This window comes from Clupea harengus, chromosome 1 (genome assembly GCF_900700415.2).
Source record: "Clupea harengus chromosome 1, Ch_v2.0.2, whole genome shotgun sequence".
NCBI classification, from domain to species: Eukaryota; Metazoa; Chordata; class Actinopteri; order Clupeiformes; family Clupeidae; genus Clupea; species Clupea harengus.
The window spans coordinates 2,783,676-2,854,756 of NC_045152.1; the positions used below are offsets into that span (position 1 = coordinate 2,783,676).

Below are 71,081 nucleotides of genomic sequence, written 5' to 3' on the forward strand. Positions count from 1 at the left end.
CTTCGGGAACCATTCTGTTCTGGTCCGTCTGGTTGAAATGGCGGCAGGGTTTTGGGACAGCCTGAGCCCGTGCTTGTTGTCTGTGTGTGATGGTATGGCTGTGGTTGGCTTCTGTTTTAGTTTCAGTTGTTCATTTTTCTTGTCTGTATGATCTTGACTTCTGCCTTCTGAGCCTTTCCATCCCAGAGCAGGGCGAGCTAAGGCCTGCTAGCTAGCGCCCGAACCACACCACTCAGTGTTGCCATGGAGCTATTGTGATGCGTACGTTCTGGAATCTGGACTGGTCAGATGTAGGGCTGCAGTGTTGTGGTGTGGAGCAGAACTTGTGGCCTAGACTAGGACCTGGACTAGGATCCAGTCGTCCCCCCGGTAGTATTTTCTGGAGTGGATCGGGGCACAAATCCACCGGATCCATGCCAGATCAGAACCAGATGGGCTCAAAAAGCGTCTGGTTGTGCAAGCATACCTCACTCACTACTCACACGCTTGATCCATCCGTTCCCATCCAGAAACCCAGCCCCTCCCCTCTCTACTGCAGGGGAGTAGCCGTCTCTATGGCAACCAAAAGATGCACATCTATACAAGGCTATTCTATTCGTACACTATGGCCATTTCATGTCAAATCTTTGCCACAATTGTCACCAAAAGCCTCTTTTTTTTTTTTTGCATTGTATTTTTTAATGTAATTTATTGCGTGTCCAACTTGTAACTAACTGTCATGTTGACAAATTGATGTTTAACGCGCTGAGTAGACCACAGTAGAAGAACAGTCTTCACATGAGAATTTAGACAGAGCCAAGTCAATAAACTTTATTTTTCAAGTGCTTCACTTGTTAAGAGGATGAATCTCCAAACGAATAAGCGATACTCAGCCTATATCATTCCTCTGGAAACCATTTCGATCAAAACCAATTTGCCTGCGAAATCATGCATTACTTCTAATGGCTGTAATCTGTGTATGTGTGCATTGGCAGTCATGTTCCTAACTGCTGGTGAGGGGGCCTTTTTTTTTTTTCTTTTTTTTTTTCTTTCTTTCTTTCTGTGAACCCTGTGAAGGAACGACTGAGAACCATGTTGCTCATTCTAAAGCATCCTACAGATCACGGATGTCCCGCATTCTGCCATATCACGTGTGGAGTGCCTACAGCTATCTCAGAATGGCACAGAGGGCCCGGTGTGGGACTTGCGTGGCATTTTATGCATTGAACTCAAATGACTTGTAAGGCAATGGCCTGTCTCTAGCAGCGTCAAATGTGATTGACGAGGAATCGAGCCGGATACCTAATCACTCCTGATCCCTTCGCCCTCCTCATTTTGTAGTTGACCTTGTTCTCCCCCTCCTTAGATTATGTAATATTGTCTGAACCAAACTATGTTGAACCCAGAAGAACGCACTGGATCAGATAGACAGCATCACCACCATCCTAATCATCTCTTGCCAAAATTCCTGTTTTTTTTTTTTGTTTTTTTTTGTCTTTGTATGTTCAGGGGCATTTTTTTTATCCATTTGTTTCTTTTCTGTTGTGTGTTTGATTTTTTGGGACTTTTGTTCGAGGTTTCTTCCATTGTGTTGATCAAAAGAAAGGGGAAGAAAAGCAGAACAATGAGAAACTGAGACGGAAAAAGAAAAAAAAGAAAAATACTCAAGGCAGCTACTTCAGAGTGACTACTGTAAAATGAATAATGAAATAAAGAGAATGGGGTTTTGTTTTTATGGGCTGTGGAATATGTTCTTCAATTACAAACAGTTATCAATGCGTATTGGGATCTGAATGTGACCAACTGTTGCTTTATATATTTATTTTTTATATATTATATATAAATAAATAAATATATATATATATATATATATATATATATATAATAAAAACGTGTCTTTCTCAGCCAAGGGGTCCTTGGGCTGAAAGAGGTTGAAGACCCCTGTTATATATTATAGCCTTTAGCGGACCAATAAGTAACCTTACATGGAGTAGTCTGAAGTCACCGTGTACTCATAGATGTTATTGTTCAAACTCCATTTATAAGACCTCTCGAGTGATGAGCCTGCCTAGTTGGACCACATGTCCAGTATCTTTTTTTAAAAAAAAAGTGTCTGAGTGCCAATTGTTACGTTAGCAGTAGCGGTAGCTGAGCCAAGGATGAGCTCAAAATGACATTCGCTTAGGTGGAAGTCAGAAAGTATTGATTCAGTTTGGCTCGTTAGCCAGCTCTGCTTTGGGTCAGTGGAAACCCATCAAAATCTCAAATAACAGCAGATTTACAAAATCCTCAGCCTTAACTCCATTAGCATCAGTACATAACTAAGTCAGGTCCATAGAAGAGAAAAAAAAGATGTATATTAAGTGTCCTTATTGCCAAACAACATACAGTAATATAAAAGCCTGTTTCAGTTCAGGGGAAGGTTTCAGCATTCAATTCATAAAACATCAAGATTACTGTGAACATGTATCCAAAAATGTACTGTACACTTAAATGCAGCATTGTTGCCGCCAGATCTTCTAGCTAGCGTGTTCAAGGAGATGTTATCTGATGAAAATATGATTCATGGCACTGGCAGGTCCATCATGAATGACACACCCATGTCTTGCTCAACCATCCGGCTTGAAGTCATGGCGGATACACTCCTTGTTAGACAGGCTATGCAACACCCGCAGCGAAATTCAGGTGAATGCACAGACGGAACAGCCTCGTGGAGTATGGGTAAGGTAAAGACTGTTGGGTTCATTTTAAAAATAGCAAATTGGGCAGTAGAAGTCCTTGGAGAGGTCCTGTTGCAATAACTGATGAGCTGAGGGTCTATTTCTCTGTCCCTTGTCCTAGGCATAACAAGTACGCAGTGGTACACCAGCTAGCTATAGTGGCATCAGGTATGTGAGGCTGTCACATCTGCCCTGACTGATGTGTATGTGGTTTAGTGACCCCTAGTGGTGCCTTTTGTATTCAACCAGTGTGGATCTGGTCAAGGCCACATGCAGTCTCTCGAGTGACAGGTCTGCTAACTGGGTTTCACTCAGCAGTCACAGGAAAACATCTGCTTCCGTTAATATTGTTTCATGATCATGATCTGTGAGTTACAGCCAATGAATAAGTGCACGTGGAATGAATACACTGAACACTATTAAATTATGTCTTCTAGGTGTTTTGAGGACTCAACATCACAGCAGGTGTTTGTCACAGCATTTATTTGTTTGAAAATATCTCACAATTCACAGACATTACAACACATGAACATTCACATGAACAATTATTAAAAATTATAATGTTATAATGTTTATTTCGCCTAAAACCACAATAAATAAAACAGCTCTTACGGACATAGTTTTTGGCAACTCACCACCAACCCGGTCAACAGAGAAACTAGTCCTTGAGCCTTTGTATTCCCCACTATTCTCACCATTTTCAGAGACAACCCCAAACCCCTTTACACTTTAAACACTTTAAAGACAACGTGGAGGAAAACACAAATAAAACAGTGACATCACACAGGAACTCTCTTTTCTAGCAAATGTGTATTTTCCCCACCTCCCCTTCTCGTCAGCGCTCCACAATCAGCAGCCCACTGCAGAACTCCAGAAACCAGTGCATCATTACACACAGTGTATACTCATCACTGGCTTATAATAGCCCAGTTTGTTCTTCTCCAAGTATGTTATGTTTGAGTGTCAATGTCCTAAATCAAGGGGTATTAATGTATTACTACCCGTCATAAAGCCTCCTGACTCTGTTCACCTTCACTGTGTTTGCCATGTTCCAGTAATAAAGCCTCCTGACTCTGTTCACCTTCACTGTGTTTGCCATGTTCCAGTAATAAAGCCTCCTGACTCTGTTCACCTTCACTGTGTTTGCCATGTTCCAGTAATAAAGCCTCCTGACTCTGTTCACCTTCACTGTGTTTGCCATGTTCCAGTATGCAGCTTTCTATCAGCTCACTCTCGCTTGCATTTTCATCCTCGGCCACAAACGGCTCCACTCACCTCGCCCGCTCTAAATATGCTTACTCATTCTTCAGTGCAGCGCTCTCCTTCTCTCGCTCTCCTTCTCTCGCTCTCCTTCTCTCGCTCTCTCGCTCTCTCGCTCTCTCGCTCTCTCGCTCTCTCGCTCTCTCGCTCTCTCTCTCTCTCTCTCTCTCTCTCTCTTTCCTTCTCTCTTCGGTCTGTCTGTCTCTCCCTCTCCCCCTCTCAATGCCCTTCCACCCTCCCACACACACAGATATAAAAACTCCTCTCAGCTTCCGTCCCTCCCACCCTCTCCCATTCAGTCACAGAAATACTCACATTCCCTCATTCCTTCACTCCCACAGTCAGAGTCTAAAAACAGAGCTACCAAGTTAGGCTCGGCTCTCCAATGGCTCACAGCGTCTCTCCTGCGTTCTGGGATAGTAGTTCCTTCATCCTCATGTCCCTCCTCTCCCTCATTCACTATTCCTCTCTCCACTATTCATTCTCTCTTCCACTCTCCCTCTCGCTCATTCATTCATTCTTCCCCGTTCTCCTCTCTTCCTCTCTCTTCCACCTCAGGCACTCACTCAATCTCTTTCCTCACTCCTTTAGTGGTGTCCATCCATCAGCTCATAAGCACTAGTGGGACCTCCTTGTCCCCCGTGCCAAACAGCGGCAGCACCTTCTCCCTGAAGGGGGCCGTGTTGAAGGAGTGCAACTCGCTCCCAGACTTGGCGTTGTAGAAGACCACCTGGCCCTCCTCGCAGTCCAGGTAGACCCCGACCCTACGCAGCCGCCCCGTCACCTTCACCTTGCCCAGAGGAGGAGAAGTGAGCGTGCGCAGGTGGGAGCCACCCCACCAGAGGGCGTAGTAGCCGTTCGAGGGACTCATGTCAAAAAGGCCCTTCCTCTGGGCTGACTCGATAGACACACCCAACTTCCAGTCCTTACTCTCTCCGACGTTCACCTGGAATGTAGAACAGAAAGAACGGGGCGTCAGGACGACTGCAGGGAAGTGTAGTCAGCCCCCACACACATTATGCAAACAAGCCGAGAGACAGGAACTATCCAGTGCACATATCTGGGCAGTGACTCATTTCTCAGGGTCCTCCAAGACATGCCTGCCTGCCTGCCTGCCATGAGGTCCATACATCAGGCCCCAGTCCATTGAATTGACCAAACTATTTTTGATGTTTGTCGTTTATTTCTACATATATAAAAGCATTCTGGGCTTTGTGCTCCGTAAAGCGCCTTGAGACAATTTTATTGTTTCTGGCGCTATATAAATCAAATCGAATTTAATTTAATTTAATTTAATTCTGACCTCCCAGTAGTGTCTGCCCGACTCGAAGCTCTCTTTGGCGAGCACGCAGGACCAGACGTCGAATCGCTGCGTGCTGTTCCTGTAGAACTGCAGCTTCTCGCCTCGCTTCACCTGCTTGCGGTCCTCTGACAGGGTGAGGAAAGGGTACGCGGTCACGGGATTCAGGGACAGGTCCTCTGGGAAGGGCAACCAGGGAGGGCAGGGAGGGCAGTGAGCAACCAGGGAAAGGAGTTACACTCTTCATGGAGTTGAGGTAAAGTTAAAGGTAATAAGGCTGTGGGTTAGGTGGTTAGGTTAGTAAGGGAAACGGTTCTATAGACATTTTTAGTTCTACTCAGGACACATCTTCTGGAAAGAGCCGTCAGGGAGAGGAGTTTGGTTAAAGTTAAAGAAAGAGCCGTCAGGGAGAGGAGTTAGGTTAAAGTTAAAGGTAGCAAGATTGGAGATAAATTGGTTCTGCTTTGGTTCTACTAAAGATCCAGGGTAATGAGGGAGGAGATTTAGGGTACTCTCACTAAAAATGTTCATAATTGGTCAGAAGAGACGTGTGGTCTCAGACTTACCTACATATCCTTTAACCTTCTTGTGCGCTGTAGGAGACAATATGGTCAACCATTTAGATGCAAATACAAACGCAAAGGAGAAACATTCATAACTGGTCTAGTAAATCATTTTGAAGCATTTTAGTAACCAAGTAACCATATACACATGTTTGCTTAAGGCACACATTTAGAAGTGTCATATGGGAACTTTATGATTCATTCTGACTTATTTAAAGAATGAATTCACATTTATATCAGAGCATGATGAAGGAACAACAAACAAGCATACCTGAACTTGGCCTTAGCCTGCGTATGTCTGGAAATAGTACAACACACTTTAGAACACACACGTACAGCAGGGCCACATGGCTGACACAATGACAGAGACCCATATGGACGAATTATTACAGAACTGAGCAGAATTGAAACCAACTGGGGTTTTGTATAAATCAATGTGTGTGTTTGGGGGGGAGGGGTGTATTTGTTCTTACCTTTTAGTGACCAGTCCTTCCTTCCCATTGACCTAACACTCATCATGCTCTCGCTCTCTGGTAGTGAAGAGACTGCAAACACACACACACACACACACACACACACACACACACACACACACACACACACACACACAGGTATGAAATGACCGCATTACACAGTCATGCCGGCCTGTAACCCTCATCATGCCTCTATCAACTTTTTTTAAATTTTTTTTTTTTTACATTTTACCATTCAGTCAGGTGTGTTTGCACCATTCAGTCAGGCGAGTTTGCACCATTCAGTCAGGTGAGTTTTACAGGTGAGCTCTGAGGTGGTAGCTGACTGGGACAGCCCCGTCCCTGATATACGACTCACCCCTGATCTTATAAAGCTCCGCCCCTGCTCTTATACAGCCCCGCCCCTCATCTGATACGGCTCTGCATGATCTCAGGACTTTTATAGTTTCTGAGCTGTCAGCACCTTTCTCCTGCCCAGTGGAACTTCAATTCCATTTTATTAATTCACATAGCGCCATTAACAATAGACATTGTCTCAAAACGCTTCACAAAGCCCAGGACCTTAATCAAACAGAGGGGCTGGAACACACACACACACACACACACACACACACACACACACACACACACACACACACACACCACACACACACACACACACACTCAGACCTCTCACACACACACCTGACTATCTCCTCAGTTCATTCATGCCGCCTTGCAGGCCCAGCCAGAGGGAAGAGGAAGAGTAGGTGTGGCATTGTGGGTAGTGTGTGCAGACTGGCCCTCATATTTCACAGTGACTCAGCAGTTTCTCAACTGTCTGAACTACTGAAGCCGCTGCAGCTCCTCATGGCTCACTGTCCTCAGACACCCTATTTCTCTCTCTCTCTCTCTCACACACACACACACACACACACACACCTAGCACATACACATAGGCGCGCACACACACACACACACACACACACACACCTTATACATACTCATACAACTAGCACATACACATAGGCGCACACACACACACACACACACACACACACACACACACACACACACACACACACCTTATACATACTCATACAACTAGCACATACACATAGGCACACACACACACACACACACACCTCAGCATTGTATGTTTCATGCCATCTGTATGTTCTTATCTCCATCGCAGGCATGAGAGTTGAGCTGACCATAATTCCAGACTCTATTATTTTGCCGGAGTAATAATTGCTGAATGGATTAGGTATGTCTGATCACGCCTGAACTCGCCCTACGTGCTGCACTGCACGTCATTAAAACTCCACAAGACAGATGGCAGCACTGATCAGCAGTGACAGATGCTCCATCTGAGGCACCACGGAAAGCGGCCTGCTTGAACAGACCAGATGAGGGGCCTGATTAGGGCCAGCTCTGGCCCAGCTCTGTCTGCCATCTCCCACCTGTTCGCTGCCATCACACTGTGTGAAATGTTTCCACACCATCAACGTGAATCATTCTAGAGTAGAGCCATTACATTTAAAAGCCTCTTAGCAAGGCAAACTATTGCTCCATTTAAAAAAAAGGGGCTATGTTATTGAAGTTTGTGTGTGGAAGTCATCAGTTTGTCTGAAATGGATAATGATAACGTTCACTGCCCATAATCACGGCCATAATCCCAATAACAGGTTTGAATAAAAACACCTCCTGTGTGTTGGGTGGTAATTACATGCGTTTGACTAACGGGAATTGTGACGCGTCGCTATTTCTGTCACCATGGCACCCCCGCCACCACGGTCGCCACGACAACAGGGACTCACCAGATTGGCGGTAGCGCACCTCTCCGCCGCGGATGTCTTCCAGCCGGTCCTGGACCTCCCTGAGGGAGGCCTTCACGTCGTCCAGGGAGAAGCGCAGCTCCAGGTCCACCTCGGGCTCCTCCCGGCCCTGGTTCAGCTCGGCCTGCAGGGGGGTGCCCACCTCCTCAAAGCTCTGCAGGGGTCAGGGGTCAGGCAGAACCGGCTCAGGAACCTTTACTTTACTGTAGTTCACTGTAGTTATGTTTACATTTTGTTTACTGTAGTTATGTTTACATTTTGTCAGAGCAATCAGGTGGTGGAAGCCATGTCTTTAAAACGTTCTCTTGGATAAATAGTAATTGGATTCATATTTTGCATGAAAGAAGACCTAGTATGTATATGGTTCATTAAGTCTACAGATGGATGAGTCTACAGTGGTGCACTAGCAGAGAAAAACGATTGGGTCAGAATAGGGAGCTGTGGTATAGGGTGCGTGCGTGCGTGCGTGCGTGCGTGTGTGTGTGTGTGTGTGTGTGTGTGTGTGTGTGTGTGTGTGTGTGGTGTGTGTGTGTGTGTGTGTGTGTGTGTGTGTGTGTGTGTGTGTGTGTGTGTGTGTGTGTGTGCGCGTGCGCGTGCGCGTGCGTGTGTGTCTCACCTGCAGGAAACCAATGTGGTCATCAGAGGTGGCCTGTTGTTCCAGCCTCGCTCTCACTTCCTGCATCCTGCTCAGCTCAGCCTCCTGTCGCGACACTATTTCCTCCCCCCGTCCAATCACAGAGGCCTGCTTCTCCTGTATCCGGCCAACCAGCTCCCGGCGAATCCGATCCACAGAGCGTATCACCTCCCCCAGCAGTTGCTCTAGCTGGGCTTGCTCTGCCCTGGCATAGTTCTGCAGGGGTCAAAGGTCACATCCAACACAAGCGGTCTGAATAGTTTCATGAACGAGGTCGCAATCTGCACTTCCAGCACACTAGGTAGTCTGTGTGGAGTTTCTGCATGACAGTGGATGAGCACTGGGCGCGCGCGTGTGTGTGTGTGTGTGTGTATGTGTGTGTGTGTGTGTGACAGTGGATGAGCACTAGGTGTGCGTGCGTGCGTGCGTGCGTGCGTGCGTGCGTGCGTGCGTGCGTGCGTGCGTGCGTGCGTGCGTGCGTGCGTGCGTGCGTGCGTGCGTGCGACAGTGGATGAGCACTGGGCGCGCGTGTGTGTGTGTGTGTGTGTGTGTGTGTGTGTGTGTGTGTGTGACAGTGGATGAGCACTGGGCCTCCTCATCGGTGTTTCCCCCACACACCTGAGTGCCTTTGGTACTCCAGCGTCCCTGTGAGGACCTGGCTAATCTCACTAAAGCCAGTTATTCTATGCATTCATTTTATTATAATACTAACTCAGTATTCCCAATATTTCGACTATTCCTAATGTTTTGAGAGTATTCCCAGTACTCCAAAAAATCCCCTGATTGATATGTTGGATCAGATGCCAGTCTCTTACAAACAGATGATTTTTCTTTATGTATTGTGTTTCCTTGAGTTAACAAGTGGCCTTTTGATCGGACATGATGTCTACCTTCACCGTTTGCATCCTCCCTCTCATGTCAGCCAAGTTGAGGCTCTTCCTGTCGATGCTGGTCTGGATGTCCAGCTCCGTCTTACTCAGGAGTTTCTGTGAGACAGCAGGGAAGAAAGAGGAAATCGTGGGCGACAGTGGTACAGGAGGTAGAGAAGTCGTTTAGTAATCAGAAGGTTGCTAGTTCGAGTCCCTGTCGAAGCGTCCTTGAGCAAGACACTGAACCCCTAATTGCTCCTGATGTGCAGTGTGCCATCAGTGTAAATGTAAAATGTGTATACATCGTAAGTCGCTTTGGATAAAAGCGTCTGCTAAATGACTAAATGTAAATGTAAATCAACAACCCACACAATCAAGTCTCTGTATGACGGCATTGCACTAGCATTATACTTTACTTTTTTTAACTATTTTTATTTACTAAATCATTTTAACATCCTTCACATTGTTGTATTTTTTTTTTGTCTAGATCTTTCTTCTGTATGGTATGACAAGCTTTTGCTTCATGTGACGCACTACCAACTGGATTGTAGACGTGAGTGTAGACTTGAGCCTGGACTTCTATTTCTACTGTATTCAATTCTTGCGTCTGCACTGCTGTTTTCATCATAACAGACGTTACACACGAAGGCCCTTTTCTTATGGGAGAACAAAGACGTCACACAGATGCGTGTGTATCAGTAACTTCATGCCCTGCCCTGGAGAGAATTTTGTGTAGTCAGTGAAGACAAAGTGTAGCCATTCTTCCATGGCAACGAGTCTTTCAGAACCATGGAAGCCTCCAGGAAGTAGACGTATTGACATTTCCATGACAACATGTGACTGACACAGCCTCGGGGAGTAGTGGGGTAGGATGCATCTGATGATATTGTTGGTCAGGTTTAACTTCTGAAATATGTACTGCACATTCCACAAAGGCCTGAACCCATTTCATCAAAGAAGAAGCCCGATTTGGGGGCATGACTGAACTAGGTCACCACCAACTCAACCCCACCCAAGCTTTGTTTTGTGGGTGTTTATCTAATGCGGGATGGCAAAGTGGAAGAATGTTTGACGGGAACATTTTCAAAGCTCATAGCGAGGAGTTATTGTCTAAACCCTGTCCATCACAGAATGTCCACACCTCACATCACAGGTCACAGGTCACATCGAATTCATCATCACAGGAACATGTGATGGGATCTGGGTAAACATGTGATTTTGGGAGAGCTCCCTCAGAGATAAGGTAACGGAGGAAACGGCTGATAACCGCCAACTCAGGATCCCATCTGGCCCGTATTAATCCTGGTGTGGATTCAAAGGATCCGGGCCAGAACTGGACCAGAACTGGACCAGAACTGGACCGGACCTTGGATCACAGTGGCCTGCTACCTGTGTGTGCAATGGACGAATGTGTGCCAGGTGAACACAGTAACCTTCTGTCATGTGAAAGCTGCAAGCAGGTCCCAGTTACTCAAAGCTCACGTGAGGCTGCTAGGTACATTTCATACAAAATGCCGGTGGGACATTTTTATGCTAATGTTTTCCAACAGGTCTCAGTTTCTCAAAGCTCAAGTTCGTGTTAAGATATCAGATCTGTTAGGAAACAGGATTTCCTAACAGCTCCGAGAAGAATGTCTGTTATGGCTTGGTGCTTCAACAAAAGCCTATGGCCACTTTTCGTGTAAATCTATTCTCATTTCAAGGGCTTGTTTCTTATATACAGTATGTAATGGGTCAAGGGGCAAACTAACTTAAAAAAAAAAAAAAAAACCAGTCACGCTTCCTCGATCTTCTGCCGTTTTAAAATTGAATCTCATGGTTGTGATCCTGAGACTGACTCCTAGGGCAGAAATCATGTTTCTTTCATTCAGATTAGAGAAAAGATGGAGATGACCGTGAGGGTGACAGTAGTATCCGAGAATGAAAACTAAAAACACAGGTTTGCCGCGTGCTGACCGGAGGCTATTTTTGTCTATGACATTTCAGCGATTTCTTCATTTGTTTACGCCGGAGTTTAGCCCCGCCCGTCCGACACTTTGGAATCTCTTCTGCGATGGAAAACTACTTCGTCAGAATGATAAGGAGAGTCTTGGTGTGGGAAGATATGCAAACGCCAAATTCCTCAGCGAATAATGTGGTCATGCAGCGTACCGTTCATAGCAGCATTACTATAACCTTTTGTGCTGTAGACATGAGGATAGTCACAGTCCACCTCAATGCAGAATACCCACACACACACACACCTCCACCTTGTTCTTATCTCTCTCTATCCCTCACACCCACACACACACACCTCCACCTTGTTCTTATCTCTCTCTATCCCTCACACCCCACACACACACACACACACACACACACACACAAACCTCCACCTTGTTCTTATCTCTCTCTATCCCTCACACCCCACCCACCCACACACACACACACACTTAGAGGTCCACACATATATACATTTAGAGAGACAGATACACACGCACACACAAGCACACGCGCACACACATGCGCCACCTTGTTCATATTTCTCTTTCTCTCTCTCACACGTACACTCACTCACACACTCCGACATGCTTCATTGGTTTGCATGGACATTACTCTGTCTTTTGTGCCTCGCTCGCTCTCTCACTCACTGTCACACACACACACACACACACACCTGTTTGGTGATCCTCTCGGTCTGCACAGACACGGTGCTGTGTGTGCGGTGTGTCTCGAGCACGCAGACGGAGCAGATGCAGGTCTGGTCGGTGCGGCAGTACACCTCCAGCAGCCTGCCGTGGGTGGGGCAGGTGCGCCCCTGCTGGGCCTCCCCGGGGTCCCGGAGCTGGTGGCCGCGGTAGAAGGGCATGTCGCGGTGCGCCTGCACGTGCTCCTCGCAGTAGGACGCCATGCACGTCATGCAGCTGCTCACGGCGCGCTGCTTCTTGCCCGGGCACACGTCGCACATGACCACTTTGCCCTTCGCCACGTCGATGTCGTCGTAGAGGGCCGACGTCTCCGCGGCGACAGCGCCGCCCGCTCTGCTGCGGGGTTTGGGCGTCGGCGTCTTCGACGAGGCCGGGTCGGAGGCGTCGGGGTAGCCGTCGTACTGGGCCACCTTGTACGTGTTGGTGATGGCGGACAGCACGCGGTTGATGCTGAGCTTGGGCCGCTCCTGGAAGACGCGCTTGCACAGCGGGCACGAGCACACCTCGGTGGAGGCCCAGTAGCCGCCGATGCAGGCCTGGCAGTAGTTGTGGCCGCAGGGTGTGGTGACCGGGTCGCACAGCAGGTCCAGGCAGATGGAGCAGGTCACCTCGGCCTCGGAGAACGCGTCGGGCGACATAGCAAACTGAGCCATCTTCAGCAGCGGGGCGGGGGGGGGGGGGAAGGGGGCAGAGTAGGAACAGCCTGCAACACACACATAAAATATACACACTTTACACAAAGGAGTACAGACACATAAAATATAACGCTCAAAGGCCACTGCTGCATAATCTACTAAGGTAATACTAAGAAACCGCCGATGATGGTTCTATTTTACAACTCTCACTAGGGTTCTTTGGCTTATCCCATTCATGACTTATTAACTGGTACTACTTTTACTGGTTACGCCCATGCGGTGCATTTTTCCATGCGGTGAAGTTCAATTCAAGTTCAAGAGTGTATCCATTAGTGCCCCCAGTTCCTAAACACACAGACAGACAGAGAGACAGAGACAGAGACAGAGACAGTGACAGAGACAGAGACAGAGACAGAGACAGAGAGAGACAGAGACAGAGACAGAGACAGAGAGAGAGAGAGAGAGAGAGACAGAGACAGAGACAGAGACAGAGACAGAGAGACAGAGACAGAGAGAGAGACAGAGACAGAGAGGGAGGGAGAGACAGAGAGAGAGAGACAGAGACAGGGACAGAGAGAGAGACAGAGACAGAGACAGAGACAGAGACAGTGACAGTGACAGTGACAGTGACAGAAACAGAAACAGAGACAGAGACAGAGAGAGAGACAGAGACAGAGAGAGAGACAGAGAGAGATCTTCTTGGAAAATAACTGGGCTATGAAAGCTCACTTTATAGTCTACTGAAATGGCATCTTAAATCCAGCTCTTTACTGACCCTTAGTACTATAATCACATCCCCCTCCCTGAACACATTCTCCCAGTCCCCTCAGGACAGTTCCATTCTCTCCCTGAACACAACCACTGCAAACGTTCAGTCAAAACTGTGCTTGCTCTAAGGGGGTTCAGGCATTGGGCTCTGTAAAGCACCTTGAGACAATGTGATTGTTTTGGCGCTATAAAAATAGAATTGAATTGAGCTGAATTGAAATGTGCAGCACTGACAGACAGAAAACACCCAACACATTCAGTGCTTTTGCGTTTTGAGGCCATGCTCATAAATAGTTCATATTCATCTTAATTGCTCATATTCACATTTGGGTGCGATGCATACCCATCATGAATGCGAGTAAGTATTTGTAATCATGCTTCTTTCATTCACCACATCTCCCTGCACTCCTTGTGCAATTAGCTTAAGAAATGCATCACGGTGATGTGTTCCTCCTTCAAGTTCAGACTAAGCTGAAGCATTGCTATAAAAACTACATATTAATTAAACAGGATCATCTTGTTATAAAAACTACATATTTATTAAACAGGATCATCTTGCTATAAAAACTACATATTTATTAAACAGGATCTTCTTGCTATAAAAACTACATATTTATTAAACAGGATCGTCTTGCTATAAAAACTACATATTAATTAAACAGGATCATCTTGCTATAAAAACTACATTTTAATTAAACAGGATAATCTTGCCATCTGTCGACTCCTGTTCATTTTGAGCAAGCCACTTCAAACACACACACAAACACACACAAACAAACACTGCATTATGACACTACTGTCTGAGGGGTGGGGTGTGAAGCAGCTTGCACACTGCCCCGACAAACGCCAACATTCTCCAATGCCAACAAACACCAACAGTCGGGTCAGTGTGCGCCGGCAGTTGGTGTTAGTTGGAGAATGTTGGCGTTTGTTGAGGGCAGTGTGCAAGCTGCTTGAGGAGCAAAACAGAATCAAATCTGTGCCGATACAGGCCGAGGAAAGAGCCCAATAAGTGTAGGCTAAGGACCACTCCAGTAACCGACAAACAAAATAAGAATGCCCATGACTGACGGATTTACCCCAAGGCGACGGTTTGATTCAAAACCAAACAACATTCCAAGCAGCTTCCCTGTCCAGACACAGATTCAAATTGTTGATATTTGATACATACTCCTGATTTACTTAACCCCCACCTCCTTGACTCAAGTGCCTTCCTTCCTATTACACATGACCACACTTTCTCAAATAGGTATATGGGTAACATCCAAACAAGGCCAAATGTAGCAAAAACCACAGCCAAACTGCCATTGCTCAAGCAGACCGCAAGAAAGCTTCCACAGCAGCCCAGTACTGAGGGCAACGGCTAGACAGCCCTGATCTGTGCCCTGACAGCCACCAGTCCCTTACAGCACAAACGCAGTGTCACATGGGTGACTATTTGCACACATTGTTTGTTAGATTTTTTTTTTACAATATTTGCATATCTGTTTTTGGAGCAAACTCAATTCTTGTCTGTTCTGAAGGACAATCCTGAGCAGTGCAGTAACTGGAAAGGTTTGTTGACAACAGCAAGTCTATAGTTAGTTAATAGAGTAATTTGCACTGCCTTACCTGTGTTGAGGAAGTTGTGGGCGGAGGTTTTTAAAGGACACAAACTGCCACCAAACTGAAACACAGCTCTCACTGTGCACAGGACTAAAGTGTACTAGTGTGCTAGTTTGTCTCTTTAGCTGGCCTGCTGGCACACTGACATGAACTGAAACATGCTGAGAGTTCAGTGTTGGGCTCTCATTCGCCACCCCTAGGCTGTGTGTCAGTCCACCACACCTGGGCCCAATCATCACCAATCCCAATGAGCAGAGGAAGGCCTCATGCAAGCCCCTGCAACACTGAACACAACCTGCAGGCATGCAGCAAGCAGCCTTGCTCTGTGTGAGGGCTGGGAATCTTTTCTGACACCTTAAAAGCTGGGTTTCTATCTCTGTGCTGAAAAGGGGTTCTTAATTATATCACAGCAGTGAAGCTGCCGGTGTTCAACTTCCTTCTTCTTCGGAGGAGGAATGTTTTTTCAGGGCCGCAAAAAAAAAAAAGATGACCTCAATTTTTAGAAGGCGAGCTCGTTTAGAGTAACATGTTGTTTATTCAGCTGCAGCGTGCTCTGACACAAAAGGGCTTTCATTGAAAATGCCCGGATCTGTACCAGGATGAAGAAATTTTGCATGATGAGACACCTGTTCCGTTTTAGAAAACAAACAAACAATGCGCTGTACAAAGGCACATATTAAAAGAAGTATCAAATGGACAAATTGACCCAGAAGCAAAGAAATAAATCAAGGAACGCTGCCTACACCTTTGTACATCTTTTGTTCTGCTTCCTTCTTAAACTGGCATTAACTGAAACTTTATGTGGGCATCACTAAGAGGATATTTGTCAAAACAGACTTTGGATGATCAACTTTATGTAATCAAATGTCTCTAACATGGCTCCCTTACAAACAAGGTTGAAACCTTCCCCTTGTAACCTTTTTGAAAGAAAATCAAATCTAAGGCATGTCATCAACTTTTTTTAACAAGTTGTAGAATGTCGTCGGTCCGGTCTGAACACTTCAGGTACCACCACATTCCATGTCAGAGGTGTGTGCTTTTTTTTCCCCACACAAGGAGTACTTGTTGTTGTTCACCAATGCCCTTATGGGAAATGTCTGACTTGTACACAAAGAAGGAAAAATTCCCCTCATCATCTCTTTTCTGTTCCTCTATTCACAACTGATGACTCACGCAAAGGCAGTCTTCTATGATATTTGGGTCAAGGGTTGACTGTATATATTTGTATACATGCCCTCCTTTAGAAGTGGAATAAGAGAAATATAATATAATATAATATACGCATGTCTCCCTCTAATTCAATTCAATTACATTCAATTGTATTTATATAGGACCAAAACAATCAAATTGTCTCAAGGCGCTTTACAGACCCCAGTGCCTGAAGGTTCTTCTAATGTTATTATCCTCTTCAGGAGCATGATATATAGTATATATAGTATAGTATATATATATATATATATATATATATATATTGGCATGTCTTCTCATATCGTGTGTTTGCTGTTTCATAGTATAGGCAATGTTTTGTGTTTGTTATTTACAGATGTGCTTATTTTCCTATGCGCTTTAGCTTTGTGACTTAGGTGTATGACTTAGAAATCCTGACAGATCAGACACACACACACACACACACACACACACACACACACACACACACACACACACACACACAGAGGCACTAGATGTATGCATCAAGAGAATGTCTACACACTGATATCCTTGCCTTGGTTTTTTGGCATTAGAATCTCTCGTCAGACCAAGGGCTCATCAATAAAATAATTTCTATAAGGGCCATTGTCATCTACTACCTATGATCAATTAAAATGAGGTGCACTCAACTTGGTGGGCTGCACACTATCAGATTACTTCTAAATCCAGGTCAAAGGTCACCCAAAGCCAACTGCACTCTGAGGCTTTCTGACTGCTTTTGCTCTGGAAACCCTTCGACTGCGGACTTTAAGCCTGTGCATAGCTTGCCATCCTGTGGGGTGTCACGTAAACGTGAAGACAGATTTTCTTCCTGAGCAAAAGCACTCATTTGCAAGATTGTTCATCACGGGCAGGACCATAGAGGAGGATTAACACTATCTTATTTAAATGACAAATGGGATGTGGGAAATATCCGTTCTGTAAGGCAGCCGAATACACCACATTTACATGCATTCAGCATTTTTATGTGGAAATGTGCAATAAAGATCCTCTCTCCCCATCACCATGTCAACACAGTGCGTGCTTTAATGGCTTTGAACCACGGACGTCAGGCTCCTATGAGGCGATCATCATAGCCGCCATAAAAAAAAGCCCCAGCACTCAGCAAAGACTGCTCCCACCCCATCAGCACTGAGCACCATCTTGTGCAGTTTGCCAAGTCCACTCCGGCCTCCGAGCTCCGAGCTCCGAGCTCCGAGCTCAGGGGCTGACGGCTGTTTTGTGGTCAGATCAGTTTTCTAAGCAGTTCGTCAATCCTCCACAGAAACCCCATCGGGAGCTGTTACAGGCATACTGTACCACACACACCTGAAACATTAGACTTGCTGCAGCTGGATAAAGATTTGCACAGAGAGCCTTAAGATGCCCTTTAAAGTTTAAAAACAGCTACTGAATGTTACCATGTCATGCAAAGCTTTACCATGCTACATTATACTACATGTAGGTCTATATAATACAAGATGACATTTTGTCACAGTGCTGTGCTGTGCATTTGTCAGCATTTAGTAACCAAATACATACCATCTTTCACACTCATTTCCAGCCTATGCCTGATATATATAAAGCCATTCTTTGTGTGTGTTTGACCAATCAGAGGCCTGACCTCTGTAGGTTTCCATTTGTGGTGGTAAACCTGACCACACTGAGAACGGATCAGTAGATCTTCATCAGTTTCAGTGTTTTGATAACATTCTTCAACTCTAAAGGTTACAAATAGCTCCTTTCTGTTTGACCATCACAATGCCTTCCCTGCACACGTGGGGTATGTTGTGTGTGGAGAATCTCTTTAAATGTCAAGCATGTCAGTGAAGCAGCTTCTGGAGTAAATCTCCTTTTGGAAGCCTCTGCTCTGAACACAGCACCACGGACTGACCCAGATGAAAGTTATACACACAGTATATGCTGAGCTTTACTGAGCTGCCACCGCAGAAATACAGCACAAAAGAGGAAATACTTCCTGTGCACATTTTACATTTTGGTGACTTGAATGCATACGTAAACTACATTCATAGGGACAAACGAGATGTGTGTCTAAACCATGTCTAAGATTGGATTGTTTCTTGTTTGACTGAAACTACCTAAAGACTACATTCATAGGGACAAACGAGATGTGTTTCTAAACCATGCCTAAGAAGGTATTGTTTCTTGATTGACTGAAACTAACTAAAGGCCGTATGCATTGTGCCACACCCTTCACGGTTTCTACCTTTCTAATACACAGCTGCCAGTTAACAGCCCACTGGTGGATAGGAGAGAAGTATGTGTATGTCCAGTGGGGCTATCAAACACAAACTCTAATTATCTCTATCGCCCCAGAGGTGTACCCCTGAAAACAGAACTGTGTGACCTCCTTATCTACACAAAAGTGAAAAAGTCTACATACACGTTACACCTCCAATGGTGATAGAGAAATATAATATAATATAATATAACATAACATTATATAATATAATATTAAAAACAACAACATAGCCACACGTGTTGCATAATTTCAGAAAGCCACTTACTAAATAGGTGTTTTGACATTTCACCACACAAAATCTTTGCCATAATTCCCCTCAGCATAGGCTCAACGGTCCAGTGTTTTTCCAGCACCTACAGCAGCATCTCTCAGGATGCTATGCTAACCCCTGAGCACAACATGCAAAGTCCTTATCTGATGTTGCCATGTGCTTATAGGAACATTTGTTTAAAGTTTTATCTGGTATCACATCACATGACTGAAGTAATACTCTACAACAAGACACTCTTCACTATACAATTTCCAGTATTGATATTGTTGAGTAGATGTTCTTTCACCATTCCCTATGCCTTGCAATAAAACGACTGGATTCATGTTGAATAGAGGACGGGGTTTTCAACCCAGCTGTGTATTTTGCTACACTGGTCACACAAGTCATGCATGGGCTACAGCGAACTACAGAACACCAGCTAGTAAAACCAAAAAACCAATATGCTCGTTTAACCCTCTACCACACAGAGCACATGCAGTAACAAGCCATAGACCGGCCGTCACAGTTCAGTCAAACAATTATGCACCACCAAATGTATCGGTTTAGCACCACTTCTGTGGCCATTCAGGTGAAGCTGCCTGACATTTTGACAAGCCAGAGAGTACTTAACATTCTTCTGCTCTGTAGTATCACATTAGTCGACATTTCTGCCACAGTAAATTAGCAAAAACCCACTCCATACCTCTTGATTTTGTGAGTCCTGATCGCCTTCCTCTTTGGTTTTGTACTCTGTTCTCTGACGAGTTGGTTCACCCTTTCTCTCTTTCTCTCTCTCTTTCTCTTTCTCCCTCTTAATGCAGTGTCTTGGTATCTCAGTGGCTTCCGAGTTATCCTGCTTCACTGGTTTGCATGCATGCAAAAGTGTGTTTGTGTGTGTGTGTGTGTGTGTGTGTGTGTGGCAAACAGACTGGCGTGGGGAGACCAGGTATGGCCACTGGATGGAAAGCTGTCGGGTGAGTTTGTCAGGTTACATGTAGTAACATGACCTGTTTTGTCATTAGCCTGCTCATTACTGCAGTGTCAGGGCCCAGCCCTTCACCACTCTCTCCACTGCTTTGATTTTCCGGCAGTACGTGTAGTACGTGGTTTAGTGACAAACCTGGGTAAGTAAATGGTAAACCCCTAAATAGAAAAAAACGTACGGCTTCATTCTCTTAGCAAAACAAAGCCATGTGGGTCTTCTTTTAGGAGGTTTACCACTTACTCTGAGGTAACTTAGCCAGGTTTGTCACTAAACCATATACTTGGAATAACCCCCTGAATCGTCCTGAGATAATGTTTGCTGTCTGCTATAGGCACACATCAACCTAGAGCTAGGCAACAAGGGTGTGGCAACATCAATGTAATTGCCATCTCACTATCTACCTATAGATATGATGTACTTCCTAAAAGCAGCAACCAAGCTTTAATAATGAGATTAATCATCTACCATTAGGTGGTGATGCCCAAGCCCTACTCTTTGCTTTGTCATTTCATGAAAGAGAGAGGGTGTGTTTTTGTCACCTCGAAGTGTTGGTGGAGGCATCTACCCTCAGAAGAGGAAACAGGTTGGGGATCACTGCTTTTCCCCAGTCACCGATGCCGTTACGCAACAAACGCCAGCAAAGCCTGGCATCTGCTGCGGATGGCGAGGCGAACAGCACGCCGCCGGCACAGCCAGCGTGACTGACAGGGAAAGGGACAGCCGGTGGGAGGCGCGGAGAGATTCTTTTTAGGCTTCTTTTCTTTCTTTTTTTTTTTTACAGGAAAACGCCGACAGGAGGAGGCAACCGGAAGCCAGGTGACCCAGACAGTCGATTGTTTTACGAGTCTATAGAAACAGCCCGTGCGAAGCGCAGAGGAAGAGGTTTACATCCAGTTTAGTGTCAGGAACAAACTTTTTGTTGTTAAATGTATGAAAATGTTTGATTAACATGTTGATGATTATCATGACAATAAAGGTATTAACTCTTCACTGTGACATGATATCACTGTGACATGATATACCTCAAAGACTATACATTATTAGGCTTAATTTGGGGTTGTTTTCCGTGTCTACAATTATACAGGTGTAGGCTACCTTACATAAGGTACCTTGTCAATAAGGACATGACATTTTCACAGGTTTACAGGTTGAGTGCTGAGTGTCTTGCCTCTGTGAGTGATTATGACGTTAGGAAACGCATTAGTGTCGTGAAGCATAATAATGATGTTGCCACAAAACCTGGGTGTGTAGCCTACAGGTAATTCTCTTCACAATGCTCCTCAGACCCCACCCATCCCACTACAACCAGCACAGGAGACCTGAGGTAGAACCCCTTCACCTGCTTACATCACTAAAGCATCATCAGAACTCTATAATGGCCACGAGTGACATGTGACTAAGCAGAGGTAAACTGCAATCAAGATAAGATGCTAAAATAAGCGTATAGTAGAGGCCATGCTAACTACCAGCAGCATTTGAAGAAATATTCAGAGTTCAAAATAACATGTTAAACTTGAGTTGACTTCAGAAATAATAATTCAACATACAATCAATTCGCAGCCTTGGCTAAAAATAGCACGCAAATGTCACAGTCTCTGTCCCACACAAACATAAATTCATCCTCTAGCGTCTTCTTATAATTAACCGAATCGTGTGTGTATGTCTGTGTGTGTATCACCCATCCTATTTAAAGCTGTAAAGGACTCAGCACAAGGATTCTGACAGCGTAGTCTGATGAAGTCATCAGAGCCTTGACGGTGTCTCACCCCACTCCTGCCTGTTGCACCCGTTTGCCTGACATTAATTAAGGATTATGAGAACGCTTTAACGCTGCAGACGGGTCTCACTCCTCTCAGAATGAGGAAGCAGAGTACCATTCCCCATCACATTAAAAAAAGTCAAAAGTTCCACCTTCTGAATTAACATAGTGCGAGATACAAACTATATATAGTTATTATTTTGACCGCTACTGATATTACTATTAATTGTATTATAATTAATACATTATTTCGGAAGTCGAGTTGGATAAAAGCATCTGTGGTATTTGTGGTTCCTTGTATTTGGGCAGTAGGTGTACTGAATAGTGTTCTAAAACAGAAACAGAAATAGAATCTGGTTCCTTGTATTTCCTGTGTGCTGTGACAAGTCTGTAGGCAGTATCCTCATTAGTGAATGCGATGCCACCCCAATGCCTAGGATGTCCAATAGCACAAGGTAACAGAGAGCTGAATGTAAGATGACCCAGGAGAGCAGAGCCCTTATTTGAGTTGTTCACGCCAACAGAATCAAACAAAACAGGCTACTTTCTTTCATGAAGTAATTTCTTTTGTCACTGTGTGACACGTCTAGTCATTAGTATTCTGTAGAGAAAACCTTGCCTTGTCATAACCACGTGGGATTTCATATAATCATTTAAAAGGTGTCCAGGAGAAATAACTAAGATGGCTGAAAGTAGACTAACTAGCACCATCTAGTGGCCAATGTCTCCAACGTCTTTTCTGCCTCTACTATGAGCAACTCAAATGCATCTTATTTTTTACAGCCTCCAAGTTATTTTGCTGATAAAAGTAGTCTAACTGATTTCAGTCCAACTGCTTAAAAACCACAACATAATAAGACAATTTCTAGGGTTCTTCTGGGTTCTTTTGGAAGATCCACTTAGTTGCACTGATGAACAGTTTGACAGCAAATGTTTATAACATTTTGTCCTCGAGATGAACATTTCGACAACAGTGTCCATCAGATTTAAAAACAAACAAAGATCATTTTCCAAATGATAATCTAATGAACCATGACTAGGGTGTATGCATGGCCCTGTCACAAAAAAATGCACACAAGACATCATCTCCAGTAAGTTGAAGTTTGTATTTATAATTTGAGAATGCATAAAGTAAATATCCACTGAATATTTATAACAACACAATTTGCTGGGCACAGTCAGAAAATTAAGAAATAAAAAAAAAGTCTCTTGTGACACCGATGATGGTGCATCACCCCTATGGAAAGGGCCTGGCTACAAGCACAGCAGTCGGGACCAACGACACCCTTCTCTCCGCCTCGCCTCCTCCTCCTCCTCCTCCTCCTCCTCCTCCTCCTCCTCTACCACACATGCCAAGACTGAGCAGTCCTCTCTGGACCTCCGCCTGCTCTTCAGAAGTCCTTGTAATGCATTAACCTGGAAGATGCAGGGTGGAAAACAAGACAATGAAAGTCAATGAAGAGACACATCCACAAGCCAGAACCGCAAGACACACTAGACACACTACAATACCATACCATGGGATCAGATTTACGAACGGCTGTATAGCAGTATTGGCTCACCTGAAGAGGAGGGCGTCGCCCTTGTTGTTGGCTACGGAGTAGAAGCCGCTGTTGGGAGAGAAGTCCACACACTGCGTGCGGTAGATGGTCTTCCGGCGGAACACCGGGAAATTGGAGAAGACTGTCAAACTGGGAAGATGGACCTGGGAAAGCAGAGGAGACCAGAGGAGAGTGAAGACACAGACACAAGCAGTAGCCACAGCATGATGGTAATTAGTTTTATACCATATATTGAAGATTCAGTCTTAGGTTTGATCAGTCAGGATTCAGGTTTATTCTTGAAGAATGGCGGCCGACCATTTGTGAGACAGAGACTTTCAGATCCATCCTCCCTCACAGAACTTCACCTCAGCATATCTGACTTATTCCTTGAGGAACACAGTCTGTTAAATACACTATATCTAAGGGGTGTCACCGTCTATTCAAATGGGCCATGCATGCAGGGTTCTTTGTCTCGACCTGGGGGGGGGGGGAGGTGAGACCAATGTCGCACCTCACTCCCCTGGTCAAAATCAAGTATATTCACCCTGGAACTGTTTACATGCTAGTTAAGTCCAAATAAAAGTAACAATTAGAACTAGGTATAATATCATTGACTTATTGACTATGGCATATTCTTATGACCTATGCTGGTCCCTTCAAGCAGCAGCAGCAACGGCCAGTTTTACCACGCAACCACAATCAGAGACCGGATTACATGACAGTACAGTACAGTACGTGTACCATCGAGCATAACAGCAGTCATGTGACTACTTGGCCGGTAGAGCAACAGATCATGGGATGGATTATCAGGGAGCACACGTGAAAATGGACATCAGCACTCGAGTTGCTTTGGATGCAAGTGGCAGCTACATAAATGAATGTCAATTGTAAAGATCACACATTTCTAAACCAGTCATGAAAGAAAAAAAAATATACCATCACACACAACATCACACACAGAAATCAGACAAAATGTAGTGTAAATGCTTTGGAAGTGGAGTTCTGGTTGGAAAACACTGTCCCATCGTTTGAGTTGAGAGCAAAGTTTTTGTTAGGAATAAGAATGTCCTTGGGGTAAAGTGCCTATTCATGATATGATGGTGAACTGCTGCCTCTCAGACAGCATCTCCCCTGCGGGTCTGTCACCAAAGCACTCCATCAAACATCACATGAGCTCTACAATTAATCCCACCATAGGGAACGCTTCCTCTAGCCATTAGCGCTTAGCCTCAGGACGTTTCTTTCACTCAGAGTCTCTCTGTCCCTCTAATTCTGTCTCTCTCTCTCATTCTGTCTGTCTCTTTCTGTCTCGCTCTCTCCCTCTCATTCTGTCTCTCTCCCTCTCATTCTGTCTGTCTGTCTTTCTCTTTCTCTCATTCCGTCTCTCTCTCTCATTCTGTCTGTCTCTTTCTGTCTCTCTCTCTCCCTCTCATTCCGTCTCTCTCCCTCTCATTCCGTCTCTCTCCCTCTCATTCCGTCTCTCTCCCTCTCATTCCGTCTCTCTCTCTCTCTCTCTCTCTCTCTCTCTCTCTGTTTGTGCCACAGGCGTACCAGTCGGTTGGCCTCGTCGTCGGCGCGGGAAGCGATGGCGAGGATCTCAGAAGAAGGGTTGAAGCGCAGTGCCGTGGCCGTCGTCACCAAGTTCATGATGGCCTTCAGGGGTTTGGGCACTGTCTCCCGCAGACAGGCCTGCTGAGAGTACACGTTCACCACGCCTGACTGGGAGCTGCGCACACACAGGGAAAACAGACGCGTGAGCCTTCCTGTGGGCGCTGGGAAAGCATGTTTCACAGGCCTAGATTAGGCTTGAACCTTTTTTATGTTTATTTATTGTATTGTGTTGTCGTTATAGGGTGTCCTTCGAGGCACCAACAGGAGCAGCGCTCCAAATTTCGTTGTATGCAAATACAATGACAATAAAGGCTTTAAATGTATTTTAATTTTCTTAAATGACTGGTAAGTGCTCAGACCAGCCATGAGAAAGCAGTGGACTGTGTGCCAGGACTCACCCGCAGGCCAGGTACTGTCCATCTCGGGACACGGCGATGGAGGTGCCCTTTACACACCCTTCATCAGGGAAGCGACTCAGACACTTACTGCTCCTCACGTCCCAGATGAACACCTCACCCTCCTCTACAGGGGGCAAAGCCACACACACACACACACACACACACACACACAACAACAACACTGGACACATGAGGTCATATATACAACACATTTCATATATATGCGAGTGGTTCAAAGTGCTGAGCATAAAACTAGTATAACAGCTCAAAGTCAATTAAAAAGGGATAAAATAGTTGTTCAAGAAGAGTTTATAATATAACCAACAAAACAGAAATACCCTAAAGGAATCATATAACAAAGGAAGAGAAAAGTGCTAATAGCAAGACCACAATAGCAATACAACAAAAGACCATCCTGAGGGACTATGCCCTAAAGCTGTATCTTTCTGCCATGATGCGCAGACAGACCGTAAGGATTACGCCTGAAAGCCACTTCATCATGCTCAGGCAAGAAATCCCAGGGCTGTTCAATTCTAATTGAATCAGCGCTGATTTGTTCGACTCACCAGAGTTGGAGAAGATTTTGCTGCCGTCTGCAGAGAAAGCCGCGCCGCACACGTTCCCACTGACCTTCATGCTCCGGACCACCTCCTTAGTCTGAAACAAGCCCATCACATTAGCCGTGAGTGAGTGACTTTCTAAATGTCTCCAACTGAACTGTCAAAGTTCCCGACCGCAGGGTGACTAAAGCTCAAGTATATCCTAAAAGCCCATTACATTAGCCGTGAGTGACTTTCTAAATGTCTCCAACTGAACTGTCAAAGTTCCCGACCGCAGGGTGACTAAAGCTCAAGTATATCCTAAAAAGGTGTTAAGCAAATATACCAGACCAACCCTTTGAGAATGCTACATCAATGTTTTATGCGACACACCAGGTTGTGTGTAGCCGCTCTCTTTGTCTCTAACAATTTTTGCCAAAAATGATTAGCCTATACTGCCTAGGCATTGCACCAAGAACAACTACATACTTTAGCCTGTCCATCTGTATGTCTGGATGTAGAATAAGAATTGTCACTTTGCTTAGATCCACAGGTTTCTCATAAATATGCACTCCACACACACACCACACACACCACACCACACACAACACACACACACACCACACACACACACACACCAGCTCACCTTCATGGTCATGAGGTGGAGATAACCTGAGGCACCAGTGAGCAGGAGAAACTCCCCCTCTGGAGAAACCTCAAACTCCTTCACCCTCTGTTCACTCAACCCTGACAGAGAGAGAGAGAGAGAGAGAGAGAAACGGAGGAGAGGAGAGGTGAGAGAGAGAGAGAGACATTTTTACACACGTTGTGACCATTATAACCCCAGAGAAAAAAGAAGATGCTACACAATAGCTACTAAGGCTGTAGTTGTCTATTCCATACTGTATTTATTTTCATAAAGGCCTAGGCCTGTCCTCACCTCTGACTGTGGGTACAGGTATGATCTTTCCCTCCATCATGTCGTAGATGTAGAAGAGCTTGTTTCTTAAACCAGTGGCGATCACCTGCTCACCACTAGCACTGAAGCAGGCCTTATTTACCGGAAACCTCTCTAGGTGGATGCTCTGGATCTTAGGGTTGGTCTTGCCGTCAACCTGGGGCAGGAGGTGAGAAACAGGGAACAGGGATGAAACTCCCATCAACGCCAAATGGAAAATGACACAAATTATGGTTGAAAATGACACCCAAAAGATGGTTACGAACACCTAACTTACACCTAAAACTAGTTTGCAGGAATGACAGCGGTGCCAGTGGTCACTCAAAATAAGTCTCAAAACTATAAATCCTCACCTGAAAGAGAGATATGGATTGGTCCAGCCCTGCTGTCATGACAACCTGAGCGGAGGGGTGAAACTGGACAGTGGTCAGGCGGTCTTCTGCAGGCCGGTCGTTGTTAGCATTCAGGCACTTCTTGATCTGGGACAAGATCACGAGGCATGTTTAGATGACACATCACACCTTGACCGGCTGAAGACCTTTCATCCATTAACATACACATACATCATGTGTAACATCTAAGTACTATTGATAGGAGACAGAGCAGCAGGATGTACAGTTCTCCAACACACATAAGAAGAATTAGGGGGATTGTTTAGCATGATGTTACCCTTAGAATTCCTTTGGGGAGACTCTCGGACGTTCCCACAAAGTTGCCAGTCTTACGCAACAAGTTGTCCTCATCATCCTCGTCTTCCTCGTCCACTTCTTCAGGAGGAAAGGGGGCAAAGTGCAGGTATGAATGCAAATCACACTTTTCACAAAAAAACTTACATAACAAATAGAACATATGGGTTCATGTCTATGCCTATAGTGTAACTATATCAGGCTTACATAACAAATACAGCATATGGGTTCTATATATTAGTAACTATATAAGGCTTATCCCTCACATTTGATTTCTACTATGGCCACAAACATTCCTCCATTCTTTGTCCCAATTCCCCTGTCTGTATTCTTCTTTACCTTTTTTCTTCCTCTTCTTCTTCACTTCGGTCTCTGCCCAGGAGGGGGCTCCACCCATAGCTTTTTGAAACCTTGAATACAACAAAGAGAACAAAAAGTCTCACTTAAGACAATAATAATCATAATATTAAATTGTATTAATATTGTATAATATAATACTATTAATATTATAATATTTCATAATAATATATTAATAACAGCTGCATTCTGAGATACATTTAAGGAAGAGAGCAGGTGTCATCAGAGGGGGAAAGCTTGAATAGGTACTTCTGAGTGAGTACTCCATTGCACGGAGTGCATGCGTTCTAAATAAACACGCGACAGCACTTACTGTTCTTTTAGTCTCTGTTGCAGTTTCTGTTTGTTCATCCTGGACTCGGCATCGCTTTTAGTGAAGTCCTTACGGAACCGGTGGGCCATGTCCACACTTAAAGAGAAATTAACTAATTTAACTTTGCGGAATAACAAATCAAGCACAACTGCCACAGATAAAGTAATTCAAAAAGCCAGAAGACATTGTGTGCATAGACTCAAGAGTAGCAGGACACTATAAGCCTTTAGCTCAAACCAAATAATTCAGCATTATAGGATCAAGACAGGAAAATGAAGTGTTACAAACATGGACTAACCAGAGAAGGGACCATTTGTGTTGTAGGTTCAAAACTAGAACAATCAACAGTGGACAACTGCATTTCGCATACCTGAACACATCATATAACATCAGCGTAATTTAGTTCAAACATACTACACTCACTCTTCTTCAACTTCATCATCGTCATCCTGCCACACGGCTTTCCGAGCCAATGTGACCTGCACTCGTGCTCCGTTCACTGTCTCCTCATCACTGGATTCCTCCTCGTCCAGCAAGCTAGTCCTCACGTCATCTGCTGCATGCTGATGGTGTATAGTAAGGTACACACACACACACACACACACACACACACACACACACACACACACACACACACAGGTGTCACAGGTCATTGTTATCTGACTACCAAAGAGGGAGATGATTAAATGACAACAGAAACTTTTTGCACTATCCACACCAGCAGCACAAGAACCCTTTCCTCCTGGACATCGACACTGTCACAATCATTGCATTCTGTACCATAGGGTCAGACCCATCCTTGTATCTGTAAACACCCCCACTCCGTGTGAATATGATCTCCCTATGTATATGTGATTGATGTATGCATGTCGGTGAGGTGTATACGTGTATAAGCTACTGGATGACCTAGATTTCCCTCGGGATTAATAAAGTATCCATCTATCTATCTATCTATCTATCTATCTATCTATCTATTACAGCTATCGTATGCCGGAGTCAGCAGCTATGTGGGCTAAGTATGCATCATTCCAATGAGCGCTCAGAAAACATGTAACATTGGGTACAACACTTGAGGTGATGAAACAGTGGACCTACCTACATCACCTTAAGTTTAATGCAAAATACCTCCAACTTGAACGTTGAAAGGGCAAGACTTTCACGACTAACGTTAACGAACCTCTCAACTTACCTCAAGTCTTTCCACCAGCTCGTCCTCAGCACCAAAGACGAGATCTTCCAGCATTTTGACGGAAGCATCTTGCTCCCCCAAGGTTTTCACCAACTTCGCGTTATTTTCTCTTTTACTTGCTTCTTGTTCCAAGTCTACCTCTGGGTCGGGAGCCCTCTTCTTGCCTTGTCTAACGTGGGGCAAGAGTGTTGCCATGTTGTACAAGAACTAGCTAGCTAATGTTTAAAAACCTAACGAATAAAAAAAGATGTATAACTGTAGCAACTGTTAATATTCTGATATTCTAGATTGCCATGAGTCGTCCTACATAAAAGTGTGCGTTTTTATGAAGTACAAATAATGGTCTTCAGAAGACCTAGAGTTAACTTGACCATTCCAACTGATGCTCACTGTTTACCACATGGGCTATTCAGAATTTCCGGTGGTGTGACCTGTGAACCCGGAAACTATATAAATCTTGACACTACAAAGTCGTGCCACTAGGTGACGATATTGGGTAAAAAATGAATTGCTCTCATTCAGTTTCAATTTCAACCAAATGGTGAAACATTCTAACATGTTTCAATAAAAGACGTTTTCCTCTTTAGAATCACCCTTGCATTGAAAGATCACACGCCCTAAAATTATATTTCAGCCATGTAAAGTCATAACACTGCCGTGTCGCAGTGAAAATATCAATGCATGCTTAAAGCACAAACCCTGGTTCCTCAAAATGTACGGCCATTGGTAAGAACCAGAACATGGAGGACTGGAGGCAGCCTCAGCCCACACGTCAGTCATTTTTCGCTGAGGCCCATCCCCTCGCTTTGTCTGCTCTGTATAAAAGCGTAGATCTGCCCTCCATCCTGTCTCGGACGATTTTGGACGGTTGATCTCTTGGTGTATCCTGACAGTACTGTTGGATTTTCAAGGTGTGTTGTTGGCATCGTTAATTATTCTGCTTGTTTGCCGCTTTGTTTGTAATTTGAATTGACTAAATTCCAACCAAATTACTCGGTGACCTGTTTCCAAGTTTTAGTTTGTAAGATCAGAACGGTGATTGCAAAGTGTCAAAAATTGTGAATGTTCGGTAACGTTAAATATCTCCATTCATTTAAGTACCAAACTAACTCGGAATGTTGACCATAAATACAACTTCATTAATGCTGGAAATATAAACTGAGTACATGTTGCACTTGCACAAAAATGTTGACTCGATTTGTATGTGACATCGGGCAGCAGGCTCATGATCATGTGTAACGTCAAGATTTGCCGGCTGCTTATACTTTCGGTTTTTTGCCACGGCAGGTTACACGTTAGCTGCTAGCTAACCGGCTTATGGCTACATTCCTGTAAGCCAATCAGTTGCTGCTAGTAATTTCCTTGAGGCGTAATTAGAGTAATCTGATCCTGGACATCCACACGAGTTAATCTTGTACTTAATCTATTGTAGAGTTCCTTGGCAGCTTTAACTAACTTCTGTGTACCATGTGGCAGTGGCATAAAACATGGCTGCCGCTTTGACAATGGACTAGGGTGAACGCTGGCATTATGTACAGAGTTTGCGCTCAAGGGTTGCTAACTAGCTGATGGACTTCCGCACGAGGAGAATGCATTCATAAATGCGTTGTCCAGATTCAGTGCTGTTGTGTTCAAATCTTGTCAGTTGCCCAAATTGGTCTCTGCAGGGTGCGGTACCTCACTTAGCTTTGTACATAATGCACTTTGTGTCCCTGTACTGCATTGCATAATATTAAAAGTGGTTAAGTCGTCGTTGACCCGAGTTATTATCTGCCTTTAATGGTAATGAGTTCTCTTTTTTTTTTCTTTTTTTTTAATTATGTAAGAGGTACAGAACTCTGACTCCATTCCACTAGGGAAATTAAGACAAAGTACCAGGTCATGCGTGAGGTTGGCCATCAGACTGGAAATAAACGCAGGTGGTCAGCAGGCCAAGGACGCGCATCGTGTAAAATAAGAATAGCTTATGCATACTTTCCGTGAGCTGCTACTTAATATGGCTGCAAATGACATGTGTGCACTTCATAGAGTGTCCTGTTCAGAGGTTATAGCGAAGGCACGTATGCATGTGTGCACTTCACGGTCACATTGAAGACTTGCTTTCTTGCTGCAAGTCTTTGCTTCATCTGTGTTCTGGATCAGTACCTGAATTGCACTGGTCTTGTGTTCAGCATCATGGCAGAGGAACGTACTTTCATTGCAATCAAGCCCGATGGTGTGCAGAGGGGCCTGGTCGGCGAGATCATCAAGCGCTTTGAGCAGAAGGGCTTCAAGCTGGTGGCCATGAAGTTCCTTACGGTAAGGCACTATACTTTACTTTTGAATCTGTTATGTAGGGGAATCAGTCTAGCCCCCACACGTGAAGAGTCTTTGTGGGCTGAAATGACAGTTGGTCTTTGAAATGGATTTGATTCCTGATGGAACGGAGCCAGATAAGCTCCTGGGTGGTATCTAATGTTCCAAATCTTATGCATTCCAAAAAATTAAAAACTAAACTATAGTATCCAAAAGCTAAGCCAATAAACTCAGCCGGTTCCAGGCTGTAATCAATGGTGGTTGTGCAGTTACTGATTGGAGTGTGTGTGTGTGTGTGTGAGTTGCATAATAAGGGGTCATTAAAAAAATTAATTCTGTTGCTCCAGGCTTCTGAGGATCTCCTGAAGGAGCACTACATCGACCTGAAGGACCGTCCTTTCTACGCCGGCCTCTGCAAGTACATGCACTCTGGCCCTGTCGTTGCCATGGTGAGTACTAGAGGATTGCCTTTACTCTTGCCAAGGGCCAACTTGTCTGAAACAAATGCTTCACCTTTTGACCTTGCACAGCATCATATCCAGTGATTTCTGCGCTAATCGTAACCTCCCAGTTTTTAAAAGATGTTCCTTGGTTGCATCATTTTCTTCTGCTGCTTGTTCAGTTAAGTAGTTAAGTTGTGTCTTGGACTCGAAAGGCAAATTGACAGCTGACTGTTCTCCTCCACGCTAGGTGTGGGAGGGTCTGAATGCCGTGAAGACTGGCAGAGTGATGCTGGGGGAGACCAACCCCGCAGACTCTAAGCCCGGCACCATCCGCGGAGACTTCTGTATCCAGGTTGGCAGGTGGGTCCCTCCATGATGTTCCTGTCCTTCATGCATGCTTGTGGTGTAGTTTAATTCAAATGCACACAATTATGGCTTTACCCATCTGGCTTCCTCCAGTCTTTTGTACAAATGGGGTTGCATAAAATTGCAACGTTGCTTTTTGGATAGTTGCCATCAACATTTGGCATGTCTGCCTTCTCAAACTATTTTTTTTCAATGCTGTTTATCTGCATGGAAAACATGTGCGAACAAGTGGGGCCACCTAATATGCATGTCCTGGGTGGCGAGCACCCTTCACTGCGCTGATTAATTGAGGCGTCCCCAAATGACTGGTTTTCACGGCTGCATCTGGGTGGAGTGTTTTTTTTTTTTTTTTTTTTAAACATGGCTCCCACGGTTGAGCCGCCTGGCATGCTGACTCTGCGTTTTGTTTTTGCAGGAACATCATCCACGGCAGCGACTCCGTAGAGAGTGCCAAGAAGGAGGCCGCTCTGTGGTTCAAGCCAGAGGAGATGACCGCCTACAAGAGCTGTGCTGTTGACTGGATCTACGAGTAAAAGGAACATCCCACTTTTTTTGATCCAATCCCATGTCCAATCCAACCTTGTATTTGCACGATGATGACTGACACTTCTCCATTCTGTATGCTGTAGACCGGGTCACATGTTCACTCGTATTGTCCTTGTGGCGACTGCAGAGCACTTATAGAATATAAAAAAAAAATCATGTATCCAGCATGGTGGTTTTTATACTCATTAAAGCTGAATGACAACTGGAGTATGTTGTAGTGTGGTGTTTGTGCAAAGGTTAAATGTGTCTAGGTTTGTTACTATGAAGATTTAAGGGGGGGGGGGGGAAGGGAGTTAGATGCCCACAAATATTCTATTGTAAAAGGCTTATGATGTATCAGACAGGCAAGGTGGTGTGTGTGTGTGTGTATAGAAAGCATTTCAGGACTGCTTCCACATTTCTCTGCCCCTAACAGAAGGGTGTAATGGTCTATGCACCCACTCCTCTGCCATTTGGTTACGCTCACATCACTTTTTCTTTTTTTTTAAATAAGATAAAAAAAGCCACCTTCAGTGCAAATAGTGGGTGACTTCTAAAAAGGAACATGCTTACATGTTCTTTGTAGAGCAAACTTGTACATATCTCAACCATGTTTACACCTGTAGCCTACAGCACTGCTTCAACTGAAGCACAAATTGCACAGCTGGGGGGGCAGAACTCGGATTTGCCCTTTGTAGGATGCTGTGAAGGGTTAACATTTCAATCATATCTGCCCCGTTCTCTTGCGTTCCAGGGGCATTCAGGGAAGCTGGGTCGTCAGCTCTGCTGTGAAAAATACTGTTGTGAGTTAGTGAAGTACATTGAGCTAACAGTAATGCAGTCTAATACATCATTTCTGCAATACATCCTGTAACCTTCAGGAAGCTTATATTCAGTATTTGTTTTACTTCAGTTTGAAGTGTTGATTCAACTGTGTTTTAGAGGCTGTAGTTGGCGGTGCTGTTGAACTGGTATTGCTTTATACTGACACGTTCTATTTTGACCAACCCATTTCAATCAGTGGGGCTGGGCTAAATAACACACTATTGTGTTTAATTAAATACAGTCTAGCAACATCACACCGTGCACCCTCCAATGATCATACAGTTGAATCGCCACCTCTTAAACGGTTTCAACATACATTGAATATCATCATGAAAGTCATGAAGGGGGGAATTGTGGCAGGACTGTTGTGTTACACTACATTATTTAAAAAGTGTAGCTAATAAACTGGCAACTGGAGTATTTTGCTATAGTTCTTAATATTTTTTTTATCTGAAGTTACCTGACTAACTGAGTTATCCTGCTTGGTGCAAAACCAGCACCTGGACTCTAGTTTCTGAAAGGCAGGTGTCTGGACATTGTATACAAAACCAAAGCTGACATTCTTTGACACTTTCTCATAAATAATATTTATTTTTTTTACCTTTTTTGTTTATACATTTTGGAATATGTTTTCTATGTGGCTTTAATTAAGCAAATTAGATTGATTTCTAGGGTAGCTTTGCCGTAGTTCAACTTAGCTATGCTTTGAAGGTAGCTTCCCCAACACTGCGTCCAGGTAAACAATCCACATATATGCAAACACTTAACTGACAGTAAACAGGAACTGAAATGTTTCAATAATTCCTCATTTCTAATTTCATTACATTTTCACAGGCCCATTTTAGAAACATGTTTACAACCTGCGTGACCGTAAGATAAGATAAAGCGCAATAGGGCATCATGATACAAACTGCGTGACGGTAAGATAAGAGGTCATGAGTCATGACACAATCAAACTGAAAGCAAGAGTTGAGCAGGCAAAGGACCCGCTATGACATCAACTGCTTCTTTATTTTATCTTTATTTGAAAATCATTGAGTAATCAAACACCAACAGCTGATGGAAGTTTGTGTTTTTAAAAGTAAGAATTCAAAATTCACTCACAATCCAGTGGTTATACGTATAGTATATACTTTGACACATAAAATGATGATGTCTGTGACCAGCCTAAAAAAAAAAAAGGCAACCAGCCAATCAGGTTGAGAATGCTCCTGTCAATCAATCACGTATCCTGCCTGCCTGGGGCTGCACATGTGCAGAGAGCTCTAACAGGAGGAGGTGTATTTCCTGGAAGAGGGTTTTCAAAACTGCCAACTTCCATTCAAAACCACAAACGCAGACAGTGAAGTCTGAAGTTAACCCTCGCGCCCTTTGTGTCAAAGATCCAGGGTGTACCATTAACATGCCATAAAGGATTACGAGTTCACGTCACTTTATTAGCTTACTGTCTGTCTACATGGTCAAAAGTTACTGAGTGTTTGGTGTTAATGTGTAAGATGTCTGCAGTGGTGTACTCAAGTGAGACCATGCCATTCGATGAATGAATAAAACTAGATTTATTTTACTGATATCTAGGGTTACATCCTTCTTTATAGGCCTTGCCAATCATCAGACCAGACAGATCAAATAATCTGACATATTCTTTTATTCAGTGTTAAAAAAAGTGAATAAACCTTTACACATAATTGTAATGCTTTGCCACATCCATGCTAAAGAAAGACTTGATTAAAAAAATGAAACTAAACATCTATACTTCTTTCTCCAGATACATATATTTTAAAATTTTGTACATATTCGATAGAGCTGGGTAAATCTCAAGTTCACGGGACATTGATCATGGGGACCGAAGGACAGTAACTCATATGTTCACTATTAAAAAACACAGAAAAAGGTACAAACCCATTTTTTTTTTTTTTATATTCCCACAAGATCCATGCAGAGAAAGGGATACATGTTAAAATTAAGCCCATACAAATCATTCTATTTGTATCCAAAAATACAAGAATACGAGAAGATAACTCAATTTCTTCACCATAATCACAGTTTCTGAAAATCATTCCATTCTTATGAAAAGATTAGTCACTTTATCAAATATATAGCACCAGAATACAAAGACAGCATGATGGGGGTTCGACATTTAAAAAAGCACACATAAAACTCACACCCACCCATACCCACACTATCATACATACACACACAGAAACCCGTGTAGTCAAGACGACCAAAAGTTACACAAGACTAACAACTTTCGAAAACAAAAATCACACGCAAGACAACTAGATGCTAGTACTGGTGCATGCACTGCGTTTGGTTTTCCCCCCCGTCTTGTTTTGTCTGAATGAAAGGTTTCGCTGAACCACCATCTAAATCGTCACCGTCTTGTGGTGAGCAATCTTTTAGTTCTACAGACTAAAGTTTTGTGCGTGTTACGTTTGACTCGATCCTCTCTCCAAGGCCCCCCTATGCTTGCTGCATTACAACAGGCTCCACTCAAACTCTTCTTTTTCTGTAAAAAGGCAAAAGAAGGCTGCACATTGCCTGGGAACAGTCATGCCATGTCACACCTTACACGACACACACGTCCACAATTTGGTCTCTCTTTCAGCACAGTCAAACAATAGAAAAATGACCCTTTCCAAATGTGGGCGCTCTTTGCCACATAGTGAGTTGCGCAATTATATTTAGGTATACTTATAGAGATAGGTCTATATCGAAACAAAAACTCTTTTCTTAAGCCATATCAAGCCAAGGAGGCCGATACGAGTTTTAGATAATACCGTGGGTGGGTGGCCTTATTGCTTGAAAGAGATCCAAAAAGACCTTAAGATCACCAACTGCTGCACGACATTCGCATTTCACAACTGGAATCACACGCATTTCATCCTAATTACAACACAGGAAAGCACAGTTAACATACAACAAATTCGACGGATTCAACGTACAGTCAGCAAGCTCTAAAATGAGACATAAAAACTAAACCATACCAGACAGATAACAAAAACAGGTTCCACAAACACATCACAAACGAAAGAAAAAAAGACAGACAGATGTGTAAATACCAATACACGTTCACACATTGAAGCGGGCCTCATGTGAAAGGAAAAGAAAAACCAAAAAAAAAAAAAAAAACACAACTGGCCCTAGACTGGTCACAGTGTGTGACAAATTGAGAGGTCAGACTGACTGCTCAAAATGAATGTAGAAACAAACAAAATGGCCGACTCCCAAATGAGGAATTAAAATTGGAGACCAACATGTTGGACCAGCAAAGAAAGAGACGAAAATCTAGTATTCAGTTAGTTCCTGAGAGCAAAATGTCAACCTTACTGGTGTGTGAAGTTATAGAAATGTGGAATATCTAGTCCATGCCTTTGTGTTCATTAGCTATGTTCATTAACATTTAAATAATAATATATGCAAATGCATCTCTCTCTCTCTCTCTCTCTCTCTCTCTCTGTGGTATGTATAATAGACAGTTCTGTATTCAAGGTGTGAATGAATTAACCCATTTCCGCAGTTTCAATAAAATGTACTATATTTGTGAGATTTATTTTATGTCTACTCTGGAGAACATAAAGTCATAAAGAAGACATCGAGTCTATGTGACACAGATGTGTACCAAACACCGTCATACTGTATATTTTGTCTGCCGGCCCATCCATAATTATCAGGAAGCACAGACACACACACACACACATACATACATACACTTATTGTGGTCGCAAAAACAATTAGCTATGATTATTTTTATGTAATAAGATTCTGTTTGATTTATTTTTTTTGCACACCAGTCTGATTCTCTGGAGAGGTAGAATATATCAGTGCCACATTTTATAAACTGTTGTAAGAAGAAAATAGAACATGAAGGACTACGTTTGAATGATTTTTCACCCGTAAAAGTGGCAACAAAACTGGAGCAATGGAAGGTCTTGGTTGATCACCTATAGCTCCTTGTCTGTTCCTGATAACTAAAAGGTAGATAAACGAAGAGCAGAGAAACAACAAAAACTCCATTTCCTCGTCTAAGACAGTGAGTCTCCTGGCCCTCTATATCTCTCAACTGTGATTACTGATGGCAATTGTACAAATGGCTATGCTATCCTTGTGGTAAATTATTAACAATATTTTTAGTAATAGTTTTTTTTTTTTTTTTTTATAGCTCTGTTATGTGACTCTGGACATTCAATGGTATACATATACGCAGTTATATAGAATAGTGATATCTCAACCTTTTACGCAATTTAACATTCGCTTTTTGACGACACTGCCACATTGTGGCAAACCTACTGCAGAAACTAAAGATATCAGTCATCATGATTATGGCATAATTTCATAAAAAAAGGAAGTAAATTTTATTATGAATTGGCAGACAACCTTAATGCATGTCACTGTATGTGTTTCCATCTATATATTTCCATCTGATTGTTCATACCAGTAAGGTTTTAATATTCTTTTTTTTTGACTTTATACACCCTGTTTTCATAGTATCCCTAACACACATCCACACCTATTATTTACACATACAGCTCTCTACCCCAAAACAGTTAACCCTTTGCCCCCCCCCCCTCCATCCCGCCCCAACGAAACATGATACAAACATGAAAAAAAGTTATGCAAAAACCTCCAGTACAAAACCAGCTCGAGAGCAAATGTATTGTCACCGATCACTAACCCACCCATGTTAACGTTGTCCCTCTTCCCCAATCTTATTCCAGACCCCCCCAGACGCCCCCAGACCCCCCCCCCCCCCCCCGGTCTCACCCTAGGCTGCATGTCCTGAACCCAAGGAAGGCGCCGAGCTCTGGATGACTGAACAGGAACAGGAGTCCCAGCACTGCTGTGAGAGGAGCCCCCCCCCCCCTGCAGAGTGCCCTGGGGCTGTTGAGGTGTCAGCAGTGTGAGGTGTGTGTGTGTGTGAGGGGTGTGTGTGTGTGTCTGTAGGTGTAGAGAGAGAGAGAGAGAGAGAGAGAGAGAGAGAGAGAGAGAGAGAGAGAGAGAGAGAGAGAGAGAGAGAGATGGGCTCTTCTGCCCTGTTGCTCCCATGGCTCCCCCGCCGTGGTAGTGGCCGTCAGGGCTCCTGTTTGATGTAGAGAGCGGGCGCGGGGCTCTGGCGCTCAGTAACAGCCTGTGGGAAGGTGAACTCGTCAGGCTCCATCGCCTCCTCCTTCACCTGCAGCGCCACCCCTGGCAGCAGGCGCCGAGGAGAGGAGGAGGGAGGGGGAGGAGGGAGGGGGAGGGGGAGGGGGGGAGCAAGACACACAGGAGGAGGGTGGGGGGAGGAGGAGAAGACAAGAGAAGGGGAGGGGGGAGGGTGAAGAGGAAGGGCAGGGTACGGAGAACACAGAAGAGGAGGAGAGGAGAGGAGAGGAGGGGAGGGGAGGGAGGGGACAGGAGGGGAGGGGAAGAAAGGGAGAGGAAAGCAGAAGAGGGGGGTGGAGAAGAAGACGAGAAGATGGCGGCCAGGGAAGAAGACGCAGTCGACCAGGGGGAAGGTGACGTCAAACGTGTGCAGAGAACAGGGGGAGAGGGTGGGGCAGGAGGGGAAGAGCACAGGAAAAAGAGAGAGAAAAAGGAAAAGAGGAGAAGGAGAAAGGATAAGCAAGGCAAGGAAAGGAGTATAACTATAGCATCTATGCTCAGACCCCCTTTATCTGATGCCTGGACAAGTGAGCGCCTATGCCACCACACATTCGACACACTCAGAGGTAGGGGCTAAGCTACGCTACCTGCTCTATAGATGAAAAGAAGCTTGTTTCCTGCTTTACAGGTGTGGCTAAGCCAATGTACGCCATGCTACCTGCTGTACAGGTGTGGCTAAGCCAATGTACACTGTGCTACCTGCTTCAAAAAAAGGTGGACATAGGTTGAGGTGTGCAGTGCTACTTGCTTTCCCGGTGGGGCCGAGCTCAGGTGCGCTGTGCTACCTGGCTAACATGTGCAGCTAGGCAAAGTGCACTGTGCTACCTGCACTGTTAAAGCGGAGCCAAGCGTAGGTATGCTGTATCGCACGTGCTTGCTTTGCACGTGAGGTTAAGCTCAGGTGTGCGGTGCTGTGCTGTGCTGCCTGCTGAGCAGGTGAGGCTTAAGCGCACAGGTGTGCTGCGTTACCTGCTTTGCGGGCAGGGCTGAGGTCCTGGCTGGCGGACACAGTGTGACCGGCCTCGGAGGCGGTGGGCGGTGTCGGGGGGGAGGGGCAATCCGGGGGGGTCATGTTCTCGTCCCCCGAGAGGCTCCGCTGCGGGACCCCGGTCAGGGCGATGCCCGTCAGGCTCACGGGCCGCTTACCAATGGGAACGCTCTTACGCTCTAGAAAGCCAAGACAGACAGGGAGACGTCTGACCTTACTCTCGAATCCTGAGTGACCTTTACAAGCTTGCCTTCCAGGAGATAAAAGAAGATCATAACCCATTAATTAGTTCAACCACATAAACATGTGAATAGACGGATGTACCGGATATCTAAACCCGATTATTTCACGGTCAGTGGATTCATCTTTTCCCCCTTTCGAATCTACTAAGTGTTTCAATGGCTTCGTTCGTAAGTCCTTAAAACCCAAACAGACAGAAATCTTAGATCGCCCTTCTGGTACAAAGCCTTCACAGTAGGCCCCACCGTGGAAAAAAAGAGGAGTGGATGGGGTGGGGTGGGGCAGCAAGTTAGACTTTACCCTAATATGGGCAGGGAAGGTGAAGGAAAGACAAAGCCAGAGGGAGAAAGGGGGCAGAAAGAGAAGGTGGGGGGAGCAAAGCACCAGGTGGAAATAAACCTACTTTTCTTCTGGCCCTTGTACTGCTGGGATTTCTTCTTTTGTTTGGTCACACTTGGAGGACGCTCTCTAGAGGCTGGGGGCAGACAGACAGACAGACAGACAGGAAGACAGACAGACAGGAAGACAGACAGACAGATAGACAGACAGACAGGTAGAGACCGTCACTTCCTCCATCAATCACAGAACCACCCACAGAAAAACATACGCTTTCTGTGAACGACCCCTGTGTGCTAGCTTATGCATTACAATTACCACCAGGAAATGAAAGCTTTCTACAGAGGCCTTGTAGGTAATAGCATGCAAATATCAATTTATATGCCATTCACAATAATACATTTTTTTTATGTATCCACATTGTATAAATAAATGTGATCTGAAATGAATGAATTAAAAATATATTTATTTCGATATTTGTTGTATGACAAGCAGGGTTATTATAGTAACTAAGACTAAAACTAAAACTAGCCGAGAAAAAAATAATTTCATGAACTAAAAATGACACAAATGACAGTTTTCAAAAACACGAAAACTAAATAAAAACTACAATGAACAATGCCACACAAACGAAATGGAATTGCAGGCAAGAAAAACTATATAATAAATAAACTAAAACTAGTCAATTCCTCAAAATCAAACTACGTATGCACTCATGAAACCAACTCAAACTAAACAGAAATCAAAAACCAAACTGAAAGACTAAATACAAAATAAAAAAACGAATGAAAATTTCAAAACTATGATAACTCTGATGACAAGATACCAGAATCTGGTCTTTCACAGGGACAGATACTTAAGCAACGTTATGACATTGCTGCCTGCCATTCTGCCACCTCGTTATAAATGAATGGAATGTTGACGTCGTTTAATTCAATGGTTAAAGCATATCAAATGCGGAGTGATTACTAGCGATGAAAAGTCCACGTGAGGTTGTTCCAGGATATCCTCACTCATGGAATGCCTCTTGTCCAGTCAGAAATTAATAAATCGTTCGACCGGATCTAACCGTTTTATGATTTTTAGTTGATATTTGTTTGTTGGGTGTGCTAGTCTCACCCTGAGCGGCCGGAGGCTGCAGCTGGTAGCCGGTCAGCTGGCACCAGCCCACGGGGTAGAGGTCCGGCGACTCGCAGTCCACCCACTGGTCGTACTCATCCTCCCAGCCGTCAAAGTGGATCCGCAGCAGCCGATGGACGATCCGAGTCACCGTGGCGACGCACACCAACCGCGGCTCCATCAGGTCTACGGCCTCCAGCTTCATGCCGGAGCGAAAGCCGTGGTTTGGAACGTCCTGCGCCGGAAAACAGAAATAAAGAAAAGATGTGCAAACATTGACAGGATAACCAGATTATCTTTTATCTTTGATGACATGGCTACGCAAAAGAGAGGGAAAATAAATAAATAAACAAATAAATTAAAAAGAGACTTATTTCGAGGAGAATCAAAAGAATGGTTTTAAGAGATTATCCAATAATACAAGCCCTTCGCTATACAGTACATCCCTGTACTGGGTACACAACTATACCAGAGGCTATGATAAATAAACAGTATTATTGTGCACTTCATACACTTTGTTTCGCTGTCTCTCTGTCTCTCCATTTTGGCCCTTTCTGTGTAACAACACACATAGTATACCACTGGGAAACATACAGCTGTCAAGAAGCATGCTTCACACAGACTAAATTGTATGTTTGCGATGAAATTGTATGTAAGGAATCAATCTCCGTCAAACCAAGCTAGTGTTAGTTAGGCCTTTGTATTCCTCTCGGAACATAGGCCATTGATGAATTGTTTCCACCCTCGTCTGTCCTGAGCCATCCTCTCCAGCTGTTTCCACGTCAGCCCCTTCTTCTTGAATTCCTGCTCTGTGCTCCTTCTCCAGGTGTTTTTGGGTCCTCCTCTACCCCGTTTGCCTTGTGGGTTCCATGTCAGTGCCTGTTTTGTTATTGCTGTTGTGTTTCTTCGTAGTGTGTGTCCAATCCAGCTCCATTTTCTCCTTAACAGCTGTATATCTACTGTTTCTTGTTTTGTGCATTCCCACGGGTTGATGTTGCTAATTGTGTTTGGCCAGAAGACTCCAAGGATGCGTCTTAGACAGTGGTTTATGAAGGTTTGTAGTTTGTTTGTGATGTTAGTGGTGGTTCTCCAGGTTTCGGAGCCATAGAGCAGCACGGTTAAACATTGGAGTTGAAGATTTGAAGCTTCGTCTTGAGGGAGATGTTTTTACTTTTCCAAATTTTGTTTAAGATGTTAAATGTTTGCTTTCCCAATTCTTGTCTTCACGTCCTCCTCTGTCCCACCATCAACAGCTATCACACTTCCCAGGTAGGTGAATTTGTCGTGAACAAGCTAGTGCAGTATGGTAAAGTCAACATGTAGCTTTGGTAAGGTCAAGTTGTAGCTTCGGTAAGGTCACGTAGCTTCAGTAAGGTCAACATGTAGCTTCAGTAAGGTCAACACGTAGCCTTTTTCTGATACAAATCTGTTTCTTGGCCTATTTTATTGTTGTTTTTCAAAGTACTAATACATGCATTAACCTTCTAGAAAGGCACAGGTCTGCAAAAAACCTCATACTCATACAAAAATGACAACTGGGAAAAAATGATTCCACTGGTGGTGAAGGGGAACACTCACCTTGTTGAAGAGCTTCACTGGGGCTGCCACCGATCCATTTTCCCTGAGGTAGTCAAACCATTTGAAAGGGAGTTTTGTGTACCCTGAGAGAGAGAGATTGAGAGAGAAGGAGAGTAAAGGAAGGAGACAGCGATAGAAAGGAGGTGAGTTAAGGAGAGAGAGAGAGAGAGAGATAGAGTGTGTGTATGTGAGAGAGCGGGAGAGAGGGAGGGAGGAAGAGAGAGCAAAAGACTTATACCCTGAGCTGGCCAGAGACACACAAAACACCCTGCCAGTCGCAGAGAGACTGAGCTGAGAGTAGTGAGGGGACTGGAGCTGCCAGTCGCAGAGAGACTGAGCTGAGAGTATTAAGGGACTGGAGCTGCCAGTAGCAGAGAGACTGAGCTGAGAGTATTAAGGGACTGGAGCTGAGAGTAGCAGAGAGACTGAGCTGAGAGTATTAAGGGACTGGAGCTGCCAGTAGCAGAGAGACTGAGCTGAGAGTATTAAGGGACTGGAGCTGCCAGTAGCAGAGAGACTGAGCTGAGAGTATTAAGGGGACTGGAGCTGAGAGTAGCAGAGAGACTGAGCTGAGAGTATTAAGGGACTGGAGCTGCCAGTAGCAGAGAGACTGAGCTGAGAGTATTAAGGGACTGGAGCTGCCAGTAGCAGAGAGACTGAGCTGAGAGTATTAAGGGACTGGAGCTGCCAGTAGGTGGCGTATTCAGGGCCAAACGAATCTCTGGGAGGACTGCGCTTGATGAACAATCAACAATATCAAACAAAGATCATAAAACTAAACACAAAACAACTATGTCCAACAGCTTTGGATAAAAGCTTCTGCTAAATACCTAGCTGACTTGATACCAACCTGACAGCAAAACAACAAACATCTTGCACGGATGTCATGATATAAACATGACAAAACAAACATCATATGACACAGACGTTGTTCAGGTAGGGGTGAACTCGATGGATAATCAACCATATCAAAACAATATCCTTAACCAAACAACACAAAACATACAGAATGAATATAATGACATACAGTATTTAAAAACAAACATCCTGAAACAGACGTGCCTCAGGCAGGGGTGAGCTCAATGGATAATCAACAATATAAAAACCAAAAATCCTAAAACAGACGTGCCTCAGGCAGGGGTGAGCTCAATGGATAATCAACAATATCAAAACAAACATCCTGAAACAGACGTACCTCGGGGAGGGGTGAGCTCAATGGATAATCAACAATATCAAAACAAACATCCTGAAACAGACGTACCTCGGGGAGGGGTGAGCTCAATGGAGTTGATCTCGCAGAAACCAGCCGGGAAGATGGACGGGGAGGTGGAGTGGTAGCAGAACCAATCAGAGCCGTCCGCCGCTTCTGAGCCGTCAATCCCGATCATGAGGTATCCGTCCGCCAGCACCTGAGACAGGAAGTGATGTCATGTCAATAAGACATCTACCCACATTTAGAAGTTTTCAGACTCAAACTTGACATTACAAACACATTGTAATATCAGTGGGAAAAACCTTTTATAAAATAAAGTGGATTTCTATTTTTTGGATTTGCCTTTTGAGGTGATTTTCTATGCGAGGCTACGTCAGTTTTGTGTCTTGTGACTGATCCTGAAGATGTCCATGAACTACTTGTCAGGTGAATCATGGAGATTGGATACATTAGTAGGAAGCCATCAAATGTTTCAAACTTCACACAAATGAATGGCTTGGATCCACACGAAGTTGACACACTAACAGAATGATTGCCTACGAGATGGCTGTGCTTAGTGGCCAAATTATATCTCGTGTCTCTTCCAAAAGCCTCTTATGCCTCATGCATAACCTATTCAATTCAACGTGATTCAATTCAACGTGAGCTAGCAGCATAGCAGGGTGAGGAACTGGTGCCAAAAAAGGTGATAAAAGTATCAGTAAACTTTGTAGCGCAACAGTCTGTACTTCCGGAGGTGATATGACCAATCTATTTAACCACCTTAAGAGGAAGCACCCAAAGGAACATGCTGAGTGTGTTTTTTTACTCACAACCACACTCATCTGTATCGCGCATCTGTATCTATCGGCTGCTGATTACAACTTGAAGTTGAAACCGTGAAATAGTCTGAATGTTTATTTTCTCTTGAATGTTCAAGTATGACAGCGTCATCTTTTTTTTTTTTTTTTTTTTACATTTTTACTACATTTCTTTTCTATTTGAGTTCTGAGTAATTGAGAAATCTGTGTAATTTAATGGTAATGTTATCTATTGACTGTTTTTTTAAAGTAACGTTAAATTCATGTTTTAATGACCATTTTGAAAACATTGTCTTTAATGTAATATTGTGCTTTAAATGATTCGAGTCTGGATATTGACAGTTCATTTCAAAATGTAGAAGAAAGATCCCAATTCAGATGGTGTTTTGTGATCGTGTGTTAAAAAGATCGTGATATGATTACCCCTTTTGGTAAACCACATAAAATGTTTATCTCAAAAGATGACAGGGGTGATACTGAGGTACAGGATTGGGGAGTAACTAGTTACGTGTAATGGAGCTACATACTACATAAAAGTAATTGTAATCCGTTACAGTACGTTTTCAAAGTCCAACATCCAAATAAACTATTTTTGGTAAAGGCTTTAAAGATTATATGTAGAATATAACATTCAATCTGTCGAGTTTTTGCAGAATTCATTTGGCAGTATGTGCTTAAATATTGGGCATTGTTTTGGGTTGGTTCTCATTTGAATTTGCACCACTTCTCATCTGTCAATCAAAAAGTAATCAAAAGTAATAAGTTCAAAAGTGTAATAAGTTACATAACTTCGATGAAGTAATTCAAATAGTTACATTACTTATTAAATGTAACCTTTTCAACCCAGCTGAGGTATGAGCATCACGAAACAACCATCTCTGGTACTTTACGTTGCCTCTGTTGCACCCCTTTCTCCCAATAGCAAAATGCCTCTCGGGGAGGCAGACCCCGGGCTCACCTTGCGTACGGTGGCGACACAAATGGCAGAGAGATTCAGAGGATCGATGGCCTCCAGCTTCATGCCGTCCTTGAACCACTCCCCGCTTTGATCCACGTCTTTCACCTGAGGGACCCATCCAGATACTAGTGTGAGCATCAGACATTTTAAACTCAGACAGACAGGCAGGCAGACAGACAGGCAGACAGGCAGGCAGGCAGTCACCCACACAGACAGACAAGGCCTCTGGCAAGGTGAAGTCACTTGGCTGGCAGGAGGTGGTAGTGATATCAACCCCCCCCCCCCCCCGCCCCCTTTCCACCCCCTCCTCTGTCCCCAAATGCAGTGCTAATGTCCCAAACCACACGTCTTGTGCTACACAGACGAACGCTAACGAGCTGCCAGCAGTGACTCAGAGGAGGGTGAGTCAGATAGATGGAGTCGCTGCCCTTTCAGCAAAACTCTTTGTGAAAGTGAATACCCAAGCTCGTGTACACATGGGTAAAAGAAAGGTCACTGAAAACAAAAATCATTACACTCTAATTCATACAAACCCATTTAATTGAGATAACAAACATGGCTGACAGTGGGGGGGGGGGGGGTGAACTAAATGCCTACTTACACACTAAACGTGCGCTGCCTTTTGTTAGCTGTGCCATGCCATAGCAAAGTAAAAGCTCTAATTAGAAGACTGTAGAGGGTGTGATGTGTAGGTATGCCTGTGACACTCAGCGATCTGGCTGTTGTGAGAGGCCCCTGATTACTGGCACCAGGAAGGAAATGTAAATCTTTTCATCTGTATGAATAGAATTACTGACTTAAATGCCAGTGGTGGCGTGTCAGCTAAGCGATGGACTGGAAGATGGCATTTGAGGAGGGAAGAATGACGTTTCGTCGTTTGATCTTACCTTCACGAATAGCTGCCCTGGAGCGTCCACCTGTCCGTCCAGCCTCTTGGACACGTCTGATGAAACAAAATCATGTATTGGGCCGTCACAAAAAAAATATTCAGTAAATGAAAAACACTCACAATCTAAATCCTCCCAAAACATTAGCAGTGTTTCCACTATGGGGCCAGTGGGCGCTAGGGCCATCATCAGGCCAACATCATGCCACTAGCCCCTCCCATTACATGCCCTTTTGGTGTAAAAGTTAGCCGCTCCGCCCAACTAAACTCAAATTGAGGCGATAAAATGTTTAAACCACACTGGGGGCTAGCATAACATGCTAATCGTCCCTTGCAATAAAGTGTTAGTGTTAATGATCATCCAATCTGAATTTTATGGTCCCTAAACATCCTTACACAGTGTTCGTTTGAGGCAGTAGTATTTTTTATCAAAATATGTTGATTTAATCCACGTTATGAATCATGACATGCACCGTGTTTATAGCATGTCGGCATCAGGTTTGCAACACGGGGCAAAATCATTTCTTCAAGTTGTAACAGACTTTGGTTGTAATTGAAGCTCAAAATGTTTGAACTTTTATAGCCATCAACCAAGTCCGGACAAGTATCGCAAGTATTACAGTCGTGTTGGTTGTTCTTACAATTGTGTTGGTTGTATCTTGTTTTTGCACTGAACCTCTTTAACTTGAATCTATTAACCCTGCGATTCACCTTGAAACCGCCTCAAGCACCAGTGAGCCCTGTTTGGCCCAAGGGTAATCGGTGGGCCAAAAGGCCCTGGCCGCTAGCCCTGAGGAAGCCCCAAGGAGGCCCACTCAAGCCCTGGAAGTGACGGTGGAGACGCAACTGGCCTTGGGCCTGCATTTGGCCCGATAGTGGAAACGTGGCTCTTGTGCCCAAAAAAGGGTTGATCATGTTTCATTCACATTGCAGGATGTTGTGTACCACACACACACACACACACACACACACAGACTTTGCTCACAGTCATGATTACACACAGACACACATCCACACACACACAGAGACACACACACTATATGAAGACTGATATACTGATGTGCACAAAATAAGTATAGCAGTAATAATAATAATAATAATAATAGTAATTATAACGGATAATTAGATATAAAACATAGCATTTAACGAGGCATTACGCTTTTTTGCTAAAAGCAGATATTAACCATCCGACGTGTCTGGACTGAACAAAAGATGTTGACTGGGACTGTGACCTGCTGTACGACGCTGTGATTTCTGAGTGTTCCCAGCACATGGCCATTTATACGAGGCTTATAGGGTTACATCGTAGTCCAGGGGTATACTGTACATCCCTAAGGGTCAGTGGGGAAGCGTAGGATTCTTTGCTGACCTGATCTCTTGAAGCGGTGTCCAATGCTTCGGGACCAGCCGATGGAGTGGATCAGGGGGCTGTGCATGTGGCACCAGAAGTCGTCGGATCCGTCCTCGCTCTCCTCGTAGACGAGCCGCAGACGGCCGCCAATCACCTGTTCCACCAGCGCCACGCGCGTCCGGCACAGGTGCGTCTTATCCACCACCTCCACCCGCATCAGCTTCTTAAAGGGGAACTGCATGCTCTCCTGCACCTGTGAGTGTGTGTGTGTGTGTATGTATGGGCATGCAAATGTGTGCATATGTGTGTGAATAGACATGTATGTGTATATATAGGTGTGTGTGTGTGTGTGTGTGTGTGTGTGTGTGTGTGTGCATATATATATATACATGATGTGTGTGTGTGTGTGTGTGTATGTATATACGCATGTAAGTGGGTGTGAGTGGTTGTGTACACGTACATACACGAGTGAATTTGTGACCAAAAGTTATATTCAGGATCTCACTTCTCTATTCCCAATGTATCAATACCTCAGTCTTTAATAGACATGTGCAGACCTGCTTTCCCCACATTATCCCTCAGTCTTTAAAATAGTGTCACATTGCAAACAGGAGTTCTCAAATTCTAAAAGTAAAAAAACTTAACCTCCACACAACACAACAAGGGTATCCTACAAGGTCAACTGGCGTACTCTGACAGAGATCTGTCAAAAAACCTTTCTATTTCGACTGCGTCAACAACAACAACAACAACAACAACAGCATGGGCAGAGAACATATCCAGAGCAAGAGGAAGACGTGAGTCTCAGACTGAGAAGGAGGTGTGAAGGCTCGTCACCTTGGTGCAGAAGTCTGAGGGGAGTGTCTTCGATCCGATGAGGCGCTTCACCAGGAAGGCTTTCCAGTTGGTGACCTTGTGCTGAATGGCTACACAGAAACAGCGAAACAAAGGAGAAGTCACCACTTCTGTGAACTACAGCTTTTAAAAGGGACAGTTTGCAGTTACTGTAGACACAATAATGATGCACTTCTGTAGGAGGCCCAAAAAAAGAGAGGGCTTTCCAAATATATACATATGCATTCTGTAAAACTTGATCCTTTGTCTCAGCTGTCTTTAATGTACTGATTCATGTTCATAGTTCAGGACCTGTAAGCCAATGCACAAAACACCTAAAAAAAAGGCTCCAGGACTCATAGGATATACAATAATGTTGGGAAATTCTACCTTGATTTTTCTTTCAGAATCACATAATCATTTTAATCGGGAGGGATTTTTATTTTTGCCCCACAAAACAAAAGATGCAGACCACGCCTTTAATGGGTTCGAAGTTTTTTGACGGGGTAGGTAATAATATCTTGTTGGGTGTGCCATCTTAATAAAAAATACACACAATATTCAGACTAAGGTGGAATAACTGCTTCAAAACAAAAACTAAAAAATAGCAGTCAAGTGTGTTATTGTTTTCGGTCCTAAACCTCACAAAGAATGAACCACGATTCATAATGTGCCATACATATGTGACATATCACTTTGTGCCTGAATTAGCCTGGCTTTGCAGAAGGGACAAAAACTTGGACATTATTTCACATACAGCATATGAGCAGTAAACATGTTATAAGGAGAAATACGGAAGCCACAACATTCCGGAAGTTGAAAAATGATAATATATAAATAAATAATAATATATAAATAAATAATAACTATGCACTTCAAGGAGCAAGAGCTTTGTGCTTAGCAATAGGGCTGTCATCACATGCGTTCATTTCCTACTTCCCAAATGCCATGCTGCCTATTAGTCCTTCACTGTGCCACATCCTACCACATTACCTAAACATTACAAAACTAGCAGAAGGGGACCAAGCCCCCCCCCCACTGACCCTTACATTCGGGCGGCACCAGGGGTTTGCCCACTGACGCGCACCAGCCCACGGGACGGATGTCGGGCACGCAGAGGTTACACCAGAAGTCCTGTCCAGAGTCCCCTTCGAAGCCCTCATACCGCAGCAGGGCTTTGAAGCCTGCGGACATGAAGCAGAGGAGGCCTACATTCTTAAAGAGTCTACACCAACTACAGTGGCATCAAGAATCAAGACTCCCAGAGAATGAAAGATTAAAGTCTGTGTGCGTGCCTGCGTGTGTGTTATCTGACAGGAGAGGGCAGAATTCATTAACCGTAGTAGCATGTTAACACGGTCAGATTTTTGTAAAAGGAAAGCCCTTTATATTATTTATATGTCCTTTATATTATATTTTTGAGCATCAATACCACTCTAGATACTTTTTTTATATTACACATCAACATTTTTTGATCCTAAACCAATTTAATTTATTCTGTAAAATTCAGCTAATAAAATATGTATTCAATGCACCAAATCATATCCCCGAATTGTGCTGGTTGACTTGCCTGCTAGCTTGATTACGCTGGCTATCCAGTAGACCTTCATGGGCAAGCTGCTGTCGGAGTTGGGCACCTCTATGCGCACTCCTTCAGTGATGTCACCCCAAGACGTTCCCATGGGAACCTAGACAGAGAGCACAGCTCGCATTCACACTCTCCACCAGCTGCTAACGGTGCATGCAAGGTCATGAGGCAATGAATGTCCGCTTTCACAAAACACACACACACACACACACACACACACACACACACACACGCTTGCATGGTGTGTAGACGTATACACATACACATAACTTTATAAACATATTTGCGGACATCCATGCATGCATGCAATTATGATTATTAATGCCAGATACATGAATTTAATTATATTTTTATCTGAAGCCATGAAGTCATGCATTTATGTTTAAGAAAAGAAGATTTTCAAGGCATGTCTATATGTTGCACATAAAAAGAATAGCAACCTTTAGAAATATTTTTGTCATAGATGCATCAATTACAAAAAATTGACACCTATCTTTAAGGCTTCAAAATCTGACACGTAGTGCATGTTTGTATATTTATGTATATAGGATATATTATACTAACTAATTATATTATAGCTTTGCTACAATATATAGTTCATAAGGTATATATCTACACAGTTGTATGCATTTGGATAAATGTACCAATGATGTGATAAAGGAGAAATCTGAGGACATTTGATTTCATTCATCATTTTACAGAGCGCTGGTTTCAGCTCCCTGTGTACATACGTGTTTGAAACAGCTCCCTGTGTACATACGTGTTTGAAACAGCTCCCTGTGTACATACGTGTTTGAAACAGCTGATTGCATACATACGTGTTTGAAACAGCTCACTGCGTACATACGTGTTTGAAACAGCTCCCTGTGTACATACGTGTTTGAAACAGCTCCCTGTGTACATACGTGTTTGAAAGAGCTCACTGTGTACATACGTGTTTGAAACAGCTCCCTGTGTACATACGTGTTTGAAACAGCTCCCTGTGTACATACGTGTTTGAAACAGCTCACTGGAGCTCCAACCATGTCTCCACCGACAATATACCGCCCCCAGTCAAACCCCTCTACTGGAACAGCTACGGAGAAGGACAAATTCAGATGGTTGTCAAAGCAATACAAAAATATGCTGGTCTCAGAGCCTGCCACACATATCTCCCCAGTAAAGCCCTCCACTAAAACAGCTATGAAAACACCAACGCACACACCATAGATATACACAAACCATATATATATATACACACAACCCAGACATACACACAAACCATAGACATACACACACACGCCATAGACACACACCATACACCATACACACACACAAACCATAGACATACACACACACGCCATAGACACACACACACACAGACATACACACACACAGACATACATACACACACACCATACACTTGTGTTCAGCTCACCTGCTTTCTTCACCTGACTCTGCTGATTGGCCTGGTACTGGGCGTAGGCAGCTAACTTAGCCATGAGAGGTTGCTTCTGTAGCACCTTGGCCTTCTTTGTAGGTGGTTTACCCTTAAAAAGACATCAAATTCACACTCTAATCAACACTTACCTGTACTATTGTACACTATCCTTTTGTTTGTAATGGTTAAACTATAAAACAACACTGATGACAGAAACCATAGCGTTTTCTATCTAATTATACACTTGTGGTATAAGTGTATACTTAGTAGTAACATGGGAAAATAACATAAAAAGGTAGCAATCAATACCTGAAGCCGGGCCAGTATGCTGGCTTTCTTGGAGTTGGAGGAGTAGCTTCGCGAGCAGGAGACGCTGCAGAAGCGCTTGGTTTTGGAGTAGAAGGCATCCCGCACCCCGACCATGCCGCACATCTCACACGTAGCTACACAGCACCGACGAACAAACAGACAACATCACTGCAGTGAAAAAAGGGGCAAAATCTCCCATAATGCCTCACATCTTCGGCGGCAGCTAGGCCACACGACAGTGCATACACTGGCACTGACTTACTAAGGTTAGCAAACACAGACTTGAAATCACCAGCAAAAAGATGCTCAAGCTGGAGTACCAGAGTACAAGATCACCTTGAACATTTTTGGGGGATGCAATGTCAAGTTTGCAGGTGTGTTCAAAATGCATTGGGCCTTCTATAATGAAAGTGCATACTGGCTGTGCATGGGGTTTTGATAAAGATTTGTATTTGCATGGGGTTTTGATAAAGATTTGTATGGGCTCACTTGAAATCACCAACAAGATGCTGTCCAAGCTAGTGTACCAACAGAATGCAGAAAATATAATAATGTTTAGTATTGGCCTCATTTGAGAGACACCATCCTCACTACACACTGCTAGATCGACTCTCAGGGAGAGGCACCTGTGTTTGCACTAGCAAAGCTTGAGTTAATCCAATGTTAGACCGGTGTGTGTGTGTGACCAAGGCATGCTTTGCTTCTACTGCACACGACACTACAGGAGGCCACACGGACAGAGTTTAAGATGCATCAATCGCGTGAGAACAGTTAGACTACGATTATTTGGATCTAGGATCACTGCACGACAAATCATTACATGACTTTTTAGTGAGAATAATATGCAAACTATCTCTCTGTGGAGCCATTCCTAAACCGACCAAACCAAGAACACCTGCACCCTTGCATGCTTAAGAGGACATACTTTCAAGCATGCTTAAGGGGTACACATCAAGGGGGCTCAATTAGCACAGCAACTGGTAAGAGCAAGGTGCTAAAACGCCATAGGTTCGATTCCCCAGGAGCATACATACTGATGAACCACGTACAACTGTCCTGTAAGTTGCTTTGGATAAAAGTGTAAAAGCTAAATGAACAAATGCAACAATGCAGAACAGGAAACAGAGGAGGAGCTGAGGATACCGACCCATGCATTTATTTCAAAAGTGTTGCGATCGGAAGGAACTACAGCACGGAGCAAATGTAACCAAATATCAGCTCTGTCAGTTCTGGGCATGCTCTGGCTCCAAAAAACATGAACTGCATAGAATCTCGCTCCAATCTGTATATGGATGGCACCTCTCGTTTTGATGCATTTCGGCTTCATTTCTACCTAACAAAAGAGCATGTCGCGATGCTGTCCACACTTTTAACAATTAGTGAGTTACACCTAGAATTGCACTTTTGTTCATACACTTAGAAGACCAGACAGAAAGACAGAGGAAGAGGAGAAGCTGGAGACGGACCCATGCCAGCCTTGCCATCGGGGTAAGTGTAGACTTGGCCATTGGTCTTGATGATGGGCAGGTTGGCAGGGAGTGCGGGCACCTCCTCGTCACTCTCCTCGGAGCTGGAACTGCTGCTGGAGTCCTCGCTGCAGCTGTCGTAGCCGTCAAACATCCCGAACGAGTCCCGCCTCTTCCGCTCCGAGCGGGCGCCATGCTCCGCCTGCAGGTCAGAGCACAGAGGCCAAATCCATGTTTAGAAAACTGTCATTTCAAAGCTGTCCTGAGACAGGCGTCATTAGACCTCAACCCACAGAGAATATTCATGTATACTAGTTGTGGAAGAATAAAATTGATACTTTGTACTATCATGACAGTTTTCAGCACAATATTATATTGATACAGCTGCCCCAAGTATTGTGATTTTTATTTTTATTTTATTTTGGTCCATACATATATATTTTTTTTTAAAGCAATGATATTGTATTGTGGGCCAAATATCATCATAGTGTCGTACTGTCACCTCTGTGGCAATTCCCACCCCTCACATCTATCTCAAAAGATATTAGATAAAGCAAGTATAGATAATCAAAAGCATTCCCACATACACAGCACATAGATGAATAGGCCTGTCGCCCATATAAGCACTGCTGCAAACCTCTATGAGAGGTAGTTGTTGAAGTACTTCAAGTGCATTACAACAGCCCTTTCTATGAGCTTTGTAGCATTTTGACTGGTCACCTCAACCTGAAGGTCATGACTCACAGGGGGTTCACAGTGAGAAAACATTTCTGTGACATTAGCTGGATAAGTATAGTCAGTGTATATGTTACTGTAAAACAAGCATACTGGTCCTTCTAACATACTTCAGCTTTGTTCAAATAGGCCTACATATTGAGATACAATTGTAATTAAGCTGCCATTTCAGTCACCTAACTGGCACCTCCTACGAGGAGAGATGTCACCAAACATATCAAATACTGGCCCACATTTTTCTGTGGATCACCTGTTTTCAAGTTCTGGTACAATGAAAGTAATGCTTTTGAACAACACTAACGCGAAAACGTGGGACTAAAGAAAGAAATACTTCGTTCAAAAAAATACCTCTGGACTGGGTAACAGTTTTGGCGCTACTTGCCAACATCCACTTGTGCGTCTATTTTACATGATGAGAAAAATCACCAATGGCCTAACATTGCAGATGTAGGGTTTCTTAACTGTTAATGAAATACTGATATATTGTTTTGGGGATCTGTTGAACGACTGCAATGTTTCTAATAGTGAACAACCAATCCCGGAATAGTGTATAAAAAAAAAACCGAAATCATGAGTATCAATGTGTATGCTCCTCTATTACGCGGGAAAAAGAAAATAACTGGGAGAAACTTTTAACTTTGTGGACTACGACTCCTCAGTCAACGATTAACTAGATACCATGCAAATCCATAGACAGTGATTTCTGTGATACTTGAACAGTATGTAGGCTATTTTACACTGTTCACAATGAATACATAATCGCAAACAGAGCACCGTACCGCCCACTAGTCTGTCTCACTGAATGTCTCCCGTACCTCATCAGAAGCGTGAATGACAGTTGCAAAGCAGGCACACAGAACACAATTTTAATGTTCCCAGACCAGCTGGCTAACAGTGCGCTAGCAACAAATTTCCTCTGCAGTGCGGTTCACTTTATGGCCCACGATTGGAGTTAGCATTTTGCAAATCCATTAGGTCTACCAGCATATTGTCAATAATGAAGATGTAGACAGTGTGGGTACTAGGGGTATGCAGTCAGACAAAGCTCAAGTTTACCACCAACAGAAAATCTGTAGGAGCATAACTCCTACGTCCAGCAGTTGTAGCTAGCTACACATCTCCACTTTGCGGACTAGCATAGCCACTGCGGAGTGACACTACAACAAAGGCTGAAAATAGGATTACATTAAGCTATGCTGGATTCAAACTGAAACCGCTCCTCCTACTCACCAGATCCCTTGCGTTTTCCATCAGCCCTTCATGCAGAACACTCTGCGTAACCTTAACGTTTAGCCAAGAAGTCGGGAAAAGGGAAACAATTAGCAAATTTAACTAAAACCCGAAAGGAGAAACTCCAGTTGCATATCAACAAAATTATCATATTCCCAGGGCGCACGCGCAAAGCCCGCCTGCTGATAGCCGATTGGTCAGGGATGGTTTCCTTTCTTCTATTAATATTTTGCAGCGTTGTAACAGAGGAGTAAGAATTTTACAGCGCCACCCTTTCCTCGGGATGAGAAAAGTACCCTTGCAATCCCCTGCGTTGAATGGAGGTGGAGGACGTCCAAGTCGTATTTCACCAAAGGGCGCGTGCCTGGGCTAAATCATAGTACAGCCTGTCATATATATATAAAGCTAAAAATCAAAATATACTCAAGATAAATGTGGTGTCAACGCTGAGATTCGGTTAGATCTATCTTTTGTTAAAACCTATGCGGATGAGAAAAGGAAGACATGCTGAACTATTGCTTTTGTGAGGAAAGCTCAACTTATTAGATCATGTTCACTTTATTTTTCAAACAATCAACATGTAGTTTACAATACACATGATTTGATCTCATTCTTAAAACTCAACAGGTTACGGAGATAGCAGAATATGATGACACACAATTTAAGATCTAAATCTTCACATAACTTTGGTTATACACCGGACAAGTAGTAATCATACTGAAACCACCAAGGCTATATATTATAGCACATCAAGTTACACTAATCATCACACTTAAAAATGCTTGACAGCAAAAGCAAAGACGCCTTAGTAGCACTTCACTGGCGTTGTCAAGTGGAAACCTTCCTTCTTTATTGAATTTGGCCCACAACACCTTCAGACAATCCCAGACCCAACCCCCTCCATACCCACAAGGGGTGAAGACACATACGTCAGTACTAGAGACAATACCATAAGCACCTCCAGATACACCACAATCATCACTGTGGGACTTTCCCTTAACAACTATGAACAAATGCCAAATCCAACATCAGCTACATCTTTAGCCACACCTAGGCTCAGCTGTTGGCACTAAGTGTGCCCTCCTCAGCTCTATTTATGCTCAGTTGAGTATGCTAAAAAGGGATGTATTTTAGTGTATTCAACTAAGAATTAAGAAACATTCATTTACAAAGCTACCACATCACCACTGCCACCCTGCCCCTAACACACATGCAAACATCCACACACATCCAAACACATCCACACACATCCAAACACATCCAAACACATCCACACACATCCACACACATCCAAACACATCCACACACATCCACACACATCCAAACACATCCACACACATCCACACACATCCACACACATCCAAACACATCCACACACATCCACACACATCCACACACATCCAAACAATGCTCCAACAATCAAACAGAGCCCCTCCATTTTTCAAATTTCAAATCACAGGAGTTTATATTCCCACTAAGGGCCCCTTTACACACATTAAGGTTGTGTTGCATGGCTTCAGGGAATCTTCACATGTGTTCATTAAGGTTGTGTTGCATGGCTTCAGGGAATCTTCACATGTGTTCATTAAGGTTGTGTTGCATGGCTTCAGGGAATCTTCACATGTGTTCAGATGTGTTCCTGTCACTCAACATAGTGGTAACAACCAGTATATGCAGGGAGCACACATATTCATTAAACATATATATATAGTTAAATATAGTTATATATATTTAATCACGTTAACAATGTATTCAGCAAGCAATATATATATATATATATATATATACAGTGGTGGCCAAAATTATTAGAACACTTGGCATATTTAAGGTTTCAGTTGAATTGGCCATTAAAATACCCATAAAACGAATCAAATATCTACAAAGTCATCGTTATGCTCTATAAACCATAGAGTAGAGCCATCTTAAGGAGATTTAGGTCATTTTCTTTACAAAAAACAAGTTAGGCCTATTTCACTCTCAATGTCACACAATCATGTTCCTTCACAGAAGAAGCCAAATTACTTGTATGATCATTGTAAGGTGTGATCGTGGTTAAATTGATGGTGATGCGAGAGTCTTAGGACACAGCTGCGTGATTATTTTGAATGTACAAGGCCTATCCTGCTCATTAAGTGATTGGTAACATCAGAGTTTTGTCAATGAGGCCACAACACCAATTGGTATAAATTCAAAGCCTCTAGAAGTAGTCTTGAAGCACATGTTGCTCTTTGAACATGGCTAAGGTGAAGAAAGAGCTAATGAGTGAGCAACGGGTTCGAATAAAGGCCCTTTTTGATGCTGGCTGGAGTTAACGCCGCATAGCCAAGGCCTTGAAATGCAGTCCAAGTACTGTTAAGTACACTTTAAAGCGCCAAGATGCCACCAATTCACACCAGAACTGTCTTTCAGACAGACAAGTGAAGGATCTTAAAATTCTCAGTCTTAAGGACCGAAGAAAGACCTCACGAGAACTGCGTGACGAGATCAACACCACAATGACTAATGGTGCAAAAGTGTCTTCAAGAACTGTGCGTCGGAAACTGGGAGAAAAGGACTTGTTGGTGGAATAGCAGCAAAGAAACCATTACTGAAAAAGCAAAATAGAGTGGAACGCCTGAAATTTGCAAAAGAACACAAGAAATGGACAAAAGAAGATTGGTATCAAGTGTTGTGGACTGATGAGTCCAAGTTTGAACGGTTTGCCAACAAGTGAAGAGTGTATGTTCGACGGAGGGAGGGGGGCGATATATAAAAATGAGTGTCTCTTGCCCACAGTTAAACAGGGAGGGGGTAGTATTATGGTGTGGGGTGCCATTTCAGCCTCAGGAACAGGTGGCTTTGTGAAAATTCATGGAATCATGGATAAGAAAGTGTACCACAACATTCTGGTGAGGCACGGAGTACCATCTTGAGTCGTCTTATTGGGCCTGGATTTATTTTCTGAGAGGAAAATTACCCTAAACATTCTTCTAACTAATGCCGGAACTACCTGCAACAGAAGGAATCTGCTGGAACATTGAAAATAATGGACTGGCCCCCTCAAAGTCCGGACCTCAACCCCATCGACCAAATTTGGGGCGAGTTGGAAAATAAACTTGACAGATCTATTGTACATTCAAAGGAAAGCCTTTGGCTTGAGTTCACCTTAGTGTTGAAGTTTTCAGGAAATATATTGACACTATGCCAGAGAGATGTGCTGCTGTAATTGCTGCAAAAGGTGGACATACCTAATATTAAAACAGTCGGACTCACTTCATCTGATATTTGTCATGCTCAGAGCAACCATCTGCATGTTTCATGAACATTATGAAATGAAATCATGTTTTGGAGGCAAAAAAAGGTCATTTTTTTCAGATTTGTCAGGTGTTCTAATAATTTTGGCCACTACTGTATATATATATATATATATATATATTGCTTGCTTAATAAATTGTTAACGTGATTAAATATAAACATTTGTTAAGACGTCATAAGGCATGTATGACCAGTGAAGAAGAATTGTCCATTACTACAATAACGGCTATCCAAATTCCCATTGGATGATGGGGGACTTTAGTCCCTGAATTTAATCTTATTTATTTATTTATTTAACTGAGCATCACATGAAAAATGCACACCAATTTTGATATTGTCAGGAGATTATCAGTTTATGGGCAGCCAAAGACTAATCGGCCTTGAAAGTAATATGCATTTCCTCTTACCAAAGGCCTTAAAAGACCCCCTCTCCAGTCTTCAGTTTTTAACCTTTAACATGTCCGTATGGTGTTTTTTTATATGATACATGACATATCCTAAGCGATTATAAGCAGTCAACGCCATACCTGAGTATTTCCACCATGGATCTGCAGTGTACCAATGACAGTCTCAAAAACATGGAATCAGATAGCCTGGGTTTCATGCGTCACATACCTAAGGAACCAATTCCATCAACTTCCAGGGTGGGTCTTTACATATCATTAGCATAAGGATATGTTGAAACGAGAGCTATCAGAGGAGAAGCCAAGTGTGGCTAATTTGCATATTCAAAGCTCCGCGAATATTAAATGAAGCAAACGTGTATAGTTACATTCAAGCCATTTTAAGGCCATGACTAAATCTGCTAAATGTGTAATTGTGAGTAACAGAGATGAGTTTTGGGGGGTTTAATCAATGCAGAACAGGAAATTTAAGACCATCCATCCACAAGTTATCTTGGTCATGCTATCTTGGTCTCTCGATAGATTCTGCCAACTGAAATTTCAATTTAGTCTGAGACCTTTTTTTCTTTTCTAAAATCTACTCAAACATACCTGGGTCGCCCTTTTCAGGAAAAGGTCCTATAATGGCAGAAAAGAGCATTGTGGAATTCCTCTGGTGAGTCCTGCTCCTACAAATACTACCATTGCAGCATATGTGTACCACTGTTGTAGGCCTTCTGTTGAAAAATTACGATTGCATACACTAATTATCTCAACATATTAAACATAAATAATGATTTATTGCATCATGGGCAAATTGACCACTATAGGCCACCATAGGCCATAGAGCTACCATGGAGACTTGGTTTGAACTGAAACCTGTAGTCATGCCTATTCCACATGAAAGACTGGGAGCACACACTGTCATGCAAAGAGTGTACATGTTACGTCAGACATACGTATATTATGAACCTGTTACGGTGAATTGTCTAAAACCAACTGCCTTTTTTTATGGGAGGGTATGCCAAAGCTAAAACACTTTAGTTCAAACATCCATTTGTAATGAACATAATATGCAAAGGAATATGATTCTGACAGAAATATGCCCCACTTTCAAGTGCAGCCATGTTACAGGATAATTTTGTGTTGACATGGCAAAGAGGTTCATTTGAACCAATAGGAAACCAGTTAAAATAGGAAGCTTGTTAGATCATCTTCGCAACTGGAACAAATGTTGGAATATCAGTTCCATCTCATCTATATCACTTCAATGAAATCCTTTCAATGACCGCAAATTGCCAAATTGGCATTGGTGTTTTCATTACAGTTTTGATCAGCATACCAAGACTCATTCAGACAGTATAACACTTATGGTAAAACTGAAGATAGATTTTTTTTTTTGTGGTAGCTATTGTTTTCTATTTGTTCACGGTATTTCATGATACCCATTTCTGATTACACATGCAGCTGAATTCATTCAAGTTTTTCTCCTGGTTCGGTTGAAACACGCCCCATAATCACAGCCCAATGGAGCGGTATCAGACTCATATTCTGACTAGAATTATGAGTATGACATCGTCAGGCTAGTTCTGTACTGTACCTGCTTAAAATCAATGGAGTATCGGTACGGAACTGTACTGAAGGCATAGGAAATCTGTCTTCTTACAATAATGTTATCAACAACTAGAATATCTATACATATCTGAAATACAAGCTGCATTTATGACAATGGTTTCATCATAGTAAACAGAGCATTTGCAGTATTGCAACCTAGCTTATCAATGAAGGCCGTATTGCAGCTGTGAAACAGCAGTAGTTCTTTTGCCAGCTAGAGGACACCAGAAAAGACAGTTGTGTAATGGAACAGCAATGGCAGCCTCTAGATACCCCATTTATCACAAACAATTTGGGAGGGGTGCCAGAACAGAGATCAATACAGCGGAAGGCCAGGAGTTCACTAAATGTGCCATTTTGACTGACATTAAATTGTCATTCAGGGAACTGAATTAATCCCGTTGTGGCCTAAATCTGGTGATATCACAGAATGAAAGACTAACCTTAAGTCACTTTGATATCTAAGTTACATTCAGGATATATAGTCACTTATCCTCACTTAAAAATCTGCCATTCTTGTAGATTCCACTGATTTCTACGAAGCCCCTAAAGTCCCATAAGGTGATGTTTTTTTTTTAATCTTGTACGCACAAGTGATAATTTTTTGGGAACAAGTTATTATCTTGTGCACTCAATTAAATCATTTGTTCCTACAATAAAATAACTTGTGCGCACAAGATAAAAACTTGTTGCCACAAGATAATTAAGTTGTGCAAGATGAAAAAATATCACCTTTCTGGACTTTAGGGGCTCCATAGATTTCTTTGTAGCCTACCAAAAAAAAGTTGGTGTTTGATTGATTACAACACACATCTTTTCGGTTGCAACTTTGGTTGCAATATTTTTGTGTACTGACAAACAACATAATTGACTTTCCAGGACATAGAAAACCCTCTCCACAGTAAGGTTTTACCTAGTAGAGTGAGTGCCACTAAAAATACATCCAGCTGATGACAGAGCATGATTATTGCTGCTGCAAAAACTGCTTATGGGGGTGACGCACAAAAACATGCCCACATCTCCCCCTGCCCTCGCATTCCTCAGAGGCCTCTGAGCAGGGGTGGGCATTCTTCCTCACAGAGGGGCTGGTGTTAGTGCAGGTTTGCTCTCTGACTGAACACACACACACACACACACACACACACACACACACACACACACATACATACATGCACACAAGCATACACACACACACACATACACTCACACACACATACACACTCACACACTCACACACACACACACACACACACACACACACACACACACACACACACACACACACACACACATACATACATGCACACAAGCATACACACACACACACACATACACTCACACACACATACATACTTACACACTCACACACTCACACACACAAACACATACATACATGCACACAGGCATATACACACACATACATTAATTCACACACACTCTCATTGCATTAAACTGACACCACTGGATTAAACTGACTAGACTAGACCAATCTTGGGGGGCTTCACTTGAGTCAAAAGTTTGATTCTAGTACTGTATACTGTTACTCAGCTGGAACTAAACAAACACAAAAGAACAATCAAAACCTCCCAGGCCCTTAACTTTGGCGGGTAAAACGGCTCACCCCTGCCTAAAAATCAGTCAAGTCTTATGAGGGTCTCAGATATCACCAGAAGAAAGAGGCTCAGATTTCCAGCCACTGACTCTGATGAGGGGAAACCTCACTCTCCACTGGGAGACCAGGCATGGTGGCCGACAGACAGCAACACTGCTACTTGAACTCCCTGCAAACGCACTGCAGTAAGTAAGTGCAGAGGTATGTGTGCAAGAGGTCTTCCATATAGTAAAAATACATACATTAATAAATAAGAAACAATGAGAGGGTATGTGAAATGGTGGTTGGTTTCAACAAGGTCATGGCCCCTAAAAGAAGGTGGCATTGGTCGAGGAGTAAAGGAGAATCTGTATTTCGGGGTATTTTCTGATCTTTCAGTTCATCTCAGAAAGGGATATATAGCATAGCCTAAACATGACTGCTGATGTCAGGTGGAATGCTATGATTTGCAATGGCCTGATTTTAAATATCGAAATATGTTGAAGTAAATTTAGCAATTTTGCATAGTGTGCAGTATCAGTCAAGTCAAGTCAAGTCAAATCAAGTCAAAGTGTTTATTGTCGCATGCACCAAGTTGCTTCAGTGCAGCGAAATTCTTGTGACTTGGCAGGCAACATCTACGCAGTAGACGGCATACAAGATTAAAAAATAACATATAACAAAAACAACATATAACAAAAACAACATATAACATTATAACATATAACATGTAACATATTACAAGTTTTGTTCTGTTAATTACAACAAGAGGTAATTACAAATTACAAAGCCATCCATACCTGATCAAACTCTCATGATCAGTTGTTTTGTGACAAGGGAACAGGCTTTGGAAAGCCCATTCTTAGGGCACTCATTTCAACGACGGGCAAATGGCATCGAGTAAACAAACGATTTTGCATTTTTAATACCCCAAGCTAGATCCGAAACCCAAACATAGATGGGTCAGCATAACACTCCCACACGCCACATGCTAGCTTTAGTTCATGCACGGCTGACTTTGTTTGTTGCCCATCAATTAAATTAGGGCCCTTAATGGGCTCCTCAGTGTAATTGTTTTACTCTAATCAATCATGCCACTTTATGGCAGGGAGATGACAAAAGAATATTGATGCAAAATAAATAAATAAGATAAAATAAAAAATGTGCATGTGGCCTATTTGTGGACGTATGCTATACTCTCTGTATTGAAATACAAATCATCAAAATAATAGATAAGCTATTGCAATTAAGAATAATTTGAAACCTGACACACTTGAACATGTATTATTATTTTATTATTATGAAATCTAGGGCCTGTATTCATTTGCAGAGAAAACGTCTGGAAACCCTAACCCTGCACCTCTAGATTTATCATGTCTTCTCTTCAGAACCAAACCTCTGAAAAAATGCCATGTGTCGCCTGATGGGTGTGGCCTTACGGATCCAGCTCGATAGCATGAAAACAGACCACATTGACTGAACACAAGTCCAGTAAAATATTTTTTTTTATCAGAATGTGTCTGCAATCCTCTACATAAAGCAATACATTACTTTGGGAAATCGCTTAAATGTTTGTACCAATTTCAATGCACGCCCTTATCAGATACTCTAAATGAATCACTATTAATGACTATTATTTACATCAAAAAATAGGTTTCATTGGCTCTAATATGGGCGATATATGCTGTAAATGGTCCCTTTCAAGCAGAGACCGTAGACCGCTAGCGAAAGACTGACCAGAGCCATTGAACAGCCTAGGATGTGACCTCATAATGTAATTTCCTCGAGGTACACGAAGCAATGGCTGTGACCACGGCGAACCGTTTTTGTGCATCGCATTGAGGCGGAGATGCGTTTCCAAAATGGCTAAGGTTCGTGTGAGTATATCTCGTGTATTTCATCGTTTATCGTAATGTGAACGTGAGGGGATAGTTTTAACACCAAATATTGAATTATATTCAATCGTACACATTGTTTAGAGACGTTACCGACTCCAACCCATCCTGCGCAACGTGACGCGCTACAGTACGTCTGCAGCCTCATCTTCATTCGGCTAGCAGGAAGTATGTTGAATAGGTGGGAAGAAAAAAGACCGAGAAGAACCAAAGTCGGTGGTTGATCTAGGGAAAAAAATCCAAATGGCTAGTCAATGAACGTGTTAATTTCGCGCGCTCAGATAGGGTATCGATCACCCCACTCATTTACGTCTCGGAACGGGTAAGTTAAGGAAGTTAAAACGTCTGTAACAAGATGATGTTCATCATTCGTTCACCGCTTATTTGCCGTGATCTTTGTGTTGATTCCGTGCTAACTAGCCTACTAGCTCCCGTTAGCAGCAATGCTAAAAGCCGAGCAAATATAGCAATATTTAAAACTTGCCCTGTTAATACATATGGACGATTAGAAGCACAAAGAAAATGAACGCAAATATATTAATGGATTTTCTGCATATATATATTTATAGGACGTGTCGTTTTTGTTTGTGCTTGCAAAATTCATGGTTAGCTACTCTCAATGCAGCAACTTCCGTTTTCCTCTCGTTTAGCATCGTGGGGGGTAGCTAGCAGGTTAGCACAGCTAGTTAGCATCGTAGCCAGTCCTACACAAAACCCAAAGCAAGTTTAGCTAGCTAGCTAACGTTAGTGAACGCATCTCCTTAAGAATTCAGGCGGGCTTGCTGGTAATCTCGTTATTCACAAGATTTTGGTCCTAAATTTATTGTCCACTATGATACGAAATAGCCATTTATGGAACCGTTATATAATATCTCAAGATTGGTTGGTTTTCACACTTGACCTAGCTAGCCCTTTAGCCAACCAGCTAACGTTAGCTAGTTTATGTTTACACAGCTAAATTGCTATCAATGAATTACAAATATGCTGTTTTGATGGTAAATAGCTATTGAGTTCCCATCTGTTGCTGCATATCGTGTATTTACAGCGTTGGATTGCAAGTATATCAAGAAGATGCTTGCATCTTTTAAAAGAAAATTTCGAACAACGCGAGGTGGCTGCTCGGTCCACCGGCCTTGACGTTGCCTAATTTGGGGAGTCGTCTAGGGGAAAATAACACGGAATGTCGCGCGGAACGGCGGCAAATAGAGCCCGCTTTGTCCGAATAAATCCATATCGCGTGAAACGTGGTGTAAAAGACGAATGAAGGTCATTGCAAAATACAAACGGGATCTACCCTAACTCGGATGGCTGCAAATTCCAAAATATATCAACGTTTGTCGAACGCGCCTTCCATTTTCATTGTCGAGGTGTTTGGCCAGCTAGCTGTTAGCCATTAGCTAGGTCGTTCGGTAAACAGACATTTCGTCGAAGGTAGTAGCTCCATTTAGTATGGCCAAGGTGGGACATCGAGTCGCCTACCTCCCAATAATAAGCTTTAAATTTGAAAATATATTACCCGATTCTCACAATGTGCGAAGATTGTAAAAATGAATGGAACTTTTTATCGACCGGAGAATTTACATATGAGCGCGCTTCATCTGTTATTGCAATGCAACTTAGCACCTTGCGGGAAAGCAACAATTTTGAGAAATGTTGTCTAAAGGTTTATTTATTGTAAAATAAAACGAATGGTTAGACGTTTACCGTCACATCAGACATAATAGGTATATTCTTATAGATATTTAGCCAACCATTGTCAACCCATTGCACATCTGGCGATTTCAGGTCGTTGCAGCCCACACAGCCCCTGCGCTATGTAAACATCTCTTAAAAAATAAACGGCCAAACTCGCAAACCTTTACACACGCACGCTTTTGGCGGTAGGAGTGTTTGAGTAAGTTGTTGACCACATGGTTCGCTCACTTGACGAATCATATGTACAAAGGAGTATTATTAGTAAAACGTAGTTATTCAAGTATAAGGAGACAAATTAGTGAAACCATTTTAGACCAGGTAGGTGGTCCCTCTAGCTCACAAGGGATGGTTTTGAAGTCTAACAGCAGATATTTTATGTAGAACAGACCTAAATAATCAGTTGAAAGAAAGAGCAGGTAATACCTGATTACCTTTGCTCTAAGTGCCTCATGACATTAAGTATTTTTAGTAACCATTTTCAATTTGTCTGTTGATCAGTATAAGTATCTCCACATATCGAAATTTTGCACGTTTTACTCCCATTCACACTGTAATATTTTAATTTTATGCAGTCCCTAGTCAGAATCACCACATTTACAATATAAGATATGAAAACATCTGTATCTGTCCACCGTTGCTCTCTTTTCTTCTGAAACCAATTTATTTTTTTATAAAATTCCTGGAAGTACTGATTCAAATTATTCACTTGTTAATTTCTGGAAGGATTAGAGATTATCTGTGGCCCATTCTTCAATGTGCTCAAATAAGTCACTAGAACAATGCTCTCCCAACATGGAAAAGATCTGCCTTGCCAGGCATGAATATGTTTGCCTCCGAATGTAAACAACAGCTGACAGACAAGCGTAGTGGAAATGCGTTTTTTCCCCCCTCCCCTCCCTCTCCTCTTCTGTGTGTGTGTGTGTGTGATGCTGGACCCATCTGGCATTTCGCTACACAGATCTTGACAGACTCGGTGAGGCTAACGCATCCAGATGGCCTGGCATTGGTGCCCGTGGGTTAGGGTACCTACCCTGAGGGCACAGCGTTGCACTCTCATTGGTGCAGCAAGACTCCCCCGTGTGGGATGAAAGGGTAGTCTGACGGAGGTGTCACCCACACCTCACACCATAAGAAGGGAATATGCAGCGCGAGCAAGGGGGGGAGGGGTGAGGAGTGGAAGGCTGGAGGCCTCGAAGAGCTTCGATGATCAAAAACCTGCTTTTTAAAATATAAACGTGAAATTCTCTGCATCTGCCTCAAAATTGTGGCTCAAGTTTTTATTTTGTTTTTGCCGTATTTTTCTTTAATTTGAATAAAAGCTATTTCGTGTAGTTCCATGAAATTTGATTCGCTGAGCTGGAATAATGCTCAATCATACAACATAAGTGGGCCAATTGTTCTGCTTAGTAAGTCAATCATTTATCATTTGAGCAGACGTGATGTCGTGGCCTATGATTGGCCTTTGTGGTTGAATCAACCTTCTCTGGATACATTTTAGGAACAAATAACAGCAAGACACCCCCCCCCATTCCCCCCAAAATAATTTTTATCTTTTACTTTTTACCATTTTATTTGCAAAGATTTGTAACAGGTTAGATGTAGGGTGCTACAAGGTCAAAGGGGAAAACTGCATAATGGTATTCCATTCAGACAAAATGTAGGTGAGTGACCTCTACCATCATTTTGACATAGTTTGTAATTGCTCAAGGTAGGTTCATACTTTGGCTTCATATTGAACATTATTTTAATAATTTTACAAGAATTTTACTACAAAGTGGCTGCCAACCAAATTGGCTGCCTTTTAAGCAACTGATTCACAAATTCAATATTTATATAAACATATTAAAATCTGCACAGATTGGTAATTAGCCTACTTGAGTGAATTTGTTTCATACAATTTAATAATCATTCTCAACATTGACTGGGCGGAAATGTACAGTGTTTTGCTAATAGTGTTAGACTAAATATTTTTTCCTGTTTTCTTTACATTTTTTGAGGGTTCGTGGGGCTATATTATCATAAGGAGAAAAAACTGTAAAAGGAGTTGGTTGGCATTTAAAGCCAGTTTGTTGAACAACATGCGCAAGTGTGTGGATAGGAATAACACATCTTAGCTGTCTGACCGCCCTCATTTGGAAATGCAAGTCTAGACGGGTTAAAAGTTGCTGATGCATCCAATAATGAAGACCATCTCCTTTATATCTCTCCTGACTAACCCCAATAACACATTTGCTTGTCAGGTGGACTGACGTCAGTATATAGTCGTGTGTGTAGATAATTATACAAAGTAGGCTAATTAGCATATCAATATCAGGTTGTTCAAAACCTTGTAATCAACATGTTTTGTACATAATGTTCTTTTTTTATGTGCAGCTATTTACATGCATAGGCATACTCAAATCAATATACACATTTGCATAAAATGATGGTGTAAATGCTCATTATAATGAGAATATGAAACTTGTACTACTTGTACTCTGTAGTTAAACCAGTGCAAGTTTATTTCAGCATATGAATATTTACATAATTACTGTTAATTACTTTTTCATGATGGTATGTTAATATAAATATACATTGATAACATTTCATGTGTCAAATATAAGTTTTATTGTTCAATCATTGCAAAGATTTCCAAACAGTAACCACCTCCTCCTTCTTCTCTCTCTCTCTCTCTCTCTCTTGTGTGTCTCCTCAGATCTGCTCCAAGTGACCAGTCACTGCCTGGACGCACACACACTGCGCTGCTCTTGCGGGGTTGGAATTGAATGGCCAAGAGGAGAGAATATCTGTGATTCAGGTAACAAAATGGCTGACACCACAGAGGCTGAGAGCTGAGAGCTGAGAGTCATTCGTTGCCCCCTTTTGTTCTTTGTTTTCGAGGAGCGTTTTATGTGGACTTCTCCCCCTTCCCATTTCAATTCACTGAACATGGCCATGCATGATATAAGTCGTGCCAAGGGGTTTCCTTGTAAAGAGTGTGACATGATTTGCCCCAGTACCCCCAGCCTCTTGGAACACATGAAAGCACATTATCAGCAAGAGGAGAGCGGTAGATTCGATTGTGAACAGTGCGGACGCGTCTTTAAGCACGCCAATAGCTTGGCTAGCCACAAGAAGTCCCACGAGGTGGGCTCTTTCCAGTGCCCTGTCTGCACCCGTACTCTGCCCAACGCTCTGGCTCTGAAGAATCACCTGCGTATCCACACTTTGTCCCCCAGTGCCCAAGCCGAGGAGGACAACGAAGACCCGGTGGAAGACGAGAGGGACTACGGACTAGCCCAGGACCTGTCCGACACGGGCTTCCGGAGTCACCTGAACAACAGCGGGATGATGGGCCACGACCACGACGGCCAGAACGACAAGCAGAAATCACCCGGATCCGAAGACGCCTGGGACCGCCCGTTCAAGTGTGACCAGTGTGACCGCACCTACAGACACCACGGTAGCTTGGTGAACCACAAGAAATCTCATCAGGAGGGTGCGTTTAAGTGCACCATTTGTTACAAGCAGTTCAATAACTTAGCAGCCCTAAGCGCGCACGAGCGCACCCACTCCAAGTTCAAGCCCCCGGGCCTGTCCATGAGCGGCGGCCCCCTCGGCGACAACCAGAGCGACAGCCGCGGCCCCCAAAGCGACGACATGGCCTCCTGCTTCTGCCACCTCTGCCAGGTAGCCCTGCCCAACAAAAATGACTTCCAAGAGCACATTCTCTTGCATAACGCAGCCTCCTCCTCACTGGGGCTGACCCGGGGGTTCCCGGGCATAGTGCCACATAACCTGAGCACTGTCCGCTCCCCCGGCGTGCACCCATACACCCCCACCCTGGGGGACCCCCTGCCGCTGCCCCCCCTGTCCGACAAGCGCTATGACCAGATGCTCGGCCCCCCTGTTAACAACCCCATATACACATGTGCATACTGCGGGGCGGGCCACCCCGACCTGGAGAGCCTAAAAGTTCACTACCTGACCCATGACCCCCATCCCCCGCCTCATGCGCAGGAGGGCCCCTCGATCCTGAGCACCGACAGCCTGGGCTCCAACTCCCAGCCCTCGGTGTCGTCCCCCGGAGCAGGTGAGTCCCGTGGGCAGCAGCAGCAATCGTCCTCGGTGGACGACGGCGACCGTAGGTTTAAGTGCCAGGAGTGTGGCAAGAGCTACCGCCATGCTGGCAGCCTGGTGAACCACAAGCGCTGCCACCAAACGGGGCACTACCAGTGCACCATCTGCTGCAAGCAGTACCCACACCTGGCTGCCCTGCACAGCCACCTGCGCAGCCACAAGTCCCGGCCCACCACGCAGGGCCTCAACAACGAGGGCGACTGGCTGTCACCCGAGCCCCTCACGCTGGACTCTCAGCAGGGCTTTGTGCACTCCCAGGACCACGGCAGCGGTGCCACCACCCCCATCTCCCTGCCGGGCAACCTGGGCGACGCCGCCCACTTTGTGCCCGATGGCGGCCACAGCAGTGGCCTGGACTCACTGGAGTTCCACGACCGCTTTGACGGCTCGCTCTCCCAGGGCAACTCCGGCCACTCGCCACTGCCCCAGAGCCACCGGCAGGCCGACCGGCACATGTGCGCCGACTGCGGCGAAATGTACTCTGACATCTCGGGCATCA

At 43.6% G+C, this 71,081-nt stretch overlaps 5 protein-coding genes across 16 annotated transcripts in view; 2 read left to right on the forward strand and 3 right to left on the reverse strand.

Annotated features, from left to right (window-relative positions):
• Positions 1-4,174: 4,174 nt before the first annotated feature.
• On the reverse strand, positions 4,175-19,803 carry LOC105913028 (E3 ubiquitin-protein ligase TRIM39). 2 transcript variants are annotated; one of them, XM_031564394.2, is made up of 10 exons: positions 19,712-19,803; positions 12,269-13,002; positions 9,637-9,732; positions 8,729-8,962; positions 8,095-8,266; positions 6,296-6,367; positions 6,094-6,120; positions 5,826-5,852; positions 5,263-5,438; positions 4,175-4,905 (listed from the first exon to the last, which is right to left on the reverse strand). In XM_031564394.2, exons 2-10 carry the CDS (start codon positions 12,950-12,952, stop codon positions 4,564-4,566), a joined length of 1,830 nt encoding a protein of 609 aa, XP_031420254.1. In that variant the 5' UTR covers positions 12,953-13,002; positions 19,712-19,803; the 3' UTR covers positions 4,175-4,563. The 2 variants fall into 2 exon arrangements, with proteins under 2 accessions (XP_031420254.1, XP_031420248.1); XM_031564388.2 differs by lacking the exon at positions 19,712-19,803 and adding an exon at positions 15,314-15,393.
• Positions 19,804-22,839: 3,036 nt separating this feature from the next.
• utp18 (UTP18 small subunit processome component) lies at positions 22,840-29,813 on the reverse strand. The gene is made up of 13 exons (XM_012842054.3): positions 29,348-29,813; positions 28,582-28,721; positions 28,159-28,254; positions 27,828-27,898; positions 27,472-27,569; positions 27,156-27,281; positions 26,785-26,959; positions 26,491-26,591; positions 25,872-25,962; positions 25,306-25,429; positions 24,848-25,022; positions 23,315-23,457; positions 22,840-23,168 (listed from the first exon to the last, which is right to left on the reverse strand). The coding sequence occupies exons 1-13, from the start codon at positions 29,540-29,542 to the stop codon at positions 23,144-23,146; spliced, it is 1,560 nt and encodes a 519-aa protein (XP_012697508.2). The 5' UTR covers positions 29,543-29,813; the 3' UTR covers positions 22,840-23,143.
• A 290-nt stretch (positions 29,814-30,103) lies between these two features.
• LOC105913039 (nucleoside diphosphate kinase B) lies at positions 30,104-33,204 on the forward strand. The gene is made up of 5 exons (XM_012842055.3): positions 30,104-30,258; positions 31,519-31,645; positions 31,990-32,091; positions 32,333-32,445; positions 32,867-33,204. Exons 2-5 carry the CDS (start codon positions 31,523-31,525, stop codon positions 32,982-32,984), a joined length of 456 nt encoding a protein of 151 aa, XP_012697509.1. The 5' UTR covers positions 30,104-30,258; positions 31,519-31,522; the 3' UTR covers positions 32,985-33,204.
• Positions 33,205-38,767: 5,563 nt separating this feature from the next.
• LOC105913044 (MBT domain-containing protein 1) lies at positions 38,768-56,182 on the reverse strand. 4 transcript variants are annotated; one of them, XM_031564427.1, is made up of 17 exons: positions 55,992-56,182; positions 54,027-54,228; positions 52,561-52,694; positions 52,249-52,360; positions 51,824-51,906; positions 50,814-50,931; positions 50,293-50,427; positions 49,247-49,335; positions 48,428-48,662; positions 47,060-47,115; positions 46,173-46,277; positions 44,463-44,610; positions 43,202-43,284; positions 41,624-41,858; positions 40,572-40,643; positions 39,910-40,107; positions 38,768-38,985 (listed from the first exon to the last, which is right to left on the reverse strand). In XM_031564427.1, the coding sequence occupies exons 1-17, from the start codon at positions 56,010-56,012 to the stop codon at positions 38,870-38,872; spliced, it is 2,142 nt and encodes a 713-aa protein (XP_031420287.1). In that variant the 5' UTR covers positions 56,013-56,182; the 3' UTR covers positions 38,768-38,869. The 4 variants fall into 4 exon arrangements, with proteins under 4 accessions (XP_031420287.1, XP_031420292.1, XP_031420277.1 ...); XM_031564432.1 differs by having other exon boundaries at positions 38,768-38,926; positions 50,287-50,427; XM_031564417.1 differs by having other exon boundaries at positions 50,287-50,427.
• Positions 56,183-64,580: 8,398 nt separating this feature from the next.
• Positions 64,581-71,081, forward strand: part of si:dkey-89b17.4 (zinc finger protein 646) — a 12,453-nt gene continuing 5,952 nt past the window's right edge. For 5 of the 8 annotated variants that reach the window (XM_042709184.1, XM_042709245.1, XM_042709253.1 and 2 more), the window contains exons 1-3: positions 64,757-65,090; positions 69,159-69,260; positions 69,682-71,081. The exon at positions 69,682-71,081 is cut by the window's right edge and continues 958 nt beyond it. In XM_042709184.1, the coding sequence (XP_042565118.1) occupies positions 69,791-71,081 (1,291 nt within the window). In that variant the 5' untranslated portion in view covers positions 64,757-65,090; positions 69,159-69,260; positions 69,682-69,790. The other 3 variants (XM_042709206.1, XM_042709232.1, XM_042709195.1) reach the window with 3 other exon arrangements.

Bases quoted from the DNA above. Each gene is read 5' to 3' on its own strand.
- LOC105913028 (XM_031564394.2), bottom strand. From the start codon at position 12,952: ATGGCTCAGTTTGCTATGTCGCCCGACGCGTTCTCCGAGGCCGAGGTG. The intron at 6,121-6,295 runs GTAAGAACAAAT...TACTATTTCCAG, and splicing joins GAAGGACTGGTCACTAAAAG to ACATACGCAGGCTAAGGCCA. The intron at 5,853-6,093 runs GTATGCTTGTTT...TGTCTCCTACAG, and splicing joins CAGGCTAAGGCCAAGTTCAG to CGCACAAGAAGGTTAAAGGA.
- utp18 (XM_012842054.3), bottom strand. From the start codon at position 29,542: ATGGCAACACTCTTGCCCCACGTTAGACAAGGCAAGAAGAGGGCTCCC. The intron at 27,570-27,827 runs GTAAAGAAGAAT...TTCCTCCTGAAG, and splicing joins GAAGAAGAGGAAGAAAAAAG to AAGTGGACGAGGAAGACGAG. The intron at 23,169-23,314 runs GTGAGCCAATAC...TGCATCTTCCAG, and splicing joins GGCGACGCCCTCCTCTTCAG to GTTAATGCATTACAAGGACT.
- LOC105913039 (XM_012842055.3), top strand. From the start codon at position 31,523: ATGGCAGAGGAACGTACTTTCATTGCAATCAAGCCCGATGGTGTGCAG. The intron at 31,646-31,989 runs GTAAGGCACTAT...CTGTTGCTCCAG, and splicing joins TGGCCATGAAGTTCCTTACG to GCTTCTGAGGATCTCCTGAA. The intron at 32,446-32,866 runs GTGGGTCCCTCC...TTGTTTTTGCAG, and splicing joins TTCTGTATCCAGGTTGGCAG to GAACATCATCCACGGCAGCG.
- LOC105913044 (XM_031564417.1), bottom strand. From the start codon at position 56,012: ATGGAAAACGCAAGGGATCTG. The intron at 50,932-51,823 runs GTATGTACACAG...CTCTCTGTCTAG, and splicing joins CAGTGAGCTGTTTCAAACAC to GTTCCCATGGGAACGTCTTG. The intron at 43,285-44,462 runs GTACGTCTGTTT...TCTCTCTCTCAG, and splicing joins TGAGCTCACCCCTCCCCGAG to GGTACACAAAACTCCCTTTC.